Raw genomic sequence first — 72,089 nt, forward strand, 5'->3', positions numbered from 1 at the left:
GTCAAGTACATACTAATTATAGTTATGGGCTTAGACACCTAATCCAACAGTCTCCCACTTGGATAAGTCTAATAACTATAATTGCCAATGTAGCTTCAGAACCCAAGTAGCAATCGTAGCTCTCTAAAAGCCAATGTCGAATCCTGACGCGCCATTTAGATAAGGGATCATATAATCCTCTGTTCTTCAAGATATTAGCAGGAGAAATACATGGAACAATGTCATACTTTTTGTCCAACAGTTTGTTTCCCGATTTATGATTTGTTTGACATAGAACTTAATTGAACACATCAATAGAGTTTTGACCGGGCCCGACACATAAGTCAACACAAAATCATCGAGGGGCCCAAGATATTGCTTTTAATCCTCTTAGGATAAAAGGAAGAAATAAACTTCGACTTATATGCTTGTACTAACTATTAGTTAAATCATACACAACAGCACATTTTATAACATCGAGTTACTGATGCGTTTTCGCACTGTCAATGTACAACCAACTAATAGTTGCCAACTCATATATATTGGTTTGAAGATTATATGATATTATCATCTCATAATCACTTGTGATAAATTCCATGATGTGATTCATGTGAGTGTGGGTTGATCCAATACTCAAATCCTATTTCAAGAGCACTCATGAATGTTGTAGCAAACGTTTGTTATGTCTAACACCTTAGACAATCTTACAAACCCTTCATGAAAGTCTACTTACATAACCTACTTCCAAAGTATGATCAACTGTGGATAGTTTGAATAATCTTATTATTCTGGAAGTCAAAACATGCAAAATGAAACAATAGTAAATAATTGAAACAAGATAGTAACTTTACTTATAAATAAAAAACACCTTTTATTCAGTTATCAAATGTCAATTACATTTTAACTATTACAAGTTTCTAAATATCTATCTAATCATTAAAACTATTATCGCCCTTCATCCCAATGCTCCTTGCATACAGCAAGTGCTTACCCCTGTTGAGTACGTTTGTAAGGGGATCTGCTGGGTTCTTCTCTTACGATATTCTCTTCATAACGAGTAGTCCTTCTTCTACTTGATGTCTTATAAAGTGATATTTTCTGTCGATGTGCCTGGATCTGCCATGATCCCTTGGTTCCTTGGCTAAGGCAACTACACTTTCATTGTCACAGAAAATATCTATAGGCTCCTTTATAGCTGGTATAACTCCAAGGTCTCCAATGAAGTTCTTCAGCCATATTGCCTCCTTTGTTGCTTCGCTTGCTGCTATGTACTTTTATTCGCACGTTGAATCAGCCACATTTTCTTGTTTAGAACTTTTCCATGTTATCACTCCTCCATTCAGGGTAAATACCCATCCCGACTGAGAGTGGAAATTATCTTTGTCGATCTGAAAGCTGGCGTCACTGTACCCTGTCACTCTTAAGTCATCACTCCCACCGAGGGTAAGGACCCCATACTTAGTCCTCCGCAGGTAGTTAAGAATGTTCTTTACCGCAGTCCAATGAGTTCTACCAGGATTCCCTTGATATCTGCTGACCATGCTCAAGGCAAAGGTCACACCAGGGCGAGTACAAGTCATTGCATACATGATCGAGCCAACTGCAGAAGCATATGGTACTCGAATCATTTCTGCTATCTCAGCCTCTATACTGGGACTCTGAGTCTTACTCAGTTTGGTATTACTCTGGATTTGTAAGTCTCCTCTCTTGGAATTTTCCATGCTGAAACGTTTCAACACCTTGTCCATGTAGGTACTTTGACTAAGTCCTATTAGTCTTTTACTCCTGTTTCTCAATATCCTTATCCCTAGAATATAAGCAGCTTCTCCAAGGTCCTTCATAGCGAATCACTTCCCAAGCCAAGACTTAACCTCCTGCAAGGTTGGAATGTCGTTTCCTATGAGTAGTATGTCATCCACATACAACACGAGAAAGCTAACTATACTCCCACTAGCTTTCACATATACACAGGACTCATCTTCGTTTCTCGAAAATCCAAATTCTTTAACTTTCTCATCGAAACAAAGATTCCATCTGCGAGATGCTTGTTTCAATCCATAAATGGAATTATCAACCTTACACACAATATTAGGGTACTTTGCATCGAAAAAACCCTCTAGCTGGTTCATGTAAACATCTTAAGTCAACGTCCCATCAAGGAAAGCGGTTTTGACATCCATTTTCCATATTTCATAATCATGAAATGCAGCTATGGCTAGCATAACCCTTATAGATTTAATCTTAGCCACTGGTGAGAAGGTCTCATCATAGTCAACTCCATGAGTTTGAGTAAAGCCCTTCGCAACCAATCGTGCCTTATAGGTGTGTAATTTCCCATTTATGTCGGTCTTCTTCTTGAAGATCCATTTGCACCTGACTGTATTTTGACCTGGTACATTGTCAACCAAGTTCCAGATTTGATTGTCATACATGGACTAAATCTCGCTATCCATCGCCTCTTTCCATTTTGCTGACTCGGGGCCTGCCATGGCTTCCTTGTAGTTGTTAGGTTCATCCAAATTTACCAGTGTGCTATCAATGATAAACGTATCACCTTCAGTATTAATATGGAAACCATAAAACTCAGGTGCCTGTCTAACTCTACTGGAACGCCTTAGAGGTAAGGACTCGTCAATCGGTTCAACAGGAGTTTCCTCCTTGGGTTGAGCGCTAGTGTTTGAGGTTCCCTCATCGCTTAACTCTTGAAGCTCTTCAAGGTCAATTTGCCTCCCACTGTCCTCTTGGAATATGAGTTCTATCTCGCGAAAGACTCCTCTCCTCGCAATGAAGACAATATTTTCACTCGGTCTATAGAAGAAATATCCAAATGATTTCTGTGGGTAGCCGATGAAAATACATCGCTCACCTCGAGGTTCGAGCTTGTCGTGAGTTTCTTTTCTCACAAAAGCCTCGCAACCCCAAACCTGGATGTGTGCTAATAAGGGAACCTTCCCTGTCCACATCTCGTGAGGTGTTTCGGAAACCTTTTTAGTTGGGACTAGATTAGGGATATGGGCGGCAGTCTCTAAGGCATACCTCCAGAATGAGATAGGTAACAAAGCTCGACTCATCATAGAACGAACCATGTCCGGTAAGGTTCGATTGCGCCTCTCAGCCACACCATTAAGCTGTGGTGTCCTAGGTGGCTTCAACTGTGAAACAATTCCACATTCCTTAAGATAGTCGTGGAACTCGATACTAAGATACTCTCCTCCTCGATCGGATCGAAGCATCTTTATCTTCCTGCCCAATTGATTCTCCACTTTTTTCTTAAACTCTTTGAACTTTTCAAAGGTTTTTGACTTATGCTTGATTAAGTAGACATACCCATATCTACTATAATCATCAGTAAAAGTCACATAGAAGTGGTTAGAATCCCTTGTGGCGGTTCTGAAGGGTCCACACACATTGGTGTGTATGAGATCCAACAGACCCTCACCCCTTGCACAAGTGCCAGTGAAGGGTGACTTGGTCATCATTCCAAGCAAACAAGATTCACAAGTGTCATCTGACTTTAAGTCAAATGACTCCAAAACTCCATCCTTTTGGAGTTGGGCAATACACTTCTTGTTAACATGTCCAAGATGACAATGCCATAAGCATGATTTATCCAAATCATTGGATGAATCAAGATGCAATACATTATTTCCTAAGTTATCTACAACCATCACAGTTTCATATATGCCATTGCAAGGTAATGCTTCAAAATAAAACACACCATTAAAATAAGCATTTATTTAACCAATTTCATTATTAAAAGAAAAGGTAAAACCTTGTTCATACAAACTGTGAAAGGAAATAATATTTCTCGCCATATAAGACGAGTAGCAACAATTATTCAAATCTAATTTTAACCCACTCCTAAGAAATAAAGAATAATCTCCAATCTAGGTGACAGGCGACTTTTTCCTATTCCCTATGATTAAGTTCATCTTCCCTTGCTCCACATCCCTACTTCCTTTTAGTCCCTGCAGGTCAGAACAAATGTGAAAACCACATCCTGTATCAAGGACCCAAGAAGTAGCATGTGATGAGTTATTAGACAGAATAGTATAAATACCTGAAAAGGTGGGCTTGATCCTCCCATCCTTTATGTCCTGCAAGTATTTGGGGCAGCTTCGTCTCCAGTTCCTTTTTTCATGGCAATGGAATCACTCGGCTTCCTTTGGATTGGAAGAGGGGGTGACAGAACCAACTTTGGTCCCACCAAAAGAGGATCCAACATGGGACTTTCCCTTGTGACTCTTGGAAGGAGTCTTCCTCTTCTTTCCAATTGCCAAGATAGGGGCAGTAGCAGTAGGAGTAAGAACAACAGATTTTCCTTTAAGACTACTTGCAGCAGTCCTCAAAAGGCCTTGAAGCTTGCTTAGAGTGACATCCTCCTTGTTCATATGATATGTCATACGAAATTGATCATAACAAGGAGGCAAAGAGTGTAGAATAATATCTATGACCAACTCTTCATCGAAGTTGACATTCAACTTCAGCAAACGGTCCACAAACCATTGCATCTTTTGCAAGTGGGCCGTGATAGACTCTCCGTCCTTCATTTTGGTAGTAATCATGGAGGCTATGATTTCATACCTTTCCTGCCTATCACTTTGATGATACCTTTCCTTCAAATCTTCATGCATTTCATAAGGCCAAAAGTCCTCATAGGACTTCTGAAGCTCAGAAGTCATGGTAGCAGTCATAATACATGACACTTTGGTCGCATCCCTCTCATGGGCCTTGTATTCAGCAAACTGTTCGGGAGTAGCGGTAGATTCATCAATCTCCTTCAACTCTTTATCTAGGACATATTCTTTGTCCTCATAGTGAATGGCCATTCGGATGTTTCGAATCCAATCATTGAAGTTCGAATCATCAAATATGACCCTCCCACATAAGTTCATGAGGGAGAAAGAGCCTGAAGGATTTGGGTTTGAAGCAGTGTTGGAAGACATCTGAAAAGAAAGACAAAGTTTAGATTAGATAATTATCCTTAATATATCACCCAAATGAAATATTAAGGCTATGACCCAACACAATATTTTACAATTCGGAAGAGGGATGTCGTAATCCAATTGCAAAATATTTGAAGGTAGGTAAATGACGATTTACCAATTTCCACCATGAAAAACGAAATTGTTTATTAAGTTTTAAATGAATTGAAATTCCTAAACTCTTTTGAGATTCATTGAACTTTTCAATGGCATGTTTAAATCTCGATTATGCCCTTCAAGTTTGTGACTGGGATGCCGAGGATCACAAACAAGGTGTGAATAACCACACACGCTCTATTGATCCATGATTAACATCAAGCTACCCTTTGCCACACATTGTCAGTCCCAAATTAGTGTGTCGGTTAACCACACACACTCCACTAACGACTTAACAAGGTGCAAAGTGAAATTTCATGGAATAGCACCATTTTCACATATTTCCTAAAGTAACTAACATTGGGAATTTATAAAAGTTTAGTTACTTATTAATGAGAATTAGTGTCCTATCCTACCCGTTCGGCTAACGACCCTTCACCAGTCAAGGAAGCGGTTAACGACTTAACAAGGTGCAAAGTGAAATTTCATGGAATAGCACCATTTTCACATATTTCCTAAAGTAACTAACATTGGGAATTTATAAAAGTTTAGTTACTTATTAATGAGAATTAGTGTCCTATCCTACCCGTTCGGCTAACGACCCTTCACCAGTCAAGGAAGCGGTGGGTGAGAGTGGACTCCCATTAAACCACTATTTTATAGGCAGTAACCTTATACCCCCTTATAGATCGGCTTCGTGAATGAGGCCTACTAACGGTAAGACTGACTTGTCTTATACATATATATATATATATATATATATATATATATATATATATATATATATATATATATATATAAGTATTAAACTTTTATATTATAATAGTGTAAGGGTTAAATTTTAAACTTTTTAAATTCTAGGGTTTGGAATTAAAGTTTTATAAATGAGACTCTTCAAGTTCCAAAACTTGAGGGCAAGTTTTGTAACTTGTCAAGACTTTTGATTTCCATAACTTATGGATTTCAAAGTTTCATGAATGAGACCTTTCAAATTCCAAACTTGAGGACAAGTTATGAAACCTTTCAATATCTCTTGAATTCTCTAACTTACAATAGTTAATGGTTTCATAAATAAAGACTTTTCATATTCCATAACTTGAGGACAAGTTATGAAACTTTTCAAGAACACATTGATCAAATTAAACTAATCCAATTATCATATAATTCATCATTTACCAATTTGACCAAGTTCATTTTCAAGATAGTTTCAAAATTTACCAATAATTAGTTTTTCATAAAATCAAGTAATTATTTTAAAATTTTGATAACCTTCATGGTTTTGGATGGGGATAAACATTACCATACTAGTAAAATCAAATTTTATGAACCAAAACGGTTTGTGGTAATGATCCTAATCCAAAACAGGCCAAAAACTCGAAAAATTGCCACCAGATGAGCCAATTCGTCGAGCCAGGCTTTGGACTTGTCGAGTTCATGGCAAAACTCATCCAACTCGTCGAGTCCATATATGGACTCATCGAGTTCATCAGACAGTGGCCATAAAAGTCATTTTTCTAACTTTGAAAATCACACATTTGCATCAATATAATAGAAAACACCCTAAGCTCTGATACCACTGTTGCGTTTTATGTACTCTAACATTCCTATGGTGCACATACAACCCTAATGCTTTGGATCTAAGTTTTCTCTAATTATACATGCAACATTGTTTTTCCAAAGCATAAAGCCTAAACTAGCATGCAAGGTATCATTTAAATCATAAAACAGTTAGAAGAGTACCTTGTGTAGTAGCTTGCTTGTCTTTGACCTTTAGGAGCCTAGCACCTCAAGTGTGATGCCTCAAATGTTTTATAACAAACCAAGAAAAAGAGAATGCACTTGAGAGAGAGGATTGGGAGCTCAAAATCGGCTAGCCACTACTTTAACATGCATGAGTGCCGATTTTAGGTGTTAGGGGCTTCTTTTATAGCTTAGGATTACAACCAAGAAAACCCTAATGACTCTTCATATTTCTTAGTCTTTTGGGCTAAACCTTTATGGACTTTCACATAGGTTTAGTCCAACTCTAATCAACATGACTCATGAGCCGAATAAGAAGTATTACTGATTTACTTAATCAGTCCCTGTAACTTTAATTAGTTTCTTTTGATCACTAAATTAATACCAAATTAATTCTTGATCAAAACTAATTAAATAATGTGATTCCTCAATTAATATATTATACTTATAATATATTAATAAATCACAAAAACCTCTTTCTCAAGTATCCATCTTATCAAATTGTTCCAGAGTGTTACAACCCAAATGGACCATGCTATCATCGCATCAAGTACATACCAATTATAGTTATGGGCTTAGACAACTAATCCAACAAGGTTTAGCCCACCCCCAACCTCCATCACCTCCTTGCACTCCCCTTTTAAACCCTAGCATCCATATTTGATCTTGAAGCTTATTTGTGGTGATTTTAGCCAATGAGAAGAGAGGAAGAACATCTCGTCCATTATTTCTGCATTCATGTCTAACCACTAAGCATTTGTTTATCTTATGGACCTTTTGTGAGTATCAAGTTCATTGCTTTATAAGTTCATAAGCTTAGATCTAGGTTTTTATGCTTAATCTTTCATATTCGAGTTGATGTAGTGGTTGAAATCCAAAAAGTTGTCAACTTTATGGATCTTCAGTGTCTCTTGAGTAGTATAGAAGCTAGATCTGGAAGATGGTTGAGTTTTATGATTTTTTTCATGAGATTGGGTGTCATTTTTCCCTTTTTGTACCTTAACTAGTGTTTGGGACATGCGTTGAACATGCATGTCCAAAAAGCCACGATTTTTATAATGTTGTGGAGTAAATAAGACACTATGGGAGATTACGTTACGTGGCTAAAAAGAGATTAAGAGTTTCATTAAGAACTTCTAATCAGAGCGTTTTCACAACGTGAGCACGGGGAGTGTCATGACGTGAGGATGGGGGTTCCTCGACTATTTTAGACTTATTAGGTAACGATGTGACCACTAGAGGTCACAACGTGACTAGCGGCTGTGGGACTTTCAAGTTTGAATTGACTTTGACTTTGACCAAGTTCGACATAAAGGTTTTTTGGTTATTTTGAATTGTAATTGAGAATTGGTTACTGTTTGATGGATAGGTGACCGGTAGAGCTGATATTCAGAGTTGTGTCTTGTTCAACGATCTTTTTCAGACTGAGATGTGAGTTTTCCTCACTGTACTTGGGGGTTGAAGACACCAAGGCTGGCCCATTGGATTGATATCCTAATATATTTTGAATGATGCCATGTTGAGTATGTGGTAGATTTGCATGCTTATATGATGGTTGATGATATGCATTTAGATTTGTAGGACTACCTGTGATTACTAGTTGTATAGTTATGTGTCTGTTGAATATGTTATTATCTATTATATGTCAACATGTTATATTGGGGTTGAGACTATTGCTTTGTGTTGTTAGTCAGTAGACCGAGGCAATCCAACCGGGAGGTTGTCAACTAGGGTATTCAAACCAGGAGGTTATGGGCCATGGTAATCTAACCGAGAGGTTGTTCACCCAATACGTGATATGCAGGGCAATCCAACCGGGAGGTTTTGGGCCAGGTTAATCCAACTGGGAGGTTGTGGACCCAACATGCTGATTTGTATATGTGATGTGTTGTGTGGTTGTACTTTGGGGGAACTCACTAAGCTTAGGCTTACAGATTCAGTTTATTGTTTCAGGTACTTCAGATGATCATGGGAAAGCAAAGGCGTGATCGTGCACATATTCCAATTTTTTATGATATTGGATCTTGGGAAAATTTGATTATGATTATGCCTTTGAAACAATGGTTTTGTAGACAATTTATGGTTAACATGGGTTGATTTTGAAATTTTGAAATTTCTATGATTTTTGGGATGTTACAAGTTAATATCAGAGCATTGGTTTGAGTGAATTGGATGAACATTTGTGTGTGTCCAGACTCATAATAGGGAACTATAAAAGTTTTAAAAATGGCTTTCAAAATTATTATAAAAGTAACCATTGAAGGATGCCATGTATACTATCAGTCGGAGCAACAAGTATACCCCGATTTACCACAATGTTATTTAATATGATGTTTATAATAGAACATCATGCTAGTGATAGGCTAGGGATCTTTGGGAATTACATGATAGAATTGACTGATGTATGATGCCTGATAGCCTAGGGTTACTAATTGTATGAAATTGACATCATTATTATAGTTGCTTAGTGTATGCATCATAGTTTTACATAACTAAGATTTTATAGCCTGGTAATGTTTGGTTTAGCCTTATTTCCTATTCAATCTTTGGTTATGGGCTTAGGGTAGAATCAAGTATTCGACTGTCTATAAAATCCAATGTTATGTATGATTAGAATACACGAGTGTCGTAGGGTTGGTGGAAGTTTCATGAATGAGTATATGTGTGAGCAGGAGGCCAAAATTAGAAATGTTTAGACACTCTCGAGAGAGTGAGGATAGGATGTACGCATATCCTAGTTGTTGTAATTATTTTGGGTGGTTGTGATGGTCCTTGAGACAAGTTTGGGTAAGTGTGGAAGGTAGTATGGGCCCATACTACTGAAAGCATAGGACCCGTACTCGTAGCAAGGAAGTCATAAACCCCAAGGGTTTATTCTCGTCTCGTCATGGTAGCTATGTGTCTTGTGGCATTTCTAACATATTCTGGTTTATTTTCAGTATGGTCTTTACGAGAGGATCTGGTTCCGGGTCTGGAGTGAGTGGCCTTGATAGGCTAGGGTTGTCTAATGATCAGACTCGATAGATCATCGCCATTGAGGTGGTTGCTGTTGTCGGAGGTCTATGCCGGAGATGTTTGGGTCTATCAAGACCTCCATGATGGAGCTCTTTGATGATTGGTACACTGCTCTTTCTGATGTTGGCGTTGCTATAGCTACCGTGGCCATTTCTGCTGTAGGGGTTCGAGGGGAGAGAGCTTTCTAGTATCGGGACTTCGACAATATGAAGCCCCCGGAGTTTGATGGGGTTAGGGAGCCGTTTGTAGCAATAAGATGGTTATCTAATATGGAGGGTTGTTTATTCACATGCTCTTGCCCTGCTGACCAGAAGGTTAAGTGTGCCCTCAACCTTCTTCGGTTAGGGGAAAAGGATTGGTGACTGGCTCTTACACTCCTGAGCAGAGAGCTGCGGTTACTTGGGAGAATTTCTCGGAGATGTTTTGTTCGAGGTGTGTTCCCTTGGTGGATAGGGAGAGGTTGTCTAAGTAGTGACTGGATCTAAGTCAGGGGTCTGAGACGGTGACAAATATCACCAAGATGTTTACTCAGAGGGCTCTTTTCTGCCATGAGTTTGCTGCTTCTAAGCAGGCTCAGATGACCCGATACTTGAGCATGCTCAAGATGGATATCTGACAATTTTTGTCCACCTAGCGTTATGGTTCCCTCACAGATATTTAAGAGGCCGGGAGGAGGTGGTAGATTTAGATAGAGCTCCAATCGAGGGAGTTGAGGCAGGCTCCTTTTCAGTCCCAGCCTGCGGCGAAGCAGTTCAAGCCCGCTGATTCGAGATTTGGAGGATAAAGGGACCGCACTTATGGGAAGTGCGGCAAGGTTCATGAGGTTTTTTGTCGTTCTTCTTCTTCTGCATGCCGCAATTGCGTCCGGGAGGGACACTTTACGAAGGACTGTCATCAGCAGACTCCTACGCCGAGCGGTAGGATCTGCTATCATTGTGAGCAGGTTGGCCATGTGAAGGCCCAGTGTCCCTTACTTTCCGCTAGGCCTGTTAAGGCACTAGCTACTGCCACCCTGAGAATTACAGATGGACGCTAGGGTAGGGCGGATCCCCCGAGGGCTCGAGGTCGTGCTTTCCAGCTCACTGCAGAGGAGGCAAGGGTGGAGCCGAATGTCGTTACTGTTATGTTTATATTTATTATACTGTCAGTTATTTCATGGTATGCTTATGTTTATGATTCTTCTAGGTACCTTCTAAGTGAATTCCTTTCCTACTCTTGTGATTTTCGACTCGGATGCGAGTCGGTCCTTTATATCTCATTCTTTTAGTAGGGGTTTTTATATGAGTCTCTTAGAGAGTTGGAGTGTCCGTTGTGGGTTTCTATCGCCAACGAACAACGGGTATCTGCATCGAGCGTTTATCAGCCTTGTGCCTTGGAGATTTTTTGGGGTGCCTTATCCGATTGATCTGATTCTTATCCCTATGGGGGATGTGTGCGTGATAGTAGGGATGGATTGGATGAGTAGATTTAGGGCTATGATTGACTGTGAGGATTAGCGGGTAGTAGTTCGAACCCTAACTGGGGGAGAATTGGTTATATATGGAGAGGGTACCAAGATTGTGTTGGATTAGATGTCAAAGCCCATAACTATTATTGGTATGTACTTGACCCGATAGTAGCATGGTCCATTTAGGTTGCATATCATCAGGACAATTTGTTAGGATGGACTCTTGAGAGAAGGTAATATATGATTTATTAATATATTATAATTACTAATATATTAATATGAAATCATATGGTTTTAATTAGTGTTGATCAAGAATTAATTTGGAATTAATTTAGTGATCAAAATAGACTAATTAAATCTATGGGGACTAATTATGATAATTAGTTATATTTATATGTGTTGGGCTTATGATCCATGTTGGACCAAGTTTATGTATGGATACATAAAGAGTTGGGACACGTGAACCATGGATCATAAGATCCATGAGTATGGATTTGGGTTATATCCATGACCCTAGAAATCCCACATATAAATACATACTTCATTGCGACACTGGTGTATTCTTGGAGTTCATGGTGGTTTTGGGTGCATGGAGATTCTCTCTCAAGTTCCTCCTTTGTCCATGATGTGTTGTGATTCCACTTGAGGCTTCCACACTATTAGGGCTAAGCTCTTAAGGCTAGATACATCAAGACTTCAATCTCCACCATAAGGTATGTTATCTTAACTAGATTCTTGTGTGGTATATGATAATTGTATGCTAGGTATAGGTTTAATACCTTGAAAACACCATTGCCTGTATAATTAGTGAAAACATAGATCCAAGGTATTTAGGGTTGCATGAACACCTTAGGAGTGTTAAAATGCTCAAAACCCAACAGTGGTATCAGAGCCTAGGCTTGTTTTCAAATTATACTTGCTGAAACAGCTTAAAAATCGAAAATTATGGCTTTTTGGGCACCGGACTCGCCGAGTCCACTGATGGACTCGCCGAGTCCATGAAGAAATTCATCCTACTCGTCGAGTAGGTTCATACACTCGACGAGTAGAAGCCCCTGTCAGCATATTTTTGACTTTTATGGCTGGAATTGGTCTAGAATCATTACCTTAAACTGTTTTGGACTTATAACACCTGTTTTTAATGTGGTAATGATTATGATAAACCAATTTCAAAGTTATTATCAAAGTTTCAACTTTTATATATGTTTATATGATTCTTGAAAATTGTTGATATGGATTGTTCATGCTTATGAGTTTTGGTAGATCATAGGAATTATGTGAAATTTGTTTGTTAGTGTAATTCTTTATCTTAATGACATTGTATGGACTCCATAACTTGTCCTCAATTTATGGATTACCAAGTTTTTTGTGTCACCTTGTTTTATGAGTTAATATAGATTAATGAAAAAATTATGTGTTAGTTGTTTTCAATCCAAATTGATCTAAAAGTAGTTCATAAAATGTGTTTTTGTAACTTGTCGTCAAGTTATATGAAAAGTCACATTTATGAATCTTCAAACTCATAAAAGTGTCATAGGTTACAAAATGAAGAGTCTTTTTCTCATAAATAGTTTTATGGACTTCATAACTTGTCCTCAAGTTATGGATGTTCAAGAGTCTCTTCATTAAAGTTTTTAAAACTTTAATTAAACTCATAAGTTATGAAAATCCAAGAGTTTTGAATAGTTTCAATACTTTCCCTCAAGTTTTGGAATCTGCAAAGTTACCTCCCCATGTATACTTTAATTCCAAATTAAACCTTAGAATTTTAAAAGTTTAAAATTCAACCTTATACTATTATAAAATTAAAAGTTAATGGTTATGTATATGTATAAGATAAAGTCAATCTTATTGTTAGTAGGCCTCATTCACGAAGCCGGTCTATAAGGGGGTATAAGGTTACTGCCTATAAAATGGCAGTTTAATGGGTGTCCACTCTCACCCACCGCTTCCTTGACTGGTGGAGGGTCGTTAGCCGAACGGGTAGGAAAGGACTATAATTCTCCATTCATTAAAAGTATAATGATAAACTCTAAGTAACTAAACACTTATAAATTCCCAATCTTAGTTACTTAGGAAAATGTGAATTTGGTGCTAACCCACGAAATTACACTTTACACCCTTGTTAAGTCGTTAGTGGAGCGTGTGTGGTTAACCGGCACACTAACATGGGACTGACAATGTGTGGCAATGGGTGACTTAAGTTTTATCATAGATTAGTGGAGCGCATGTGGTTAACCGGCACATCGATTGGGTGATAAAATTAAGGGTACCAAGTTAATTTGCAAGGTTATTCACACCTTGTTTGTGATCCTCGGCATCCCAGTCACAAACTTGAGAGGGCACAATCGAGATTTAAACATGCCATTGAAAGTTCAATGAATCTCAAAAAGATCTAGGAGTTTCAATCCAATTAAAACTTAATAATTTATTTTGTTTTTCATGGTGGAAATTGGTAAATCGTCATTTGCCTACCTTTAAATATTTTGTAGCTTGGATTACGGCATTCCTCTTCCAAGTTATAAAATAGTTTGTTGGGTCCAAGCCTTAATATTTCATATTGGGAGTTATGTTAAGGACTTAAATCAACTTAAACTGTAATTTCTCCCTCATAGATTTCTAAGTTCATACAACTATGGTCTTCCTCATCCTTTTGGAAAAAGCTTCACTTCCTCCACCTACTCCAATAATTCTCCCTGACCCACAAGTTCAAGGTCACTCAATCCCTATTTGGCAAGCAAAGTCTATATGTCCTTACATCTTGGAGATTAAGTCACATATTGGCAAGCCGGGAGAGTTGGGTGTCAAAGTGTTTAGGAAGTTGACTGTTGACTGGGTTCTTCAATTACTTCCCAAGTCATATAGTGAGTTCTTTAAGGACTGCTATGTGACAGACCATGATATGAAACTTAATGATCTTACATATTTGCTCGATGCTACTGAATCAACAATGATTTGGAGCAATGGTAAAGCAAATTTTATTGGAAGATCTACTTCCTATGCTTCCATGGACATTGGTAATGGTAACATTGAAAGTCCAGAAAAGCTTTCTCTTCCCAATGGAAAGGGATCGCCCATGGTCAAGTCATTTGACCTAATGGTAAAGAGAAAGGCTAATTCTGAGATAGTCTCGTGCACCATTTCCAAAGAGTCCATATGTTTCTATTGCCAAGAGAAGGGACATCGGTTGCGAAGCTGCCTATTTTACCTGAAAGATCCACTACAAGAAAAAGGTGCTTCTGTGACTAAAATATCAAAGACTGATTAATCAGTCTTGAATACAATGTATCTAGGACTGATAAATTAGTCTTAGATACTATCTAGGATTGATTTTAATTTGTGGATTATTAGAGTCTGGCCAAAATTATTCGAGACTAAAATTCAGTCCCTATTATGTTTGCATCGATTTAGGTTTGGTGGGAAACACATTAGGGACTGAATTTCTGTCTCGAATAGTTTAGCGCAAACTTTGACTTTGGAGGGGAAGTTATAAGGGACTGATTTTCAGTCACTGATAGACTTGTGTCAGTCTTGATTATGTAAGGAACTTATTAGGGACTGAAGTTCAGTCATTGATACAATTGCACCAATTTATCCTACAGACGAGAAACATTTTAAAGACTGAATTTCAGTCTCTAATAGACATGCACTATTTGACATTCGAATGAACACATATAATTGGCTAGATATTTGTATTTAAGAATGATTATTTAGTCATAGATGCCATATATCAGAGATTGATGAATCAGTCACGAATACTAATTCGAAGGAAACTTATTAGGGACTGAAATTCAGTCTTGGATAAACTAAACACATTTGGCTTCGAAGAGAAATCATTAGGGACTGAATTTTAGTCTTTGAGACACCCATGCCCTCCACTCCACATCATCCCATCTATTCCATTCACTTCCAGTAACCACCACTCGTCAACACATATAACCACCATCTTTAAGCTCCAATTATGGACCATTACTTTGTGTTTTAGTTTGTGCTACTCATGTGATCATTTTCAAGAAGGGTGTGATGGGAAGATGAGCGGTTTGGTCATTTTCTTATTTATTAACAATATATAAATAATAAATAATCAATGAGGACATTTGATATATGGTATGAACCGAGACTTTAATAAAAACAAACAATGAGGACGATCCAAGCTAGAATAGAAAATGTTGGAAACTAAACGTGTAAATTAATACAAACCATATAGACTATTCATGTGATTTACTCTTAAAAAAGAAGGTTTTGAAAATCGTATTGTAGACCGAACCAGCCGTCTTACATGTTCGATGGTCCAACTTGTCCAACCGATTGGACCGGTCTCAAAAGCCGGGAAAACCTGATGATGTCATAATTACATTATTTTTAATTTAAATTATATACAAAATTACATAAAAAAAAATATTTTTTAAATTTCTGTTTTTTACCGGTTCTTACAGGTTTAACCGGTTCTTACCATTTTTTAGCGGTTCACATGACGAGCAATTTTTTGGCTTCTAAGAACTGGGTTCGTGACCGTTCCCGATTGAACCGGCCGGTCCCGTCCGATTTTAAAAACATGGTAAAAAAACAAAAATTTATAGCAATTTGTATAAAACGGAAATAAAAAACATTGAAATTCAATTAAAAAATATAAAAACATTTAATTCTTTGGAAAAGTACGAGTCCAAAATTATTAAAAAATCTAACAAATAAAGTATGCATATTGCAAATAAGGAGGAACACTCCTGTGGTTTGGACGGGATACGGGATCAACACGATCTTTTTCGGAATTGCCGAGAGCATGGATATAGATTAATGGTACGGTTATTCAATCACATTCGGCCGCACAAAACCCTATCAATACCTTACCAAAATTGAAGGAAGACTAGCGATTGCAAGGAGTCAAGGGCTTTGTGAAGTATTCGTCAATTCAAGGTAACATTAACTGTTTGTAGCTTTAATTTAATCGACTTTGATTTGGAATATGGTTATGCTTTGAATAACATATTGAAAGTCAATTCCAAAAAGTGCGATATGAATTGTCAACAAATACATGTCATATAATATGAATTGATTTGATTTGGAATATGATTATGCCTTGAAGATGATACTCTTTTCTGCTAGAAATCTTTTCCCATTTAGATTTGATTAATTGTCAACAAATACAAATCGTATAATATGAAGATTATTAAATAAATTACAGAAAGCATTAGCAACTACATGACTTCTTTTCAATAAAAAAGTATTCAACTGTAAAATCAATTCCAAACCCATTACATAATCAATAATAATAGTTAACTTTGTTTGATGAACACAATATCTAGGACAGGTTTCACCCAGGGGTATTTTGGGTAAAACCATCATATTTTTAATTTTTGTGTTAGATTTGGATTCGTTTTGGTTTAGTATGAATAGGATATGTATCTATGACATTTTAATTAAGTTTTATTCACGTTTTTCTTAACAAATCTTGGAGGACAAGCAAAATTTCCCAGAAAAATTTTCCCCAGTTTTGTTCCTCCCTCTGTATCATGTTTTTCTGTCCATGTCCTGCTGTGATTTTTATGTTTGTTTATTTTGTGTGATAATCTTTGTGAATTAAGTGAATTAGTTCTCAGATAAGTAATCTATCATCTATTAAAATCTCATTTTAAAGGAATCAAGCAAATTGAAAACATGGCATCACTTCAAGGACACTCTGTAACAATAATTTCTATAACCACCAAATTACTAAATTAACCCTTAAGAATACCAAATATTTAATTGCAGCTTAACTTTCAACAATCTTGTCCATAATGTAAAGGCTTTTTATCAATCACAATATCAACACTGTACATTCGATTTTCTCATTCTGTTAAACTAAATGTATGGACCTCCCTATGTATAAAAATTATGACTAAGTTGGTGTCAATTTTTTCAATTATGACAACTTTTTTCTATTCTAGATAAAAATTTATGTATAAAAATAAAACAATGGTATAAAATATAAATTGTTTATGAAAATGATATATATATATATATATATATATATATATATATATATATATATATATATATATATATATATATATATATATACTATTTAAATTAAGAGGCTATAAATGAAATATATACTTATATAACATATAAGTATCATGAAGTTGATTTTGCAAATATTTTGGAACGTATAATAATATAATATATAAATGAAAATTTTATGTTATTTAACGATCCGTAAATAAATAACTTATATATTATATTAAAGACAAAAACAATTTAAAAAATAAATTTAAAATTAATATAATATAAATATGACATCTTATAAAACTTAAAAGATTAAAAAATGAAATATTAAAGGTTGACAGCTACTTTTGAAACAACACCATTTTGACAACTACTTTTGAAAACAACACCACGTATACAAAAACTCCCTCCCTATGCCACCATGCATACAAATTATCTTCTTCTAAATAAGCGCTGCTAGTGGAAGATGGTTGAATACAGGGGCGGATTTAGTGCTTGAAGAGTGGGGGCAGATGTCCCCAGTGACTTTTGAATGACCATATATTTGATATTATAAATTGGGTTTACTTATTATTTTCTATGATATATGCCCCCAATGGTCAGATGTAAGAAGTAAAAACTAAAACCTAAGCCTGCATGGCCCACCTAAATTAATTATCTAGGTTTAAGTTGTATGGTGTTCAGTCATCTAGTTACCTATTTATTCAACGCCACATGATTTATGCAAAGGGACCACATAACACAATACACAAACTCCATCACTCTCTGGGACTTCATGTATACATTACAAGACGTAATTAACTCATAATAATAAGTTATATCTCTAGTTATTGAAGAAATTTACATCAAATAAACAAAGGGTAGAATAGTCTTTTTTGCATTCCACAAACCAAAATGTAAATAGATTTTATCTATTTAACATGAATGGTAGTTTTTTATGTTTCTTCTTTTTCTTCTTTTTGGTTCCTTTTAGTTCAACTACTTCATACTAAGATAAGATGGACAAGAGTTGGACTAAAATCACGAATAAGGTCGATCCAAAGTTCATGAAGGGGGCAATTGCTTTTGCGGAGATGGCTAAAGGTTACGTTGATAGTGAAGGTCGTACACACTGTCCATGTAAAAGCTGTCTAAATGTAAGAAAGCATGCACCTGATGTAGTTTGTAGTCATATCATACATCATGGCTTTCAACAGTCATATAAAATATGGACATTTCACGGGGAAAGTCGCCAGGAAAATGAAATAAACGAGCATGATGAAAGTGATAATGAATCAGATGATGGTGTCGATGCTTTACTTGGTGATGCGTTTCATGTGGGAGCTGAAACTGAAGGAGTAGATGACAACGATGAGGACGAGTCTTATAATCGATCTAGTAATCCAAATGTGGACAAGTTATTCGCTGATATGGAGAAACCTTTATTTCCAGGATGTGATACTTTCTCTGTACTAGGATTTATATTACGATTGATGCACGTGAAGGTAACATGTAAAATGACAAATGTGTCCATGGATATGATACTGAAGTTATTGAGTGAGGCATTCAAGAACACAATTATCCCTAAATCCCACTATGAGGCAAAAAAGTATTTGTGTACTCTTGGACTTGGATACGAATCAATACATGCTCGCAAGAATGATTGTGCATTGTTTTGGAAGGAAAATTCGGAATTACAATCATGTCCTGTTTGTGGTGCTAGTCGTTGGGTAGATGATAAAATGCATCAAAAGAAGATTCCAACCAAAGTCTTGCGTTACTTTCCCATCACAAGTAGACTTAAGCGACTATATGCCTCTAGGTATACTGCAAAGGACATGCAGTGGCACGCTCACAACAAGTCTAAAGAAGATGGAGTTCTTAGGTATCCAGCAGACGGAAAAGCATGGAAGCACTTTGATACAATCTACCCTGATTTTGCCAAAGAACCAAGAAATGTACGCTTAGGTCTTGCGAGCGATGGTTTCAATCCTTTTGGGACAATGAGTACTTCATATAGTATGTGGCCCGTTGTGCTTATATTGTACAATCTGCCTCCTTGGAAGTCTATGATTGATGCTTCATTTATGATGGCTTTGTTGATTCCTGGAAAAGATTCACCAGGAAAGGATATTGATGTATATTTACGTCCACTGGTAGATGAGTTGAAACTTCTATGGGAGAATGGTATTGAAACATATGATTCTGAATCGGGACGTACATTCAACATGCGTGCAGCACTTATGTGGACAATAAACGATTTTCCTGCATATGGTTACTTGTCTGGATGGAGCACAAGTGGGTACATGGCATGCCCAACATGCAACGAAGATGCATCTAGTATTCATATACGAAAGAAAATAGCATATGTAGGTCATAGGCGATTTCTTCCCCCTGATCATCCTTAGAGGAATGCACGAGATTTTAATGGGAAAAAAGAGTCTAGGATTGCACCCAAACATATCAGTGGAGAAGATTGCTTGCGCCAATTAGAAAATGTCCCTTACTTTCCACATGGAAAGAAACAGTCTCACATTGGCCAAAAACGTAGAAGGACCGAACGCGAGTTAAATTGGTCAAAAAAAAGCATATTCTTTGAACTACCATACTGGTGTAAGTTGTTAATGCGTCATAACATTGATGTCATGCATGTTATAAAAAATGTGGGTGAGAACTTCTTGGGAACCTTATTAAACATAGAAAAGAGGACAAAAGACACTGACCTAGCTCGCCGAGATCTTCAAGATATGAAAATACGCAAGAATCTGCACTTGGTGAAGAAAAATGATCGTTGGATTAAACCGCCCGCTCCGTATGTCTTAACTCCAATAGAAAGGAAACAATTTTGCTCTCTAGTTAAGTCTGTGCGTTTTCCTGATGGATATGCTGCAAACTTGGGTAAAAATGTTATTCTTGAGCAAAATAAGATATATGGGCTTAAATCACATGATTATCATGTCTTCATGTTACGTATACTCCCTATTGTTGTTCGTGGGCTTTTAGATAAGCGTATACGTGATACATTGACCGAGTTGTCTCAATTTTTCAAGATTCTAACTTCAGCCACATTACTTGTGAGAGAGTTGCAAACTTTGCAAGAAGAGATAGTTAAGATTCTTTGCAAGCTTGAACGCATATTTCCTCCCTCATTTTTTACAGTTATGATGCACTTGTGCGTTCATCTACCTCAAGAAGCTATTTTAGGAGGACCTGTACAATCAAGGTGGATGTATCCGGTTGAAAGGTATCTCGGCCATTTAAAGAAATATGTTAGAAACAAAGCAAGACCCGAAGGTTCAATTGCAGAAGGTTATGTTGTTGAAGAAGCTCTGATATTTTGTTCACACTATTTACGTGGTGTTGATTCAAGATTAGATAAGCGAGGTAGATATGACGATGAAACTACAAGTGATGTTCGAGACTATAAATTAGATATTTTCAGATTAAATGGTCGAGGAATTGGGAAGCGAGAAACTGTTAGGCTTTCAAACATTTCAATAAAGAAAGCATTGTGGTTTATGTTAACTAATTGTTCACAAGTTGAACCGTACCTGAAGTAAGTACATTTTCCCTTTCATAGTGAATTCACTTTTTTGTATCTCAAGGTATTTAAAGCTTACTTGCACTTGACAGTGAGCACTTGAATTTCTTGGAAAGACAACATCAAGCAGCCCTAGATTTCAGTGAATTACAACAATCTACATTTCCATCTTGGTTTTCATCACGAGTAATGTTACTATAACATAATTTATATCATTTTCTCATGTCAGAACAATCAACCTACCCTTACTTTTTTTGGAAATGGTGAACAGATAGGAACAATGTATGAGCAAAATTCATCGGAAATCAACGAAGAGTTATATGCACTATCTCGTGGTCCAGATAATCGAGTTATATCACATAGTGGATACATAGTAAATGGAGTTAAATTTCTTGCTAAGTCACGAGATGATCATAGGAGGACTCAAAATTGTGGAGTCACAGCTGTAGGAATTCACAATGGTGTTGAAGAAGATTATTATGGATATGTTGATGAAGTCCTTGAATTTTCATTCATAAAAGGATATCGAGTTATTTTATTTAAATGCATTTGGTTTGATACCGACCGTAAAAGGAAGCACGTGATGTTTGAACCTCATTTCATATCTATAGATACAACCAAAAAAGCTTATGACGAAGATCCTTTTGTGTTGGCAAATCAAGCAAAACAAGTTTTCTATATAAACGATCCCACGCGTGACTCGGGCTGGAAAATCATAGAAAGAAGCACACATAGGCATTTATGGGATATTCCGGATAATGAGGATGTACAGGATATGTTTGAACATGTAGGAACATCGTCGGACACAACCCCCTTTCAAACATCAGATTGTGAAAATTTCGAGTTTCATGTAGAAGACGGTGAAGAAGAGTTTGTGGAAATTGTTGATGTTGAAGCTTTTGAAGACAATTTAGATGATTTTATTGATTATGATACTATCCCCAAAGAAATTAGTGAGGAACCTGAAGATTTAGAGGGTTTAGATGATAGCAATGAAACAAATGTAGCCCTATTTGATGATTCAGACGATGAATATGAATAATTGTAATCTTTTTCTACTTTGTTGGTGTGTTTTGTAATTAGTTACATTTTTAAAACTTATTTACTATGATTATGGATAATTGTACTGTAGTTCTACTTCATTGGTGTGTTTTTAATCTGTTAATATTTAAAACTTTTAGACGATGAATATAAATAACTGTACTCCTGACTAACTTGTCTATAAATCACATCCTTTGCAGATAAAATGTGGATATTTCTGGTGATGATGACAATTGTTAATCTCGGAGGTACTAAGCGTGTAAGAAAAGAACCTCGACAAATTTCAGTCACGTCATCAGGTGAAGGAAGTGAAGGTGAACTCGATCCAAAATTGTGTATGCTTCGTCGACGTAAACGTGCTATGGCATCCGTTGATGCAACAGGTAAACCTTATATGTTTTTACTGTTTACTAAAAATTGAGTTAAAGAAAAATTTAAATGTAATGGATTTCAGATTTCTGTTTTTGACCTGATTTGTGTTTTTAACTTCAAATCTGAAATTTTGGACAATGTACTTTTTACAACCTTATCAACAACTTACACAATGTATGGGTGTTATTCGGTTGGGTAATTCTATTTTCTTTTTATTCGGGTTCGGGAAATGTACTTTCTAATTTCTACAGGAGGAAGTGGTCCGAGAAAAAATCCTCAATCAACATCAAATTTGCTTGTTGGTGAAGGAACTGTCTCTAACACAACTGAGCCAGTAGTTTGCCAAAATACGGATTCTTTTCCCAAATCGGGCACTACAGGTAAAGATCATCAAACCATGGATATACACCCATGCTTAACACAATTTAGTGAAGATGGATTACAATATCATTTTCTTTTTTATTTTATAAAAGCCACTGCTATGTCTTCTTTTGCATCCTTTTTTTAGTTTTTAAAGATCATCAGACCATGCATATAAACCCATGCTTTCTTATACAAAATAACAACAATTCCACTGTGATTGCCAGAGAAGAAAACCAGAAAGAAAACCAAATCCTTGTTTGGTTTATTAATTATCTCCTTCAGTTTAGTCTATATCTCTTTGTCTCTATCTATCCTCACATCATAAACATAGAACTGTTACATCCTTTCATGGCATCTGTTGGAATAATCAAAATCTAGGACAGGTTTCACCCAGGGGTATTTTGGGAAAAACCATCGTATTTTTAGTTTTTTTGTTAGATTAGGATTTTTTTTTGGTTTAGTATGAACTGGAAATGTATCTATGATGTTTTAATTAAGTTTTATTCATATTTTTCTCAACAAAGCTTGGAGTACAAGAAAATTTTCCCAGAAAAATTTTCCCCTGTTTTGTTCTTCACCTATTCCGCCTCTGTATCTTGTTTTTATGTCTCTGGCCAGCTGTGATTTCTGTGTTTCTTTCTTTCTTTCCACTTATGTTTATACATTTACACGCTTATGTGACTAAAAAAACAGGAGGGAGTGGTTCTAGAGAAAATACTCAACCGGCTTCATTAGCCACAGATGAAGTCGTTCCAAGTAATAGTAGACAATTTATTCTTTTATTTATAATATTACAGATTATTCATTAGTTGATGTATACTTTCTGTCGTGTAGATCAACCACAGAGGCGGAGGCGAGGCCCTAATATTAATAAAAAGGCTTCACAGATTTTGGAAAAACAACCTGATGCTCGAATTACATTGACAAGAGATACCTATACAAAGAAATTCATTGGGGATTCAGCAATATCTTTTGCAACGGAGGTTGGAATTGTGATGCGGAGCTTTTGTGAAATGGAATTCCATACATGGGAGAAAGTAGCAAAAGAAAATAAAGAAGAAATGATTAACAGATTACGTGTAAGTTACATATCATTTTCCTAAATCTATTCATTTTTTTGTTAAAATTTAAAATTCATAAATGGAAGTAATTTATTATTAAAATTTAATTAATAACGTTCAATTTTAATTTATGTATTAAATGTAGGAAAAATTTGAATTACCGCACGAAGATAAAGTTCTGATGGAGTATGTAGATGAACAAATGCGGAGGCATTGGAAACGCACACGAAATATTTTCAAAGATTATTGGAAGAAAAATGGAGGAATGACAGATCCACAATTTGCAAGATCTAAAATGAAGCCAGATTGTCGTAGCGAAGAAGATTGGGGTTATTTGTGCGATTATTGGGAATCGGATAAAGCGAAGGTAATTATTAAATTCTATAAACCTTATAATTTCATCTTAGAATTCTTATTTTATTTCTTGTAGTATTATAAAACATGCGCTGTCAAATATACAATAGTATACACCTATAACAAAATTCTCTCAATCTTGCACATACACATTTAATTTATGTAATTAACTCTTATTTATATATTATTAACCACGTATAGTTCAAATTTTGTAGCAATATGCTGAACAAATGAAACATAATCGGGGAAAACTTGTTATTCCAAGTAGAGGAGGCTCAAGATCGATAGCAAATCACAAATTTGCCATGGTAAACTATCAAATTAATTCATATTTAAATTAATATATTCAAGAAAATTTATTTTTTACCTTAACTTATATTAATTTTTATTATTGCAGACAAATAAAGAGACTCAAATGCCCCCCAGCCCAATCGAGTTATATCATAAGTTGCATTTTGATCCTATAAAGAAATGGATAAATGATGAGTCACGCATTCAATACGTAAGAATGATTTCTTGACTAATATTTATTTATAGTTATAATATATTGATATTGGTGTTATAAGTTATTATAATATGTTTTTATGTTGTATTTGGAAAATATTCTCCAACTCAAGGAGGAAGAATGTGCCAAATTAGTTTCGGCGGGAACAAGCATTACTCAAGAAATGGAATACGACATAGAGAAAAAAGTCATTAAAACTATTTGTGCCAAACATAAAACATTACAATCTGGATGGGAGGCTTCAAGTGGACCTGTTATGAGGAAAAAAGATATACATCTCTTATCAACCGCAGAAACATCTCAATCAGCCTCAAAAGACGAAGAAGATATGAAAAGTAAGATTGTTGCACTTGAGGAGGAGGTTCGAATAAATGAACAAAAAGTCAAACAAAGTGAGGAAAAATGTGAAAAAATGTTCCAGTTTATTATCTCGAAGTTCCCGGATTCTCAAAACATATTATGTCCACCCGATGAAGATGAAGCTCGTGCGTACGATGACATAACAGATCTATCAGAGCAAGCGTAACATTCTTGACCGGTTATTAAAATTTGGAACTTCTTTCACGTATGGTTTAGTTATTGACTAGTTTCTTAGACATTTTTGTTTGTTGTTTTAAATTTGGATATGATGTCTAAATTACGGTTTATTTATCTAGTACTAGTTCATTTGGTGTATTAACAAGAGCATTGTTTATATTAGTCACTATAAATGTTAGTTTAAGACTAAACTTTGGTTTGAAACAATAGCAGGTTAGGGACCGAATGACATTATATTTGAGACTAATATTCAGTCACTAGAAAATCAGGTTAGGGAGCAAATGGCATTGTATCTGATACTGATATTCAATCACTAAAAATCCAGGTTAGGACTAAATGAAATTCTATCTAAGACTGACATTCAGTTACTGAAAATCTGGTTAGGGGCTGAATGAAAATGTATCTTAGACTGACATTCGGTAACTAAAAAATCGGGTTAGGGACTGAATGAAAGTGTATATGAGACTGATATGCAGTCAATAAAAATCAGGTTAGAGACAGAAGATGATAACATTTGAGACTGATATTCAGTCTTAAATAGATATTATCAGGGACTGATATGAATTGAGTAAGGATTTTAATGAAGCGTATCGGAGACTGAATGATGTAGTATGTAAGACTGATTTTTAGTCCCCAAAAGTTATTATCAGGGACTGGTCTTATATGAAATCGTGGATTTAAAGAAAACACATTTAAGACTGAATTTGGTATTATCGGGGACTGATTATCTGTCTTTGATACTATTACATATTAAGGACTGATTTTTAGTCCCAGATATTAAAAAAACACTATCTAGGACTAGGTTTCTTGGACTAGCTTAGGACTAGCAAAATCAGTCCCGGATTCTCATTAGAGACTGATTATTAACCATCTAAGACTGAATATGTCAGTCTCTGATACCCCTTTTTCTTGTAGTGATCATAAGGATGGTAAAGTCAAAAAGGGTTTGACTCTACTTCAGGTAAAGTCCAGTATCTAACTCTATTAAGTTCTTATTTGGAGATTCTTAATACATGATGTAATGTAATTACATTTTGATGTTTTGTAGAATCAAAGAAAAGTAAGGAAGCTTAAAGAAAGAGTAAGCTGATTCTGATCGCGAATAGATGGATTTCGATCGCAATGTTTGATGATTAGAATTTTGAACTGCTGCTTAAGAGTTATGATATATTGCTTAGGAATAGATAACAACATGTTTTCATATGTATTTGCATTGTAAGGATAAGTTTTCCGCAAGTTTTAAAATAAAAGGAAAAGTTTTTGATTTTATTTATTTTAAGTATCCTTACGATGACATTTGTAAAAAATTGTTGTTTATATGATTTCATTGATAGCAATATTGGAAAATGGATTTGACTCTTTCGTTTGTGGTAGTGTCACAATTTTCCAAATAAGGAAAGATTCTCATCACCCAAGTTTCAGTTGGATAGAAACTTGGATTCATGCAACTTGTATTGTATGATGAATAAGAATTTTTTATCTTTGTGAAATTAAGACTAATTCCTTGTTCACATGTACATGTGAGTCAAGTGAAGAACTAAAGGATCGGGTACATTAGGTTGTGCGCTGTTCAGGTCCACCACAAAGGCTGATAAGCTTATTCATTATGATTTACTAAAGTTTAGTAAATATGATTATGCTTACAAGTTTAAGTGTAATTCTGAAACATTGGAAAGGTTTCAATGATTGGAAGAATGAATAAGAAGAATCAAATTAGGCATAAATATAAAAGTTTCTCCAATCTGAAGAGATGGGAGAGTACTTGAGTATCTTGTTTTATGATTATCTTAGTCATTTTAAAACCATATCACAATTGATCCTCTAAAGACACCTTAGTGCATTTGTTTGGCTAAGGAGAAAAATCATGAATTGTTGAAATGGTTAAATCAAAAGATAAATCATACTTCGTTCCAAAATCAAGTCTTAGAGTCATACTCTAAGATTGTAACTTGAGTGACATAATTCTAAGAAAGGTTTATAACACTTATCAAATGTAGAGTAACATGTTTCTTACTCTTATACATTTGAAATTTATAAGTTGTGATGTTGTGGATAAAACAGAGACCAACTAAGACCAATTGTGAAAAGTGTTTATCTTGATAAGAATCCGCACTGAATCTTGAATATTTGTTTTGTCAAGGAATGGTTCTTGACAAGAGAATCTTATATGTCAAGAGGACAGTGGGAGTCTTAAATATCTTGGAACCGTTTCAAGAACTAATCAAGAATAAAACCAATTATTTAATCGCTAGCGCACAACTTGAGGTTTGTAACCCATTGTGTTGGCATATTTCTATGCTTATCTAATGGACGCGTCTAGAATGGATGAATATATGATCACTTATCTAATGGACGCGTTATTGATTTGTTCAGAGTTCAACAACGACTTTAAGAGCTACGATTGCTAGTCGGGTTATGAAGTCGTACTTGCAATAATAGTTTTAGACTTATCCAAGTGGGAGACTGTTGGATTAGATGTCTAAGCCCATAACTATTATTGGTGTGTACTTGACCCGAGAGTAGCATGGTCCATTTGGGTTGCATATCATCAGGACAATTTGTTAGGATGGACTCTTGAGAGAAGGTAATATATGATTTATTAATATATTATAAGTACTAATATATTAATATGAAATCATATGGTTTTAATTAGTGTTGATCAAGAATTAATTTGGAATTAATTTAGTGATCTAAAGAGACTAATTAAATCTATGGAGACTAATTATGATAATTAGTTATATTTATATGTGTTGGGCTTATGATCCATGTTGGACCAAGTTTATGTATGGATACATAAAGAGTTGGGCCACGTGAACCATGGATCATAAGACCCATGAGTATGGATTTGGCTTATATCCATGACCCTAGAAATCCCACATATAAATACATACTTCATTGCCCAAAATCGACACTAGTGTATTCTTGGAGCTCATAGTGGTTTTGGGTGCATGGAGATTCTCTCTCAAGTTCCTCCTTTGTCCATGATGTGTTGTGATTCCACTTGAGGCTTCCACACTATTGGGGCTAGGCTCTTAAGGCTAGATACATCAAGACTTCAATCTCCACCATAAGGTATGTTATCTTAACTAGATTCTTGTGTGGTATATGATAATTGTATGGTAGTTATATGTTTAATACCTTGAAAACACCATTGCATGTATAATTAGTGAAAACATAGATCCAAGGTATTTAGGGTTGCATGAACACCTTAGGAGTGTTAGAATGCTCAAAACCCAACAGTGGTATCAGAGCCTAGGCTTGTTTTCAAGTTATACTTGCTGAAACAGCTTAAAAATCGAAAATTATGGCTTCCTGGGCACTGGACTCGCCGATTCCACTGATGGACTCGCCGAGTCCATGAAGAAATTCATCCTACTCGTCGAGTAGGTTCATACACTCGACGAGTAGAAGCCCCTAACAGCATATTTTCGACTTTTAAGGCTGGAATTGGTCTAGAATCATTACCTTAAACTGTTTTGGACTTATAAAACCTGATTTTAATGTGGTAATGATTATGGTAAACCAATTTCAAAGTTATTATCAAAGTTTCAAGTTTTATATATGTTTATATGATTCTTGAAAATTGTTGATATGGATTGTTCATGCTTATGAGTTTTGGTAGATCATAGGAATTATGTGAAAATTGTTTGTTAGTGCAAATTGTTTGATTTTCTAAAACGATTTACATATTCCGAAACTGTCCACAATGGTCCGGAACACGAGGAACAACTCCAGAATATTCGAATTATCCTTTTTTACTCCAGAATATTCGAATTATCCTTTTTTTTTATCTTTTTCTCGTTGTACATATAAGAATGCTATGTAAGTACTTTGTAATGTATTTTTGATCGGTTGTTTTAGTACGGAATTTGGTATTTTAGGGGTTTTAGAATATTAATGTAGGTCCGGACAAGATGAACGTGGTCCGGAACCCGATGATCTATTCCAGAATGATGATTCGGAATACTTATAATATACATTTTTTTTTCTAAGTATTGTTTAATAACCTTTATTAGTCCAAAGACGAATTAGTGTGGATGTTGTTAAAAAAAGTGGCTTTTAGGGACGACGAAGTTGTATTCCATTTACAGGAGCTTTCAGAATTGCACCTGATAAAGCTAAAATCGAAAAACAATAATTTTATAATTATAATTTATTTGTAAGGTAATGTATTAAAATGTTCTTGGAATTCTTTTTTTGCAAATAAAAAACGACGATGCTGAATTTCATAATATGATAAAAAATAAACCAACAAAGGCACTCATAAAATTAAGAAAAAAATCAGAAACGGTGTTAAAACTTAAATTGAAAGGAGATATGACTCTGAAATATAGCACCAGAGAAAGTACAGACAAACCTGTTATGATAGACTAGTCGCAATTATGTTTTTTTGTTATGGATATGTTTTTACGAAGTGTTTTTTGTTATTTCTAAATACTTTTATGCACATTGGTTTTTAAATAGTATATTAATATAATTTAGGTATATTATATTTTCAGTCTCTAATATGCAGTGACTTAAACGATGAGGTTGTTTTGCATATAGAGTATGCTATACCACGTCTTGAAGACGAGCAATGACGTTTTGTTGATATGACTAAATTAGAAATGATTCGTGATTATCAACATGCTAAACAATGAATGGTAATACTCGAAATCCCATTACCGCCTTTATCGGCTGAGGACCAGAAAAAGTAGTATTGTATAACATGCAAATGCTCCTCATTACCATGTCTGAAGATATACGACAATTTGTGAACACAATGGACATCATTGAAGAAACACGTAGGATAACTCCAACAATAGAAAATCGACTTCAATTAATGATAATGGTTTTGAACTAACTAAGACCTACATGGAATTGTTTGAAAATCATGTAGACACGGCTAGTTTGCATCGGATGCAAGTTCCCAGTTATCGTCCAGAAATTTAATCTAATTTTAAATATGGATATTATAATGTCTTTTCAAACTGAATTTTGTAAAAGGAACGGTATGATTATCTAAAATGACAAATATCCTTTTTCATTAACATTATTGGAAAGAGCGTTATTTAACCTAATACATACTTCGATTGGTTTCCACAAATTAGAAAATTGTAAGGGATACAAAGTTTGTTCCCGGTCAATAAAATCTCCTCTAATTTAACATCTGTTAGGTCCCATTCTGCACGCAGCTTATTGATCTCCGCATTTGCATTTTTAATCCACTCCTTAGCTTGTTTCACTTCTTTCATTGCTTTAGCAACCCATTTTTCTTTTTCATTTACTTGTTCCGCTAGATCGTTTGCACGTTGATTTAGTGTGCGACTTCTTTCAGAGTCCATTTCGTTTGCTTCTTCAGCAGCCTTCATAGTTTGGAAAACACCATCAGACATTTTATCTGGGAGTGGGAAATATGGGCCTTCCGGAAATAGGTTATTATTTGAACAAACATAACAATCTTCTTCTTCATAAAGTCAAACACCATAGTGAGATGAACTCATTCCAATTTTATTTCAACGTTGAGGATGCATGCTAGGTGAATTTTAAGGTCAAAAAGCAATGTCCGAAAAAAGTGTCTGAAATAGCCATTCCTGAAAGTGGCTCCGGAATAAGGGTCTGAAATACTGTCAGGAATCTATTACATTTACTATTCGGAATGACTACACACTCTGTCAGGAATCTATGACTTTTAGTGTTGGGAAATGACTACACATATGTCAGGAATCTATGACAATTACGTACAAAATCAATGTCCGAAGTAGTTGGTCTAGAACGTGGCTCTGAAATAGCTGGTCCAGAACGTGGCTCCGGAACAATGGTCTGGAATAGCTAGTCTGAAATACTATCAGGAATCTATGACATTTACTATTCAAAAATAATTATACATATGTCAAGAATTTTTTACTTTTACTGTTCAGAATGACTACACATATTTCAGGAATCTAGGACAATTATTGTTCCGAAGTTAGGGTTCGAAATATTAACTCCGAAATGTAGCTCCGGAATGTGTTTACGGAATAGTGCCAGGAACCATAACCCTAGTAATTGTCATTATAAAAAAGAATTCAAGTGTCAAAACTTACCTTGTTAAATTTACTACTAAAAATTCATTTCTCATAATCCAAAGATATGACATACTGCGATTATGGCTCTGGAGTTATTATAGAGACATCAACGACTAGAAATAACCCTAGACGGCTTTTTTACACTTGTCCTAGAGCATATGTGGGTTATCCTTTTATTATTTTTCTTTGAATTAATATTAATTTACACAATATACATCATGTGTTTGATCTTAAATTTTCAGGGACCACAGTTTGGGTTTATGTGTTGGGTTAACAAAGCAAAAGACAATAATTTGTTCATAATCAGTAACTTATTTTGATCGAAGAAGAAACTTGAAACCCAAAATATGCACTAGAAGATAGCGTTAATTTGTTGTTGGATTTTCTTTTTTTGAATCATTATGTACATGTTGTAAGCTTTGTGTTCATCAACTAAGTTTCCCTTCTGTAACGCTTATTAATATTTTTAATATGTAATGTTTGCTTGTTTGTTAGTATTATTATGGTACTTGTAAATTATGTTTTTTCTATATATGTAATATGTAACAACTATTAGGGAAATAATAATATTTTTTATTACACACTGCAAGTCAATTACAAACATAATTAATAGCAATTATATTGGAAATAAAACTGCAATCAAATAAAACTGCAATCAAAGGGTCTGGTATTTCCCATTCTGATGGAGGGGGGAAGAGGGCGCACGGTTTGTGTCGGGTAGGCAGTCTGAAACACATTAGCCCGGTAATATATCCTAAACATATCAGGTAATTCATGCATGTTCGAAGGACGTGATGCCACAATAGCATGACCGCAAGCTATACCCAAACTGCGTCATGTAACATCCGTTCCAGGTAATAATTTAATTTTCTCAATGTTAGGGTTTTGGTGCTGGAACTCGACGAGTTGGGAGCTTCGAATTGTCGAGTAGAGGCTATTATGTGGACGCAGGGGTTAGGTCCTACTCGACAAGTCGGAAGGCTGACTCGACGAGTAGGAGCTTGAAAGTGAAACCCTAATTTTTAGGGTTTGCACCCTATATAATCTCCTTTAGGACCTTGAGGCTGACCTTCCATCAGCCTCCAAACCCTAAAACGTATGTGCTAAACTCTAATCCCCATTCTCTTCCATTTTGTGAGCTAGAATGATTTGTGGAGCTTAAGAAGAAGGAGATAGTGAGAAGAAGAAGAAGATCCAGCAAACCAAGCCCTCACTCCTGAGCTTGACCATCTTGTGGGTTGTTGTAAGTCTTGAAGACTCGATTTTTATCTTAGAATATGGCTAGATCTTGAGTTTACCCTTTATTTCCTATCATTCTTGTTGATTGCATGCATGGGGTTCATAAAGTTTGCAACTTTATGGATCTCCAGGGCAACATAGTCCGAAGGTGGGCTAGATCTAGCTTTTGGTCAAGCAAGGATGCCATGAAAGGGTTTTAAGTGTATTTTCCCCCTTTTTCGCCATTTTGATTTAAGGACATGCAGTGGACATGTATGTCAATAAAGCCTCCATCTTTGGAACGTTTTGAGGACTAGAAACTCTTCTGGAAAGGAGGGATTCTAGATCCCTAACGTTTGGAGCTTTCCAACCTTTGATAAAGGACTTAGAGCTTTTGGAGTGGTTCTAGAAGGTAAAGTTGGAAACTTTATCCTTCTAGACACCTTAGGGTTTCAGATCTAAGCCCTGGAGTCCCTACATTCGAAGGATTATCATAATAAGCAAACAGGGAGGGGGACTCGACGAGTTGCCTTGGCAACTCGACGAGTCGGATCGGGTTTCCCCGACTACTGGATATCAAGTGGGCTCGTCGAGTTGATGAAACAACTCGGCGAGTTTGCTAGGGTTTGTTTAGGTGTTCTGGACTCTGTAGGAACTCGACGAGTTGCTAGATGCACTCGACGAGTTGAGGTCAACATGGACTGTTAACCTTGACTTTAACCAGGGTTGACCTGGGTTAACTTTGAGGGTAATTATGGAATTATGACAAGTTAATCACACAATGATTATAGGCGGTTGAGTTGGAGTAGCACGTGGGACATATCTGATTCTATATTGTCAGTTCAGCATTCGAGAGGTGAGTCTTCTCACCATACCAGTGGGTCTACGGCACCAAGGCCGGCCCATTTTATGTTATATGGTGTACTAGTTGTAGTAGAGATATATGGTATGATAGTTAGCTTTATGCTAAGTGGTATGCTAGTTGATTATGTATGTTGTTGCATGGAAGACCCCCGGGGGGCGGGGGGGGGGGGGGTGGCAGTTAGATATAAGACCATGCGGGGGAGCCCATGGCATTCCTAGGTAAAGACCATGGAGGAGCCCATGACATGATGGTATAAGACCCTGGGGGAGCCCATGACATCCTTGTATGTTTATGCACGTGTTAGGTAGTATGATAGATACCTATGTTTTATATGATATGCTAGTTGATTATGTATGTTGTTGCATGGAAGAACCCAGGGGGAGCCCTTGGCAGTTGGATGTAAGACCATGTGGGGGAGCCATGTCATTCCTAGGTAAAGACCATGGGGGAGCCCATGACATGAAGGTATAAGACCCTGGGGGGAGCCCACGGCATCCTTATATGTTGGTCTGCATGGCTTGTAATGTGTAGCTTTTATAGCTAATTGTTGGATATAGTGTCTAAGTCCATAACTATATTTGGTATGTACTTGACCCGACCCGGCATGGTCCATTTGGGTTGCACTTCACCCGAACAATTTATGGATAATCGTTTGAGAATAGTATAAGTTATGATTTATTAATATATTATAAGTCCTAATATATTAATATAAAATCATATTATTTAATTAGTATTGATCTATAATTAATCTAGAATTAATTTAGAGATCAAAAGTATGACTAATTAAATATGGGCTCTTGTATTTATATAGTGTGGGCTAATGCTTATTTGGAATGGGCTAGGCTTGCATGGAAAGTCCATGGATACTCCATGGAGCTTTAACCCATGGATCTCATGGAAATGAAAAGACATGGGTATTAGGGTTTACATGGATGTAACCCTAATCCACCACACTATATAAAGGAGGCTTTGGTTCTTGAAATCACACGAGTTGTGGTGAGTAAAGTAAGAGGGCCGATTTCAAGAAGGTGATTACTATTCTCTCAAAGTTCCAATTTTGTGGTGATTTGTGATTTCCATTTGAGGCATCCACACTATTGGTGCTAGGCTCTAAAACTCCAAGCAATCAACTACAACTACAAGGTAAGTAATTCTACTAGCTTTATTTGATTCAAGTTCCCCATGCCATGCTAGATAGGATAAGAACCTTGGAAAAATAATTATTTGCATGTATCATAGTCAAACATAGATCCAAGGTTTCTAGGGTTGCATGTACACCATAGGAGTGTTAGAATGCTCAAAACCCATCACTAATATGATATGTATTATGTGGATTGTGTGTGGGGTATGTTCTGGGGGACTCACTAAGCATTAGCTTACAGTTTGTGGATTTGTTTCAGGTACATTTGAGCCCAAGGGCAAGGGCAAGGCTTTATGGCGCGGCGTGCACTCTCTCAGGCTTTTATGTAAGGATTAATGTGGATTAATCAGTTCAAAACCATAAATAAGGCTAAAATTGTAATCTTACCTATTAATTAATTTTGGTAATTAAATAAATATTTAATTCATCCCTTTAATTTAGGCAAGATGGTTTAAAGATTTAAAACCCTAAGCTACCTACGTCTCACCTCCCCCGCGTAATCTCACCATTTTTGTTTCTTGCTCCTTCCTTTCCATCATCGGCAACCGTGATTCCCACATCTTCAGCATCCCTAATCTCAATTTCCTGACGAATCTCGTCCTTCCTATGAACCAATTTCTTAACAGACCAAGAAGAATTCCAGGAATTAACCTTTTAGTGTCGAAGAACCGGCTCCTTTGCAAGAATGTTCATTTGGTTTTGGTGGAACACGGTTCTCCTTCTGTATGTTTGAAGGAGTTGGCTTGACTAGAGGATGGCTACGAAGTTGAATGTAGGAACCAGCACCTGACGACACGACGAAGGAATCTTTCTGGAGGGCTAGGGTTCTGGCGCCGCCATGAGAAGGTATATCCATTATCGAAACCTTCTTGGCAGTCTTTGAGTTCCTCTGTATGTACTTTCCCATCTCTGTTTGTACTCTCTAATTGCCCAACTGATTTTATGCTTTGAGAGTCATCATTTGAGTGCGAGAGGTCGATGGTTCTCGGTTGAAGGAAGAGGGAAGCCATTCAAATGCAATTGTGTATCTTTTGGCCAAATTGTGTATCTCATTTTAGTCAAATGCAATTCAAGAACCAGGTAAGCCATTTTTCCATTTTGCAGTGGGTGTTTTGCTAAACCATTATTGGGTTTAATAATTTGTTTATGAAATTATATTTAATTTGATTATTTCTTTTATCTTTTCGTTCAATTTCATGCTTTTTTTTTTGAAAAATGACTCCGTTTTGTTGTAATTATTATTATTATTTTTTTGTGAAAAGGGCTTCAAGCTCAATTTTATTGTTTTGTTATCAATCAAGTGATGAAATATTCAGATAGAATAATCAATAAATTGTGTTTATTTGTTGACAGTGAGTGTTTCATTATTATAGAATAGTATATAATTTTTTTTTAAGAATATGATGAAATTTTTTGTAACTTGTATCCTAAAAGTTGTTATTCTTCGAGAAGTTCATTCAATAAAAAATGTTGTTATTACGTTTGAAAAATGATATTATCGTTCTAACAGAATGTCATTCTGTTAGAATAAAATCGGGTATGATTAAAAATTACATAAGAATTAAAGATGAAGGTAATTAATTATCCCCCAAAATTTGGAATTTTTCTTTTTTAAATTTGTATCAATTGACTAAAATACCCTTTTAGTGAAATTAGATGGTATTTTTTTACTTATTTTTAATTCAATAATATTCATTAATCACTTTCATAAAATAACTAAAATGATTGGTCCACAATTAACAAAACATTCACACAATAAATAGTTAGAATACAATAACTTAACCATATATATATATATATATATATATATATATATATATATATATATATATATATATATATATATATATAGTAAAGATCTTTTGCGAGCTCATATTTTCCCATGAACTCCGCGAACAATTTCGTGTGATTTTTTTTTCAAAAAAAATGACTTAAGGCGTTATGTCGGTCATATATAAGTACATTCGCAAAAAAAAATCTCGAAAAAATATGCACACATGCAAGTTATTTTTGACATACATATGCACTTCTGACGTTTGTGCATATACGCACTTTTCATGTGTAAACAAAATTTTCGAGATTTTTTTTTGTAAATGCACTTCTATATGACCGACTTAATGCCGTAAGTCATGTTTTTGAAAAAAAAAATCACACGAAATATATATATATATATATATATATATATATATATATATATATATATATATATATATATATATATATATATATATATTTGGGCAACCTACTTCATATATGAGGGAAATAAGCAAGACTTCAAATTTTATTAACAAGATTTCTTTCCACGTTTATGAAGAGTCTTAAAGAGTTGACAATTTTATTAAAATAAATCCGTCATAAAGAAATAGTACTACCTAACCAGTGCATTATTAGTCGAGACTCACATGTTTTCTTTTTAAATCTTCTAATTTATATCGTTTTATTATTATTGTCTACATTTTAATTATTGGTGTAAGATCTTAGCACATCATTTTTTACTAGAGTGATATGATCTATCTCTTTCTCACATACGTAGATCATGATCTGTAAATGTTTTAATTTGGTTAATAGTTTTGGGTATCTTTTAATAATGGTTAATCATAATTAGTCATAATGGTAGAAAATAAGATAAAAAAAAAATGTAGGTTGCTATAAAAAATAAAAATCAGAAAATACATTTCTAAACCAATGCAATATTAGTCGAATCTCACATGTTTTCTTTTTAAATCTATTAATTTATATTGTTTTATTATTATCATCCAATTTTCAATTATTGGTGAAAGTCTTAGCCATCATTTTTTACTAGTGATTTGATCTATCTTTCTCAGACATACATACATGTATGTATACATAGGTCATTCGAACATGGTTTCAGTAGTAAACGGTTTTAGTTGGTTAATAGTTTTGGACATCTCTTAATAATAGTTAACCATAACTACTTGTAATGGTATAAAATGAGATAAAAAAAATTGATTGCTATAAAAATTGAAAATCAAAAAGTACATTGTTAAAAATGTGAAGATTAGAAATTACATTGCCGTTACAAGATTGTGGCAGACATAGGCTCCAACATTCCATTAGACGGAGTCGTCATTTCGTATAGCTAGTTACCCTTTTCATGGCTTCATACTTGTTTAAATTCCTAAGGGAGGTAATGAACTGAGAGACTATTGAGATAAAATGATCCTATAATACAAAAAAAAAAAAAAAAAAACATCGTTAGAGTTAATAAGCATACTTTGTTGAATAATACAAGAACGTGGATAATATGAAGCAATCTAATCTACAAAGAAATATATGAAAACAAATTGTTGGTTGCTGTTTGGTTTCAAAAGTTGATGCAAAGGAAAACAATAAAGAATAAATTTGGTTGTCCAAAACCATAAACAAATAAAACTCATACAAGTCGTTTTGAAGGCTTCAATGATGTTCAAAACAGCACCAAGCACCAGGAAGATAAAAAGCACTTTATTGAGTGGGTGGTTATCAAATGCATTTTGTACCTGCCTTGAAATCTATTTTTCAAAAGTATTTACAAAGGACTATATCACATAGGATATCATGCTATAAGAACCATAGAGTTCAATGATGTTCAAAACGTACTAGTTTAAACTAATTTGGTTTAAAAAGAAAACATTGTCTTTCTATCACATAGGATATCATGCTATAAGAACCATAGAGTTCAACACTAATATAGGCGTAAGAAAATTATTCAGATACCACATTAATCTATAACACGGTTAGGCCATAAAGATCGAAAACTACTAAAAGTTATAGTCTCGATTTAAAAATTTTACACATGTGAAACTTGAAATGAATGTGGTACCAAGCTACCAAAACTTGAAATGAACACTAAGGTTTTCCATTTTAGATTTTTTCCACAAAGATTTTGGATATTGGGAGATTTAGTCCCTTGGCACTTTTGCATTTAAGAATTTTGCCGCAAAGGTTTTAGCAATTTTCTATATTTACATTTGTAAAGATGTAAGAAAAACAGTTTTCCAAACTCAATTTTTTTTTTTGGAACAATCTTACAAACTCTTAGCTTACCGTATTGTTATTATTATTAATATATCTTACACTACGTAAAATACATAGAAATACAACGAAGTTTTCTTTTTTTTGGTCAAAATAAAGGTAGTATTGATCATTTCAAAAGATCTCAAAAAGACTTGCACTTGGAAGGGCTTTTGCGTCATTTTCCACATTACATATTTCATTGTCATTTTCTATCACGCTAAAATAAAACCAATAGGATCATAATCATCAGAGCATAACATTATATTTTCAAGAAATTGAATAGAAGGACAAATAGATAGATGAGAATATGGATGAGAATGACGAAGTAGTCGACGAGAAAATAAAAAACATGGAACTTTGTTTTCGCTATAAGAAAACTCAACTTAGTAAAGTAAGTCGGTTTATATATGGATCAAACATGAATGGATCAACTGTGAGAAAGATCAATTCCGGTAAGGGTGGTCGGAGTAGCTCGGGTTGAGAGATTTTGAGATGGCGGTGGTACACGGTGTTGGTGATTTTATATCACTAATATTATTTAAGTGTAATGGGGTTAATTTGATGATCAATGTCACTTTGACAATTATTGAACAAATCGGGTATGGTGCGGAGTGCACATTTGTATAATTTTGTCTTTGTTGAAAGTATACTGCTATTTAGGGGCGAAGCCCTAAACTGACGAGGGTCCGGGGGCAGCGCCCCTGGGAGCGGGATCCAAGGAGTGGCAACCCCTGGCGGGGTCCAAGGGGCAGATCCCCTAGCTAGGGTCGAGCTGCTATATAAAAATGCCTCAGAAAACCGTATTTTCTGTAAGACACTCGGTTTTGTGATCCATTTATAGACCCGGATTGATGTTAGTTTGTGACAGATAATGTGACAGTTTTTGGACAGGAAGTTGTTTTCCTGTAACTACCATATGACAGTTTTAAGAAAGGAAGTTAGTTCCTGTTATATGATCAATTTCGAAATCATTTTTGGGTACAGATTTTCATAACATCTTCATTCTCAATTCTAGAAAACAGTGAGTTTCATCCGATTAGAGATTTTGAGTGTACCCTCGAAATGTTTTAATCTGATAGTGTTTCACAACTCTCATTGATCCAAGTATATTTATACCCCGATTTTCTAACAAATATTAAAGCATTCTGTGATCATGGCAAGTGGCGAATCTGTGAAGGACATGACAAAAAAGTTTGACAAACTGAACAAGTTTGAAGGGCAAGATTTCCGTAGATGGTAGAAGAAGATGCATTTTCTCCTCACTACTTTGAAAGTGGTGTATGTTCTAAGTACACCCATACTAGAATTTGTTGAAGATGAAACTTTGGAAGCAACAAGGAGAATATCAAAATGGGACAATGATGACTACATCTGTCATGGTCATATTCTCAATGGTATGTCTGATTCTCTGTTTGATATCTATCAAAATGTTGAAACCGCAAAAGAATTGTGGGATTCTCTTGAATCCAAGTACATGACTGAAGATGCTTCAAGCAAGAAGTTTCTTGTAAGTAACTTTATGGGTTACAAGATAACTGACTCGAGGCCTGTTATGGAACAATTCCATGAAATGTTAAGCATCCTGGGACAGTTTGCTCAACACAATCTGAAAATGGATGAATCCATTTATGTGGTTGTGATCATTGACAAACTGCCCCCTTCCTGGAAAGATTTTAAACATAATTTGAAACATAACAAAGAGGAATTAACTTTTACTCAACTTGGAAGCCATTTACAGATTTGTTGTGTATTTAGTGTTGCGTGTTTTGGGATTTTTAGTTAGTCTTTTGTGTATCCGGGATGGGCATCTCTACCTGTGATTAATGATTAGGGTTTTACTATTTAAGGTGCATGCATGCATCGTGTATTCGCTAATCGTGTCATTATAAACACTACATAGCCTCTACAGTAACAGTTCTTAATCGAGCTCTTCTGAGGTTGTGACTTATAATCATTCGACACATTCTTGATTCATATTTTGTGTTTGATTGTTTTTACTTGTTGGAATCTATTCGATCATTAAAGCTTTCAACTCAACAATTGGTATCAGAGTTGGATACTGTGTAATCTATACGCATCTCTTCTGTTAAAAGAGTTTTTAGGCTTTCCACTATTATTGGATCTGGTTCAACCGTCATCTTTGTTATTGATGCTGATCCTTGTTCTTGATATTACCCAAAAACAATTTTAGTTTACACATCTGATTCATACAGGTTAAAATCGATCTTTAAACATGTCAGACGATTCTCACATTAACTCGATAAATCTTTCAAGCAACATTGGAACTACAACCAGAATCCCTATTCTTTTTCCCAGTGATTATGAAGTATGGGCGTTACACTTTGAAGATTACGTCCTAGGGCTTGAAGACCATGGCTATCTGATATGGGAAGCTATTACTGTCTAGACGTTTACCCACATAGGAACAAGAAGAGAAATCAAAACTCAAGTTGACTATAATAAACTTCTGCTTGATGTAAAAGACGTATCACAAGATGAGAAGGATAGGCTGCTAAGCAATGTTAAAGCAATGAGGATCATCGGGTTTGCCTTTCCACATGACACTTTTCGTTTGGTTAGTTCATGCGACACAACAAAAGGCATTTGGGATAGGCTTAAGAAACTGTATTCAACTGATGCTTATCTTGAGCATTCTACTCAAACTCTACTGCTTTCAGAGTTTGGAAAATTTGTACAAAAGCCTGAAGATAGTCTAGATCAAACTTTCAATCGCTATAATCATCTTCTCAGTAGGATGATGAAGCACAAGATTGGACGTGAACTGATCGAGCAAAAGTTCATGTTCATGAACGGGCTAAGATCTGAGTGGAAGGATGTAGTTTCCACCGTAAAAGCACATGAGCAGTTCAAGAACTACACATTGGCAAAGCTAGTTGGAATACTGAGGTCACATGAAGATGAAGTGACGAAAGAAGGGAAGATAGTTTATGGGATGGGATCACTAGCTCTTGTTGCGAAAGGTAAAAAGGCAATAGATGATGATGGTTCAGAGTCTGATCTCTCCGATTGTGAACTTTCCAGGGAAGAATATGCATTCATGGTTTCCAATCCAAGGAAGTTTGCAAAGAATAACTTCAGTCACAACAAAAACCGAAACTTGCAGGGCAGTTATAGCTCTGAAAAGGTAAAAGACGAGAGTGAGAATAACTCTCAGAAAGAAGAAGCGAAGAAAGATAAAAAGCTTATGGGGGACTCTGGCTATGATTGTAATTATTGCCATGGCAAAAACCATATGGCCAAGGAATGCATGTTGCGAAGATTGAACAAGAAGAAGGAGGGAGAAGATGACGAAACATATTATCTCCGAAAGCTGGAGGAGATCAAAATGAAGAAGAACACTGATAACACCATGCATGCTTTGATCGTGCAGGAAAACGAAGCCGAAGATGAATTTGGCAGAGTAGAGGTCTGGTCAACTGACTCTTAAGATGAATAGATTCGCAAACCTACTCATGGAAGGAGCTTCATAGCGAAGGATGAAGGTTCGCAGTTCAATGGAAGGTGTTTGATGGTTACCAATGAGGTGTCAGAGATGAGAGGTTATGCAACTGATGGTGGACGTAGCGCTGATAGCTATTTCGCTGTGAAACCAATTCTCGAGCAGATAAGCGAGTGCAAGCAGGTGATCAACAAGGTAAACTCTCTTCTTGAATCCTTGAATATACCTGTGTCTAGATATGAAACTGAATTAAACGACTTAAAATACACATTCTCAAGTTTCAGTGATAGTCTAAAACAAACTCGTTTAACAAATTCTAACTTAATCGATCAACTCGGCAGGGTTTCGTCAAAAAGTGAAGAGAGACGCATGTGGATTGAAAAGTTGGAGTCTGATTTGTCTAAGTCTAGGGATGAGTCAATTTACTTGCAGAGAGATAATTTATGTCTTTTAAAACAGCGTAACATTTTTTGTTTGATTGCCAAAAGACTTTATTTTAATATTACTCAGTTGCATCTAAATTATGAGATTGGGAAGAAAATTCGCAAGATGATTTTTCCCTTTCTTGAGTTGAAAGAGGAAGAAATCGACGCAGAGTGTTACAGGTGTGAATCCATCGTTTCATCAGACAAAATCTCAGATGCATACCGAGTAGGACTGGAAAAAATCAAATATTTCATAAAGTCCAAAGATCATAAAAACATGCTTAAACAGCTTTTGGATGAAAAAGACAAAGATCAAATTAAATCTGAAACTGTACAGAAGTTTAACTCATTAAGCACCAATTTAAATTCAGAAAATAAACTTGATGTTGAAAACGTTTCTGAATTCGACGATAAAAGTGATATTAGTGAAATCTCTATGCGGGATGAGGTTGATTGCTCTGAGTTTCTTAAAAACGAACATGTACATGCGAAAATACTAATTTCTGAAAATTCAGTTAAGTTCGCACGTGTTTCGGAGAACAAATCTAAAGTTTTAAAAGCTAAAGCAACTGTTTTCCCAAAAGTTCAAACTTTCTGAACCAAGTTTTTACAACTAAAGGACTGAACAAAATCAAACAGTTGAATTAACGTCCATGGTCGAGGATGATAACAAAGATGAATGTGATGAGTTCTTCTGGTCAGCTCCAATCGATAATGCAGGCGAAATCAAGAGTTTATCTGAAATGACCTCTTGGAAAACTAAGGGCCGATACGTAGCAGAACCTCTAAACAAAGTTAATTCAAAATACGAGAAAGGAAGTCCAAGTGGAACTAAGAATGTCCCAAGTGAGACATCGTCGGTTCAGACCGAAACCCCAACCAGAAAGCCAAAACCTAGGGCTAGTATTCACAAATCCTCTGATCAGTTCGCAACTCAAAAACGCCAAAGGAATGCTAGATACAACAAAAAATATCAAGGAAAGAAAGCCGTTCTGGAAATCTAAGAATCCCAACTTTGTTCATAAAGAAAAATTCAATCCCAATACGAAAGTCATTTCAACTACAAAACCTGAAATTATCCAAATAAATCAATCTCCACAGGGTGCGAAACAAAAAGTTTTTCAAAAACCATCCTTTTCAACTCATGCGAAACCTGTGCAGACAACCAAGTCTCACTTTTCTGCTAATACGAATGTTTCACACTGAGCTAAGACATTGCAAGATGTTAAAGGCAAAGGAAAGATAGTTTCGAAGCCTAAAGTTCCTCTCAAAATATCCGAAACTAATCCCAAGATGGTTGAGAAGAAAATTGTCAAACAGCAAATCCAAAATAAATAAAAGAAACTATCCACCAAGGATACGAACTCAAAAGACAATAGGATTACTGTTTTTCAAATCACAAAGAAAGATAAAACAACCTTAATAAAACAAACTTATCTGGTTGATCCTGCTATTTCTTTTCCTGTATCTGTGAAAACCTCACAAGGGCCCAAACAACTTTGGGTTCCTAAATCTGCTTAACTTTCGCAGGTAATACGTGACAAGCAGTTTGATTCGGAATGGTACATCGACAATGGCTGCTCACGTCACATGACTGGGAGAAAGGAATAACTATGAGAGTTTAGAGCATTGAAGGATGGAGGAAGAGTGAAGCACGAAAACAATTCACTTGGTGAAATCAAGGGTTATGAGATGATAACAAATGGAGAGTTTTCGATTCGCAAAGTTGCGTATGTGGAAGGATTGCAACACAACCTCATTAGTCTTTCGCAACTAGTAGTTGGTACAGGACTGAAAGTATCATTTGATGATGAAGGATCGGAGATAATCGAAAATAAGTCCAAGACAGTGCTCCATAAATCAAAACGAAAAGGCGAAATGTATCCTCTGAATCTGAATCCCATCAAAGGAAAGCATGCAATCTGTTTCCTTGCGAAAGCTTCTATTGATGATAGCTGGCTATGGCACAGGAGACTCTCGCATCTCAATTTCAAAGACATCAACAAGCTTGTTCTTGGTGATCACGTGCGAGGGTTACCACTCTTGAAATTTGACAAAGAACATTTGTGTGTAGCCTGCAAAATGGGGAAGCAGAGCAGAAAGACTCATCCATCTATTGTGAACATGAAAGTCATTGAACCACTTGAACTTTTGCACGTCGACCTTTGTGCTCCATCTGCAATTGAAAGCATCGGTGGTAATAAATATATTCTCGTAATTGAAAGCACCGGTGCATTTTCTTAAGCAGAAATCAGAAGCCACTCCCAAGCTCAAGGACTTCATAAAACAAATAGAGCTACAACTGCGAAAGCGGGTTCGTAACGTTAGCAGTGACAACGGTCTGGAATTCAAAAACCAAGCGTTTGAAGAATTCCTGATTGCAAAAGGAGTAACTCATAATTTCTCAGCTCCTTATACTCATCAACAAAACGAAGTAATCGAAAGACGAAACCGTTTGTTGTGCGAAGCTGCAAGAACCATGTTGTCATTTGCGAATTTACCACTTTACTTCTGGGCGGATGGATAGGAACTGCTTGCTTTACCCAAAATCGCTCAATCCTGAATAAGCGATTCTCTGTCACCCCATATGAAATCATAAATAATCGAAAACCTAATGTCAAGTTTTTCCATGTTTTTGGTTCTACATGCTTTATCTTCAACTCAAAGGAGCAACGGAAAAAAATTCGATGTGAAGGCTGACGAAGGTATTTTCTTGGGGTATTCTTTAACTTCTAAAGCATATAGGGTTCTCAACAAAAGGTCCAAAAAGATAGAAGAAGCCTACTATGTCACTTTCGACGATAATTACTTGAAGAAGTTTCAGAAGAATGACAACTCATCACAAGAGATCTTTCCAAAAACAAATCCTGCTACCATACCACTCTCCAATATCTACGAGGAGTTCGTAAACTTATTTGATGAACCAGAAAAGGCAATCTCCTTAGAATCCAAAGCAGCAGACAACAAGGAAGACGAACTCAAGAAAATCATCGACGATGCTGCGAAAGATATGGAACACGAGCACCCTACTATGAAGGACCTGTAATCTTCGTCTCAATCACCAGGTGCAAATGCTACACCGCAAGGGGAGGGTTCTACATCAACTTCCACATCTGATTCAAATTTACAAGGGGAGCACTCAACTCCACCAGAGACCCACGAAAGTCCTCTCCAGGGGGAGAATCACATACCGACTGAAGAGGTAGAAAATACATCATTCAAGGGGGGGAATGAAAATGTGAATGATGGTTCAGATGTGCAGTCAGAGTTTGAAGAAGTGAATGTCGAATTAGATCCAACACATGATCCAAATTACCCTCCACTGACCAAATGGACCAAAAATCATCCAAAAACTCAAGTCATAGGAGATTCGTCTTCAGAAGTTCTTACGAGAGCACATCAAAATGTGAAGCGAACTTCATTGTTCTCTAAAGTGGAATATTGCATGTTCAATTCGTTTATCTCCAAAACTGAATCCAAAAACGTTCAGATTGCTCTTGATCATTCTGATTGGGTGCAAGTTATACAGGAGGATCTCAATGAATTCGAACGAAACAAAGTATGGAGACTTATTCCCACTCCAAAGGATGCATCTGTTGTTGGTCTTAAATAGGTTTTTTGCAACAAGATGGATAAAGAGGGGAATATGATAAGAAACAAGGCCCAACTTCTGGTTAAGGGATATTGTCAGGAAGAAGGTATTAACTACGATGAAACCTTTGCACCCGTTGCAAGGATGGAATATGTTCGTATCTTTCTGGCATACGCAACGCACAAGAACTTTGAAGTTTATGAGATGGATGTTAAGTGTGCGTTCTTAAATGGGGAACTTGAAGAAACAGTGTATGTGGAACAACCAACAGTGTTCATAAATGAAAAATATTCGAACCACTGTTACGTTCTGGACAAGGCAGTTTACGGTCTGAAGCAAGCTCCAAGAGCCTGGTACGAAACTCTAACTCGTTTTTTAAAACAAGCTAAATTTAAACATGGATCGTTCGAACCAACCTTCTTTCGCAAAAAAGATGGTGACCACTTGATGATCGTCCAAATTTACGTTGATGACATCATTTTCGGATCAACTAACCCTAGCTTAACAGCTGAATTCTGAAAGTTGATGGAAACTAAGTTTGAGATGAGCTCTATGGGTCCGATTAACTTTTTACTTGGCTTGAATATAAGACAAAGTCAGGAAGGTATTTTCATCAATCAGGAGGCTTATACAAAGACCTTACTCTCCAAATTTGGAGTGGTAGGAGATTCAAAAGTGAAGGTTCCAATGGCATTCGGAACGAAACTAACTCCATCTCTGGACAAGCCGGTTGCTGATATGACACTCTATCATCAAATGATAGGTTCATTGATGTATCTGACTTCTAGTCATCCAGATATCATGTTTTCGGTTTGCTATTGTGCCAGGTTTCAAGCGAATCCTCACGAACCTCACAGGACCGTTGTTAAGAACATCTTCAGGTATCTCAAGCGAATATCCTCACTAGGAATATGGTACCCCTCAAGTTCAGGTTTCTTTGTCGAAGCCTTTTTGGATGCTGATCTTGGAGGTTGCGGCCTAGATCGAAAGAGTACAACGGGAGGATGCCAATTCCTTGATGGTAAACTCGTAAGTTGGCAATCTAAAAAGAAAACTTGCGTCTCCCTTTCAACTGCTGAAGCAGAGTACATAGTCGCTGCCTCTTGTACTTCACAAGTAATCTGGATCCAAAGTCAGCTTCGTGACTATGGCATCAACATGAAACAAATCCCCTTATATTGCGATTCAGAGAGCGTCATTCGCATTTGTCACAACCCAGTGCAAGACTCCAAGACAAAACACGTTGCACTGAGGTAACACTTTATCAAAGATCATGTGGAAGATGGAAATGTCGAGATACACTTTGTAAGATCCGCTGATCAGTTAGCCGACATCTTTATGAAAGCCTTACCTGAACAATCATTCAATCGCATTCTTCAAGGCTTAGGAATGATAGAGGTTGAGTCCGTTCCGAAACCACCTTCACAGTCATGAGTTTTTAATAGGCCTGCGAATTGGTGCGAACGCTCGCAATGACTCGCAGTCATCTTTTCACACTGTGAATTGGTGCGAACGCCTGTAGTGACTCGCAGTCATCTTTTCACACTTCGAATTGGTGTGAACGCTCGCAGTGACTCGCAACCAACTGTTCACACTGTGAATTGGTGTGAACACTCGCAGTGCCTCGTAGTCATCTATTCTCGTTGCGAACCAGTACCAATGTTCGTTGTCTACTGTTCATTCGTGGTTAAGAACTTCATGTATCATTTGTTCATTTTCTCTATTTCTTATTATTTCTTTCTGTTTTTAATTTATTTTTCAGAAAAACGAAAATCCAAAAATATTTTATTTCTCTCTGTTTTATTTTTTTTAGAAAAACAAAAATACAAAAATATTTTCTTTATTTTCGTTATTTCTTATAAAATTATAAAATACCAAAAATATTGGCTAATTGAGCAGGTTTCAAATTACACATCTTGGTGATCTCAATTACGAATGATGGGGCAGGTATAAATTCCGAAACTTTGCACTAGTTAAGTGCCCCTAGAAGCATGTTGTTGCATGTCGACCAAAGACTCAAAGACTTCCTATGTTGAAGCCTTAATGATTCGATAACACCAATCGTTTCTTCCCAATTACGCTGATTATTCACATAAGTCATAAGCTACCTTACTCTTCTCACCTTGAGTTAAGATTTAACTGCTTGGTCACTTTCGCATAGCAGAGGTATTCTATTTCTTTGGAACCACCTCTTACCTATTCTCAATCACTTTCACATTCACAAATGTAACCCTTGAGACTCTCAGAAGTTACCACTGAGGTTTATGGTTACAACCAATTCTGTGTTCATGATCTTAAATTTTTTATCACCACGAATTAAGTGAAACCCAAAATCCAACTCATATATACGTATTGACGGTGAACAATATACATGTTCTAGATATTTCACCTTGGAACTAACGAATGTCCACTTTCGTGGTCAGTACCAAGAAATCTCTTTTTCTTTTTGTGTGATCTTAATGAGATATTCTATTCCTAAGACGTTTCTTCCCAAGAGATCCACTTTTTATTTTTCATGAGATTTCTATACTTATCCTTGTCACTTAAAATAATTCCAAAACATACATGTTTCAATGGCTACACCGGTCAGACAAGTACTTCAAACAAACGTTCGAACTTATATCAATTTTCGTAGTTCGGTTGAAGATAAAACCTCCCTTAAAGCCTAATGAAAAGATGCCTTTCATTGTTTCTCAACAAACATGTGATCGTAATTCAACGGGAAACCACACAGAGACTTTAGAGTCTCTCTTGACTCCGAAGGAAGAGATCATTGCTCGGGATCCATTTGTTCCGTGTCCTAATAAGACATCACTAGAATCCTTTAGAATAATATTGATTTATTTTTTTATCTTTGGCACACTCTCGCACGAAGATCCTTGTGATTTTCCAAAGTCTGGTTTGTGGTCATCCTATTTATTTTCAGTTTCGCAGACAGATTGATGGCTATTCATTGCGAAAGTTCATCAAAGAATCAACTGAGAAAGCGTGTAACTGATGCGGCATTCTAAAGGATAAGATTGGGCACGAGAATTTGAAATGACACTGATTTGACGTCGCCTGACATACGTCACAGCTATCAGTCACACCTTTTTAGGCGCCTTTTCTGTAACCGGTGCAACCAATCGACGGTTTTCTCTCACCTACTACTCCATATAAAAGGATTTCGACGCTTCATTAATTAATTACAACTCTCAAAAAGCAAACAAATCCTCCGACGATTATTTACTACTGTTCATCGTCTTCTTCTTCATCAAGCTTCAATGGAAGCTTCTTTAGAGACTCCTTCAGAAAATGTAGCCCAGTCCTCAATCCTCAACCTGAAATCCAATCAACACATGATCCTCGATCTTGACCGAGCGAAATGGTGATGTGTTTCTCCAACCAATCGTCGAGTGCCTGAAGTACTCCCCACTCATCATCGCACTTACCAAGTCTGAAATTGTGCCTCTGGTGCATCTCTCCAAGGCTTACTCCACTACCAGTTATACAAAAGGGGAAGAACGGATCACATTCGAGATCTTCAACAAAAAGACCCAAATCACAAAGTCGAGGTTCTGTTAACTACTAGGGCTGCAACAGGGTCATGACGTAATTGCCTCTGAGAGCGTCCCCAACTCAACAATTCTGGAGATGTTCTACCAGATGGGATACAAGGAAACATTGATCGCAGTTTCTAAGTTCAAGAAACCTAACTTGCTGCTGATGTGGAACGGTCTCTTCACGATGATCTTTAAGAGCTTTTCAGAAAGGGTTACAGGCTCGGACTGTGCAAGCAAGTTCTTCATGACTGTGATGTACGGCATCTACTCCGGAATCAACTTGAATTACGGTTTTATTCTCTGGGTTCAGTTGGTTCAAAGCACTCTTTCTACCTCACGACTGTGACAACCAAATTTTTTTTGCAAAAATTTTAAGCTTTTAAAACTCATCTTAAATTAAATCAAACAACTGAAAAAGTCATAACACAATCCATCAAACTTAACAATCATATGAAATAAGTGCGGAAGAAATAACAATAATAAGGTCCCAACAAAAATAACTAGTAGCGATGTCCCGGTGCTCCATGTCAAGCGTTAACCTCCTTAATCTTGACACCTGAAAAGTTATAAGGGAAACCGTAAGCACAAAGCTTAGTGAATTCAAACACAGACATTGTACTAACATTCATATTTACTAACCCTAATCCATTTTCCAATTATAATTGTATAATAAGGACAAAGAACGAATCAATGCCTATAATACAAGAAGGACTTATAGGTTTGAACCGCACCGGGAAGATCCCGTATCATTTGGCCCTAATCACCGCACCTCACGATGAGTATTACGTTGGTGATCTTACCTACCCACCGCACCGGTAAATCTGTATCCTTTGGTGGTGTCCCCATATCCATAATTAGTTACATACAGTGCACATGTACAAATTAAAACAATGGTTATATAGCATGCCTTTATAATAAATTCAAAGCCTTAGAAACTTGGAATCACTCTGGATCCTTTTCCAAGCCTTAGAAATGATGAAATCAAAATGACATATCAGAACAGACCCGGATCGGACCTAACAGCAAGGATGCCATTCTTGCCCATAGATAAAGTCCTTATCAGTGAGGTTGTCCTCCTTAAGAAAGTTAGCCAACTCAATTTGTGAACTTTGGGCACTGGTTTAGGGTCCGTTTGAGTTCTAGAGCTCAAGATATGATTTTTACAAAATGACTACAGATCTGATGATAAACAGAATTGTAGTCACCCTTGATTCCTTTTTGGCTTATCCATCCTTCTCCCTTTGAAACACATTTTAAGATGTGTTCATCATCCCAATTCAGTCCCCATGATCATGGTGGTACTAAAAAGGGTTAGGGATCATTAGGATTTCATTTAGCCACAAGAATGTAATAATAATCAACATGAAAATAAACATAAAGCACATAAAATCACCATTCACCCTTTTAGGGTTTCCATGATCTTTTGCAACATGTAATCACCTAGATCCATCATCCACCATATATGGGGTGAAGATAGGATCTTGAGATGATGTATAACATACCATTCTTTGCAAATAACAAAAGCGATACAAATCAAATAAGAAGGAGTAGAAGTGAAGATGAAATCATAAAACTAGAACAATGTTATGAATCAAGTTGTAAGAAATGATAAGGAGGTTCATACCAATATGAATCAAGGCTGGAAATGAACAAGAATTAAGCTCCAAGCAACATCCCCTTGGCTGCTCTTGATCCCAAAGAGAGAGAGAAGGACGGTAGTGAGGGAGAGAGAGAGAGTAGGGTTTAGAGTATTTTTCTTGTGTGTGTTCCAAATGACTCAATTAACACATTAAGTACTATTTACTAGATGGACTTTGCAAATAGGCCTATAGCCCATGGACTTCAATAAAAGGAGTTTACAAGATGATCAAAAGTGTCCAATAACATAAAAAATCAGACCTTGGTTAAATCAATTAACCCAAGGTTACAAGAATAATTAAATTAAAATAACTAAACGTACCGAGAAAAAACTGGGGCGTTACAACTCTCCCCCACTAAGAAAGGACTTCGTCCTCGAAGTCAATGCCTAGAAATAGATCTGGATAATGAGCCCTCATCTCGCCTTTCGGTTCTCAAGTCCATTCTGAACCCTTCCTATGTTGCCACTGCACCTTAACCAGGTTTATAGTCTTGTTGCGGAGAGCTTTCGTCTTTCGTTCTAAAATAGCGATTGGTTTCTCAACATAATTGAGACGCTCGTCAATCTGTATGTCCTCCAGTGGTATCACAACGGTCTCATCAACAACGCATTTTCGTAACTGAGACATGTGGAACGTATTATGAATTAGACTAAGCTCGTCAGGCAGCTCTAAACGGTAAGCCACCTCTCCAACACGGGCTATGACCTTGTAGGGTCCAATGAATCAGGGTCCGAGCTTTCCACGCTTCCGAAATCGAATCACACCTTCCCAGGGGGAGACTTTGAGCAACACATAATCTCCCACCTGGAACTCAAGATTGGAGCGTCTTTTGTCGGCATAACTTTTCTGACGACTCCTTGCTGTGACCAAATGATCCCGAATCACTTGGATTTTCTCCGTAGTTCGTAGCACGATATCGGAACTCCCAAGTATCCTCTGCCCAACCTCGCCCCAACAAACGGGCGTGCTGCACTTTCTCCCGTACAAGGCTTCATACGGAGGCATCTTAATGCTCGAGTGATAGCTGTTGTTATAAGAAAACTCAGCTAGATGTAGATGGTCATCCTAACTACCCCCAAAATCAATCGCACATGCCCTAAGCATGTCCTCCAAGGTCTGAATCATCCGCTCACTCTGCCCGTCTGTCTGCGGATGGAAGGCGGTGCTAAAATGTAATTGTGTGCCCAACTCCTCTTGAAACTTCCTCCAGAATCGAGAAGTAAATCGGGCGTCCCGATCGGAGACGATAGAAACGGGCACCCCATGTAATGAGACAATCTCCCGAACAAAGATCTCGGCTAATTTCTCCGCCGATGAGCTCTCCTTTATAGCCAGAAAGTGAGCACTCTTAGTCAAACGATCAACAATCACCCATATCGTATCGGCTCCTCGGGCAGTTCTAGGAAGTTTTGTAATGAAGTCCATGGTTAGATGCTCCCATTTCCATTCATGAATCTCCAATGGTTGCAACTTCCCATGCGGTTTCTGGTGTTCCGCCTTGACCTTCCGACAGGTCATACATTCTTCCACAAATCGAGCCATATCATTCTTCATTCCATGCCACCAGTAAGCCTCCTGAAGGTCCCAGTACATTTTAGTAGCACCAGGATGGATAGAAAATTTTGACTTATGAGACTCATCCATTAGGGTTTTCCGATTTCCCCCGGTATATGGAACCCAAACCCTACCGTAGCGAGTCAGCAAACCCCGCCCGTATCGTTCCATCTTAGGCAACTCTTTCCCAATCTTCTCACGCCTGATGTTTTCCTCCAGTATTGCCGTCTTTTGGGCGTCCCGGATCAGATCTAATAAAGACGACACCATCGTCATCCGGAGACACTTAGCTAGAATCGGTTCGGCATATTGTTTACGACTGAGAGCATCAGCTACCACATTAGCTTTACCGGGGTGGTAGTGAATTTCACAATCATAATCTTTTACCACATCCAACCATCTGATCTGCCTCATGTTCAAATCTCGCTGCTTGAACAAATATTTCAGACTCTTATGGTCAGTGTATATGATACACTTCACCCCATAGAGATAGTGTATCTAAATCTTAAGAGCGAAAACAACAGCCCCAACCTCCAAATCATGAGTGGGGTAGTTTTGTTCGTGGGGTTTCAGCTGTCGGGAGGCATAGGCTATCACCCTGTCTCGTTGCATTAACACGACACCAAGACCCTGAAGCGATGCATCACAGTAAACCACCATATCCTCAACCCCATCAGGTAAGTCCAAAATCGGAGCATCACACAATCCCTTCCTCAACTCATCAAACGCCAATTGTTGCTCCGGGCCCCAAACGAATTCCACTGATTTCTTGGTCAATCGGGTGAGTGGCAATGCGATTTTAGAGAAATTTTCAATGAACCTTCGGTAATAACCGGCTAAACCCAAGAAACTGCGAATTTCAGAAGGTGTTTTTGGAATCTTCCATTGTTTAACCGCCTCAACCTTGGCTTGATCGACCTTAATACCGTGTTTGTTTACCACATGCCCCAAGAACTGAACTTCTTCTAACCAAAATTCACATTTTGAGAATTTAGCATAAAGCCTTTCTCTTGCCAGAGTTTCCAGAATCTCCCGAAGGTGTTGCTCATGCTCCTCTTTGCTCTTAGAATAGACCAAGATATCATCAATGAACACTATGACCGAACGGTCAAGCATCAGGCTACACACCCGGTTCATGAGATCCATAAATGTTGCGGGTGCATTGGTGAGCCCAAAAGTCATCACCACGAACTCATAATGCCCATAACGAGTACGGAATGCTGTTTTCTCAATGTCTTCTTCACGAACCCGCATCTGATGGTAACCGGAACGTAAATCAATCTTGGAAAACCAAGACGCTCCCTGAAGCTGATCGAAAAGATCGTCAATATGTGGCAACGGGTACCTATTCTTTATCACGCGCTTGTTTAGCTCCCTATAATCAATACACATTCGCTGGGATCCATCTTTCTTCTTCACAAAGAGAATAGGAGCACCCCAAGGCGAGCAGCTTGGCCGTATAAACCCTTTATCACTTAGTTCTTGAAGTTGATCTTGGAGCTCTTTCATTTCAGGTGGTGCCAAGCGGTAAGGAGATTTAGCTACCGGAGTCGCACCCGGCACCAAATCAATGCGAAACTCTACTTGCCGAATATGTGGCAAGCTAGGGAGTTCCTCCGGAAAGACATCACTGAAGTCGGAAATGATAGGAACGTCGTCTAGTGCTATAGCAGAAGAGCAAGAAGCCATGGCCAGGCAGGGAATGTCCCCCTGAATAATAAGTTCTCCACCTCTAGGGTTTTGAACACGAACTTGCTTCTTACGACAGTGGATTTCCGCATCAAACGCATCAAGCCAATCCATGCCTACGATAACGCAGAGCTCTCGCATCGCAATAGGGATAAGATCAATGGGGAATTCAACTCCAGAAAACTCGAGAGTGCAACCTCGATAAACATCGGTGACATAAATAGTGCGGTTGTCGGCAACTTCGATAACCATTGGGCGAGCCAATTTTCCGATACTATGCCCCAAACGATTAATAAACGTGCGAGATACAAAAGAATGGGTAGCACCGCTATCAAACATAACAGCAGCGGGCTCGGAATCTAGCAAATAAGTGCCTAATTCACCACATCCAATCATGTAAACAATTCTAACTACCATTTATTAAATAATGCAAGGGTGGAGAGAAAGGAAAAAAAAATTTACCTGCCACTGTCGCGGTAATCACCGGCTCCTCCGCAACCATCTGGTGAGCACGTCCTCGTGTCACCATAGTGGGTCCTTTAGAAGACGATGCAATTGCGGGATTTGTACCTCCATCTCCTTTACCAGTCTTCAACTTCGGGCATTCGGGCTTCTTGTGTCCCGTCTCGTTGTAGTGATAGCAGACAAGAACAGCAGAAGTAATCTGAGGAACTGCACTTGCAGGGGGAGCCCTACAATTCTTCCAATGATGCCCTGGCTTTTTGCAGTTGTAGCATATCAACGGATTTTTCTCGCCCTGACCTGCAGACGGCCTGTACTCATACTTTGACTTACCACCCTGCTTTTGCTTTTTCTGGGCATCTCCGGATGTCTTGGAAGAAGTGTCATTGGCCTTCCTCTTGAACTGGGTCTACAACTCGATTCCCCTCCTCCTCGCTGCATCCATGATCGCGGATGAAGTCGGGAACTCCTGCATGCTAACGAATTCCCGAATCCCGGTACGTAGAATGGCAGTGTATCGGCTGACCAACCAGGCTTCGTTCCCAGCAAACGAGGGGCAAAAAGATAGCATCTCCAAGAACTTGGCATTCAGGTCGCTAACGGATTCGGTAGTCTGCTGTAAGGCCATGAACTCTTGCTGCATCCGCTGCTGCTCCACCTTAGGCAGATATTGTGCCTCGAACCTCTCCACAAATTGGGCCCAAGACATGGCCCTCACTTCTTCTTCGTTTAATAGAGCAGTGATGGTGTTCCACCATGTCTTTCCCCTTTTTCGCAGCTGATTAATGGCGATCACTACTTTGTACTGGTTCGGACACCCAACAGTCATGAAGGCGCCCTCAACATCTGACACCCAGTGCTTAGCAGCAACTGGGTCGGATTCACCATTCCAAAGAGGAGGGCTACACTTACTGAACTTCTCGAAGTAGTATGCCGAATCCCGAACAGGCGGAGCCGGTAATGTTCCCCCGGGAATAGCCGCGAGGCGCTCATCCAGTAGAGCACCGACTTGGTTGATTATATCATTGGTCACACCCGGGATTAGTTCGTTAAAAGCGTTATTGAATTCCTCAGCGACAATATCCCTAACTTGCTCCATTTGGAGCTGATTAAGTCGAGCAGGCGGAGCCATCTGTATCCGCAGAAGAAGGAAAATATTTAGAAACAATTCAGCCTAGATATTTCTAGGAAGACGAAACACTCAGCTTGCCGAAAATTTTTCAACCTTGCCCTGACCCGAAACCGGCACCGATGTGTCAAATAGTAGGGGCCCTTCTACTACCTTCCACACAAGTTCCAATTTCGCATTCGCGTCTAGTTTCAAATTTTCTAGTTCGCTCTAGCCATTAATTTTTACAACTCTCTCACATGTTAACACTAACTAAGTGTGTAATCTAACATTTTAAGGCTAGTAGAATCCAATTCATAGTCAACAATTTAACATAAACATTTAACATAAGAAATAACGCTTACTTGGCTGGCTGACTGGCACACCGCGACATCTTCCACTACTAGTCTTCAGAAGATTTGAAAAATCTTTTTAAAAAGAAAATAAACTCTTATAGAGCCTCAAATTTGAGTCTAGAACATCCACAAGAATGCCTAGTTCCCTCAAACTGTGTGACACCTAAATTTTTTTTGCAAAAATTTTAAACTTTTAAAACTCATCTTAAATTAAATCAAACAACTGAAAAAGTCATAACACAATCCATCAAACTTAACAATCATATGAAATAAGTGCGGAAGAAATAACAATAATAAGGTCCCAACAAAAATAACTAGTAGCGATGTCCCGGCGCTCCATGTCAAGCCTTAGCCTCTTTAATCTTGACACCTGAAAAGCTATAAGGGAAACCGTAAGCACAGAGCTTAGTGAATTCAAACACAGACATTGTACTAACATTCATATTTACTAACCCTAATCCATTTTCCAATTATAATTGTATAATAAGGACAAAGAACGAATCAATGCCTATAATACAAGAAGGACTTGTAGGTTTGAACCGCACCGGGAAGATCCCGTATCATTTGGCCCTAATCACCGCACCTCACGATGAGTATTACGTTGGTGATCTTACCTACCCACCGCACCGGTAAATCCGTATGCTTTGGTGGTGTCCCCATATCCATAATTAGTTACATACAGTGCACATGTACGAATTAAAACAATGGTTATATAGCATGCCTTTATAATAAATTCAAATAATCACACATGAGCTAACTAGCAAACACAAACATCAATACAACGGTGCGAGAGAACTCACCTTGAGTGAGTAGTAAGGATAGATAACAATCAAATAATTCTACCAAGCTTGAGCAAACTTCAAAACCTCACCTAAGAAGGACTAAAGGTTAGAAAGGAGAAGTAATGAAGCTATGAGTTGAGAAAAGAGTAATCACAGCAAGGTCTCTAAAACAGACCTGCTGTTCAAGACGGATTTATTCCAAAATCTAAAACAGAAACATAGTATTAACTAAATTTTATAGGAAAATATGATTGTTCAGAATTCCATAACTATAAAGAACTCCTTCTAACTCCAAAGGATGAATTAAATATAAATTTTACAAAAAGGTGTATCATTGTTGTCTCCAACAGGACAGTCAAGTGATGTTGGCCAATTCTACCCAACTTGTGAGTAGAATTCGTCCAAACCAAAATTCAGAGAAGTAAAGGACATACAAATGAAAGTCTCAGAGTTTGAATTGAATGAAAATCATTTCCCAAGCTCCGGATATAAACTTCACATTGTGGACAATCACAGCACTAGTAAAAGCTGGTGACTGCCCACTGATCTGGAGTGTGGATCCATTCTAACCAATTTATAATTGGAAATAACGCTCCATCTACTCCAGATCCTAAATGCATAATATAAGGAACATATAGAAACTTGGAATCACTCTGTATCCTTTTCCAAGCCTTAAAAATGATGAAATCAAAATGACATATCAGAACAGACCCGGATCGGACCTAACAACAAGGATGCCACTCTTGCCCATAGATAAAGTCCTTATCAGTGAGGTTGTCCTGCTTAAGAAAGTTAGCCAACTCAATTTTTGAACTTTGGGCACTGGTTTGGGGTCCGTTTGAGTTCTAGAGCTCAAGATATGATTTTTACAAAATGACTACAGATCTGATGATAAACAGAATTGTAGTCACCCGTGATTCGTTTTTGGCTTATCCATCCTTCTCCCTTTGAAACACATTTTAAGATGTGTTCATCATCCCAATTAAGTCCCCATGATCATGGTGGTACTAAAAAGGTTTAGGTATCATTAGGATTTCATTTAGCCACAAGAATGTAATAATAATCAACATGAAAATAAACATAAAGCACATAAATTCACCATTCTCCCTTTTAGGGTTTCCATGATCTTTTGCAACATGTAATCACCTAGATCCATCATCCACCATATATGGGGTGAAGATAGGATCTTGATATGATGTATAACATACCATTCTTTGCAAATAAAAAAAGAGATACAAATCAAATAAGAAGGAGTAGAAGTGAAGATGAAATCATAAAACTAGAACAAGGTTATGAATCAAGTTGTAAGAAATGATAAGAACAAGAATTAAGCTCCAAGCAACATCCCCTTGGCTGCTCTTGATCCCAAAGAGAGAGAGAAGGACGGTTGTGAGGGAGAGAGAGAGTAGGGTTTAGAGTGTTTTTCTTATGTGTGTTCCAAATGACTCAATTAACACATTAAGTACTATTTACTAGATGGACTTTGCAAATAGGCCCATAGCCCATGGACTTCAATAAAAGGAGTTTACAAGATGATCAAAAGAGTCCAATAACATAAGAAATCAGACCTTGGTTAAATAAATTAACCCAAGGTTACAAGAATAATTAAATTAAAATAACTAAACGTACCGAGAAAAAACTGGGGCGTTACAACGACACAGTGAAATCTCCTGTGCTCGTTTCTGGACCATCATTGTTCAATGGGCGATTAACAAACTCAAAGTTCCTGTCTTGGAAGGGTCTTGTATGGCTTCGATCCAAATTTTCCACACAAGGAACATCATACTCGCTGATAACTCAAAGTTCAGTTTTATTGGTTCCATTCCTGAAGCAATGCTTCGTGATGTTCGTGCTGCGAGCTAAGTACTACAAGCCTATCGTACTCAACCCCTCTCAGGATTTCTCCCTATTTCTGAAGAATTTCAAAAGATACTTGACGAAGCAGACCAACCCAAGAAAGGAGGCAAGAAAAAGGGTGTGAAAGTCGGTCCGTCTGAAACCGATCAATCACCAAAGAAGGGTAGCAAACAAAAGTCCAATGAAGGACCCTCCGAACCCCCTCAAGCTCCTAAAAAGAAGAAGATCAAGAAAGTGGCCCGCAAACCAAGAAGTCCAACACCGAGTGACCATTGAGATTCGCATTCACACACGGTTTCAGAGATTCGTGTTCAGGAGGAGGTTCACAACGAAAATGAGGCAGAAGCTACATCTCAACCGAAGGTTTCACAAGCTGTCTCTACGAATCCAGAGGTAACCTTTAAGATCCCAACCTCCGTTCCAATTACAGATTACTTTTTTCAAGAATTGTTTGTCCCTTCTCCAACTACCACTATTTCCACTCCCATTACAATTTCCCCATGCCCACCGGTTTCCTTGGGTGTGTCGCAAATCCAAACCACATTCTTTTCTGATTCCACTGCCACCGCCACTACCTCAATTGTTGAAACTCCAGTAACTGTCAACACATGTGATGTGGGGACAGGTGCTTCAGGATTCGCAGTCGGTCATTCCACTCCACCCTTTTTCTCCTTTTCGCTAGGATGATCCGGATATGATCTATGGTGATGATGACGACTTCGCAGGATTCACCTACAGTCCATTCAACATTCGGACTGAAAGTAATGACGAAGCTCCCGTCACAAGAGGTCAATTCAAGGCAATCAATGAGAAATTGGATTCGTTGCTTGAATCTTCTAAAGCATCATCCAGTGAGGACTATTCTCAAGCAACCATCAAGTCCTTCCTTGAGACTCTTACGAAAGAACACTCCGCTAACCTTGAAAAGACGAACAAAGCGGTAGATGCTTCTGCTTCTGTATTTAGCAAAACGACCGAAAAAGTCGATAAACTATCTACAAATGCTCGCTTGTTCATGAAGAAATTTCAGAGCTCATTCGAGTCCAACACCGCGAAGGCCAACGAAGTTATTTCTAGCCTTGGATCTACTCTTCACACTGAAAGGGAAAAGCTTGACGAAGTTCGCACTGGCATCCACGCTGATCATTATGAGTTCAAATCCTCCATTTCATCTAAACTTCAAAAGCTTCAAGATGACTTGGCTTCAGAAACCATTCTTAAGGATCAGCTCGCAGCGAAAACGGAGAATGAGAAGGCTCTCGCTGTCAAGCTCGAGCAGGCTGAAAAACGAATCACCAAACTTCTATCAGAAAAAGCAGTTATAAGGAGCTGTATTGCAGATGCGAACGGATTGCTCTCTGACATCATTGAGACTCGTGACTCTATGATCACGATCTTTTTCAGGAAGCATCTGTCTGAGAAGCTAAGGCCGGTGTTCGCAATGCTGAACCAAATTCAAGGTGTTTTGGAGTCGAGCACAATTCTGAAACAAAGGGGAGAAAATGTGAAGCTGATTCAGAAGGCCGATATTCCCATCATGGACTTTAAAGCGGATTCTTAGTGAGGATGTGGACATGCCGAGTCTTTATTGGTTGGAACCAGTTGTGTCTTTTGATCTTTAACATACACAAGATTCGTAGTTGGATCTCTCGATCACTCTGAAAGCCTTCAAGTTTCGCAGTTTTGCTAAAGTTGTGATTGTCCCAGCAATACACAACGGTGCAGATCACTTACTCTTTTCGTTCTACCTAAAGCACATGAAGTCGCAGTACGAAACGTGGAATGCGAGCAAAATTACGGTTGTGAAGGTAACTGGGCCTATTCAAACAGATAGCTTCCCAAATGTGAAGTTTAAGGTTGCTATAGGTTCATCGAGTCAGGTCTACGAGTTCACACTTGCTGATCTGCCATGCCTGAACCCGTACGACTGGATAGTGTTGTACAACTTGTTGCTAAGGGATGAACAGAAATTTGAGCCCGTTGTTGTTCACCTCAAACATATGTTAATCTCCTACATTCAAGAGGTTGGAAAGATGGATGTTGAGATTGCTTCTGTGTTGCGAAGGAAGCCAAGTGTAATCCCAAAGGAAGTCCCTGAAGGTTTCTACAAAATGAAACTTGGGAAGATACGAAAGGACAGATGGTGTGTGGCTTTTCAACCAAAGGAGAGAACTGATGCAAACTTTCACAAATCTTGTTTCTTTCTCAATGACAAACATCTTTTCTCCACTTCGTGCCTAGAATTTATCTTGGAAATGGTGCGCAAACACAAAGGGAACAACAAAAGTGATAAGAAGTGCTTTTCGGATATGATTCAGTGGTACACCCAAGATCGCAAGGTTCTGTTAAGCATCATTCTGAAAGCTTTTGAAGTGTAGAAGCGAACTCAGCAGTGAAGGACTCTCGCCTCAATCGATGCAAAGAGGGAGATTGTTGAGTAATTAGTGTTGTGTATTTTGGGCTTTTTAGTTAGTCTTTTGTGTATCCGGGATGGGCATGTCCACCCATGATTAATGATTAGGGTTTTACTATTTAAGGCGCATGCATTCATCGTGTATTCGCTAATCGTGTCATTATAAACCCTACATAGCCTCTACGGTAGCAGTTCTTAATCGAGCTCTTCTGAGGTTGTGACTTATAATCATTCGACACATTCTTGATTCATATTCTGTGTTTGATTGTTTTTACTTGTTTTGAATCTATTCGATCATTAGAGCTTTCAACTCAACAAGATTGAAGAGTCCTTAAGGACTCAAGAACTTGATAACAATCCTAAAGGCAAGAACCAAGTTGGTTCCTCTTTTGTGAACATGGTGGAAGGAGAAAGTTTAAAGAATCCCAAGAAGTCTAAAGGAAAAAGGAAGTTTAAAGGAAAGGATGACAAGTCTTTCAACAAGAAGGCTAAGTTGGTTTGTTGGAATTGTAACAAACCGCATCACTTCAAGAAATATTGTCGTCTTCGTAAAGTGAACAAGGATGGTGCTAGATCAAGTGGATCCAAGGATCAAGAAAAGCAACAAGGTCAGATTTTTGTTTTCATCCAGAATTGTAAGTATGTTTAGAATTATATTTGTATGATTTCTGAAGCATTTTATGTGCGGGGTGATGATGTTGCATGGTGGGTTGATTCGGGAGCAATAAGCCATATATGTAAAGATCTTCGTTGGTTCAAGGAATGTCAACCAATTGAAGATGGATCTGTGGTGAAAATGGGAAATGTTGCAACTGAACCAATCAAGGGTTTAGGATCTGTTTTACTTTACTTTACTTCTGGAAAGTGTTTGTGTCTGAACAATGTTTTATATGTACCAGGGATTCGAAACAATCTTTTGTCTAAAATTGTTTTAAATAACTATGGTTACAAACAAGTATTAGAAAGTGACAAGTATATATTTTCAAGACATGGTTCTTTTATGGGCTTCGGATATGTATGTAATGGAATGATTAGGCTTAATATTAATTATCCTAGTTATGATAATTTTGTTTGCATGGCTTCTTTTAGTACTAGCAATAGCTTTAGTAAATCTTATTTATGACATTCTAGACTAGGACACATTCATTACAAGAGATTAAAAGACATGTCAAAAATGTGTTTAGTTCTTGCTTTTGATATAAACAATGAAAAATGTAAAACATGCATGTTAACTAAAATCACAAGACAACCTTTTAAAGATGTTGTTAGGAAAAGGAAGGTGTTGGAACTTATACATAGTGATTTATGTGATTTCCATGCAACACCTTCCCTTGGAAACAAAAAGTATGTTGTTACTTTTATTGATGATACATCTAGATATTGTTATGTCTATATGCTACATTCCAAAGATGAAGCTCTTAATAAATTTAAGATTTATAAACAAGAGGTTGAACTTCATAAAAATAAATTAATAAAAGTTTTACATACTTATAGAGGTGGTGAGATTATGATCCGGTTTATTTTGAATCAATTGGAATAATACATTAAACCACGACTCCTTATACACCACAACAAAATGGTTTAGCTGAAAAGAAAAATAAGACTTTAAAATAAATGTGTAGTTCCATGTTGTCCTATTCAGGTTTAAGTGAACGTTTCTAGGGTGAGGCTATGTTAACTGCATGTTATATTTTGAATAGAACTCCAATGAAAAGGAGTAAGAATACTCCTTAACAATTTTGGTGTAAAAAGGTACCAAATTTGAGTTATCTCAATGTTTGGGGTTGTCGAGCAGTTATGAGGCTCACTGAACCCAAAAGGAAAACATTAGGTGAAAGAGGTATAGATTGTACCTTTATTCGATATATTGAGCATTCCAAAGCTTATAGATTCTATGTTTTAGAATCCAATGACTATGTATCTGTGAACACTGTTATAGACTCAAGAGATGCTATTTTTGATGAAGAAAGATTTACATATATACCTAGACCACGGGACGTGATTCAACAATCTTTCAGCAAGAACAAAACTCAAGTTGAAGATGCTTCTGGTGGTACAAGTTATGTGCCCGAACTTAGAAAGAGTATTAGCGCTAGAAAAGCTAAATCTTTTGGATATGATTTTAAACTATATTTAGTTGAAGGAACAAGGGATGAGACTGTGTCTCAACATCAATATTGTTTTAATATTGAGGAGGATCCAAAGACTTTCAGTGAAGTTATGGCTTCTAGAGATGTTCATTTCTGGATAGAGGCAATTCAGGATGAGATTGATTCTATCATGCATAACAATACTTGGGTATTGTCTGATGTTAATGGATCCTCAAAATAAAAATGAAGGTGGATGGCATAATTGATAAGTATAAATCCAGATTTGTTATCCAAGGCTTTAGACAAAAGGAAGGCATTGATTTCTTTGATACTTATGCTCCTGTTGCCAGAATTTCCACTATTAGATTATTATTAGCTCTTGCAGCTATACATAATCTTGTGATTCACGAAATGGATGTGAAAACTGCATTCTTGAATGGTGACTTGGATGAGGAAATATACATGAAACAACCTGAAGGGTTTGTGGTGCCTGGAAATGAACACAAAGTGTGCAAGTTGAATAAATCATTATATAGTTTGAAACAAACACCAAAACAGTGGCATCAAAAGTTTGATGATGTTGTCTTTTGTAATGGTTTTGCATTAAACCAAGCTGACAAGTATGTATGAAGAAAATTTGATACTTCTGGTAAAGGAGTTATGATTTGTCTATATGTGGATGATATTTTGATTTTTGGTGCTAACTTAAAAGAAGTTGATAAAACCAAGAATTTTTTATCATCTAGTTTTGAAATGAAAGACCTGGGGGGAGGCTGAGGTAATTCTTCGTATAAGAATTAAACAAGGAAACAATAGGATTTCAATTTCTCAATCTCATTACATTGAGAAGATATTGAAAAAGTTTAACTTTGAGAATTGTTCTCCTGTTAGCACTCCTATAGATCCTAGTCTCAAGCTTCTACCTAATAAGGGAACTCCAGTGTCTCAACTTGAATATTCAAGAGCTATTGGTTGTCTAATGTATGCCATGGTCAGTACTAGGCCTGATATAGCATATGATGTAGGAAGGCTTAGTAGATATACTAGTAATCCAAGTACACATCATTGGCAAGCTGTGAGTAGAGTATTCAAGTACTTTAAAGGGACCATAAATTATGGTTTAACTTATAATGGATATCATTCTGTTTAGGAAGGTTATTCTGATGCTAGCTGGATTAACAACTTAGAGGATCGGTACTCTACAAGTGCTTGGGTGTTTCTTCTTGGAGGAGGTGTCGTTTCTTGGGCATTCAAGAAATAGACTTGTATTACTAACTCAACCATGGAATCTGAGTTTGTTACATTGTCTGATGCTGGTAAAGAAGTTGAGTGGCTAAGGAATTTGATTTATGAAATTCCACTCTGGCCAAAAACCAATATCTACCATTTCTATCAGGTGTGATAGTGTTGCAACCTTGGCTAAGGCCTATAGTTAAGTGTATAATGGGAAGTCTACAAATTTAGGTGTTAGACATAGCATGATTCGTGAGCTCATCATGACTGGTGCGATATCTGTGGAGTTTGTGAGAACGCAGTTCAACTTAGTCGATCATTTAACCAAAGGGTTAGCTAGAGATCTTATGCACAAGGCAGCTGTAGGGATGGGTTTAAAGTCCACTTAAAATGTTTTCTATTAAGATACCCAATTCCCATCTAATGCAATATTAGACGTTGAATTCAATGTGAAAGCTTGATATTTGAAGATTGGAACACATTATTATCATCATCCCAAGTTATGTGTTCAGTACTGCTAGTTAAGGAGGTTTAAATTTTATTTCTTAATAGTTATTTGAAAATTTGCATTTGCAAGTGCTAGAACAAAAGAACTACCTATATAAGCATGAATTTTAGCTGCTTCAAGAAGTTGGGACTTAACTTTGATATGCTTATTGAAGGATAGGAAACAAGCTAGTAAAATATAGTGTAAGATAGAACTTTGAGAATGTAAATTGTTGTGTATATAATCTTCATGTATTCACTTAGAATAGAAAGGGTTCAATCCTTAGTGACACACTGAGAGTAATATACTAATGTGAAACTCAATCATAACGATATTTCATTTATGCATAAGTTTGTTGTTGTTATGATTTTAATTTTAAGTTAATGAAGATTACACTTAAATGGGGGAAGTTTGTTGGTGATTTTATGTCACTAATATTATTTAAGTGTAATGGGGTTAATTTTTTGATCAATGTCAGTTTAACAATTATTGAAAAAATCGGTATGGTGCGGAGTGCACATTTGTTTAATTTTGTCTTTGTTGAAAGTATACTGCTATTTAGGGGCGAAGCCCCTAAACTGACGGGGGTCCGAGGGCAGTGTCCCTGGGAGCGGGGTCCAAGGGGTGGCAGCCCCTGGCAGGGTTTAACAGGCAGAGCCCCTGGCTAGGGTCGATCTGTTATATAAAAATGCCTCAAAAAGCCGTATTTTCTGTAAATACACCCGGTTTTGTGATCCATTTATAGACCAGTTTTTATGTTAGTCTGTGACAAGTAATGTGATAGTTTTTTATAGGAAATTGTTTTTGGGTACCGATTTTCATAACATCTTCTTCGTTCTCCATTCTAGAAAATAGTGAGTTTTATTCGATTATAGATTTTGACTGTACCCTCGAAATGCTTTAATCTGATAGTGTTTCACAACTCTCATTGATCCAAGTTATCTATACCCCGATTTTCTAACACCGGGAGCATTACCCCAAGAATGAGTGGGTTGAGGCTTTAGCCTCACATGCGGTTTGTGGAACCCTCTTTCCACCTCTCTCTCTCTTTCTCTCTCTCTCTCTCTCTCTCTCTCTATATATATATATATATATATATATATATATATATATATATATATATATATATATATATATATATATATATATATATATATATATACATATATATATATATATATATATATATATATATATGTATATATATATATATATATATATATATATATATATATGCTACCATGTGCTTAAGAACTTATATCTTATGTTGTTTTCATGTGTTGTGGGTTGGAAAAGATAAAAGAAATAAGAGAGAGAGAGAGAGAGAGAGAGAGAGAGAGAGTTGATGTGGAGTAAATATGGCAATAGGTTGAGGTGTTGATCCGTTGAGTGGGTTAGGAGGCTTCTACTCCTACCACCCTATGTATGTATGTGAGTTTATTAAATGAAGAATCAAATTTCCTTATATTTCTAATTAATTCTTCTACAATATAGAATTTTTTTTATTACATCTTTATTGGTTAAGATCAAACATTGGGTTGTAGCTTTGGTTTTGTATCCACTAAAGTCTCACTCTTAGTCAAGGTTTCTTATCTAAGTTTACATTCGTTATTTATCGTTTGGTGACCTAGATGTATTGATGTTATTAGAGATGAGGTAGTACAAGTATTGCGGGGAACGATTAGGGTGCTAGCTAGAAGGTGGAGTTTTCAACACAAACTCTACATAGTTTTGTGATAAATGAGGAACAACAGGGCGGCATGGAACAACATAGACGTGAGTAATCCCTTGTTCAACCTAGGGAATAAGATTCTGGTGATGCTGATGTCGGGAAAGACAAATTGAAGAAGCTTCTAGAGAATGAGTTTGTGATGAACGATTTAGGAGTTGAAAAGAAGATAGTGGGGATGGATAGAAGATGGATAGAAGATCAGGATGGTTATATATTTCTCACTACATTCAGAAAGTCTTATGGTTGTTCTATTGTAATCAGTCCAAACTTGTTGATACTTCTTTGGTGGTTCAAATAAATCGAGGGAAAGCTCATTGGAAAGTGATCAAGTGGATCTTGTGAAATTTGAAGGGAACGATTGATGTTTGTCTGGTGCATGGTGATAATACATGACATACGGACTTGGTTGAATCGATAGACTCAGAACCTGAAAGTGATATGGTGATAAGAAGATCATTGGTGGTTGGTCTCGTATTGAATCTACTTTTGAAGGTGGAGAAACCTATCGTGTTCTATGATAGATTTTGCATTCAAAAGTCTGGTACCAAGGAGAATCTGAAAGACATATTGACACGATCATTGCCCAGAGAGAAGTTCAAGCTTTGCTTGGACTTGGTTGATGTTCACAGGAGTTAGTTCCCTTCATGTATGGATGGAAGGAAGGGAGAGTAAGCTCTTGTTTAAGCTGGACTTGAGAGGATACTTAAGTTAAGGTGGAGATTGTTAAATGTGACTTGAGAATTTGGAGCATGTGAGTTCAATGGAGCACTTAGAACTCAATAGAGCATTTGGGGTTCATGGAGCATATGACAAAGGAATGAATCATCTGAGAAGGGAAACAGACCACCACAAAGGAATGGATCAAGTGACCAAGGAACGGATAGTCTAAAAGGGTTATGGAGCACCTCGGAGTAAAATGGAGCATCATGGTGCATGGATGTGCCATCTATGATCAAGATGTGTCATCCTATACTCAGATACACCACTCAGGAGTAAGGGTGTAACATCCCAAAAATCATGATAAAAGTTTTGTTTTTCGAAACCCATTTTCATAAACCATAAGTCATACAAAACATATTTTCCTAAAACATAGTCATAAAATCAGAGTATCAAAATCTCTCAAATCATATATCAGCAGGAAGATGTGTACGATCACGCCTTCGCCTTGCCCCGGTCATCTGATGTACCTGAAACCATGAAAACAACAACTATAAGCCAAAGCTTAGTGAGTTTCCCCGAAATACCCCACACAATAAAACATAAACAATACATGCTTAACGAGCCCACAATATAAAATTGGATTGCCCCTGAGCCCACAGTCTCTCGACTGGATTACCCCTGGCCCATATTCTTCCGACTGGATTGCCCTGGCCCACAGTCTCCCAACTGGATTGTCCTGGGTTTATTGGCCTACAACACAAAGCAGTATCGCCTCAACCCAACTGCACTATGTTGACATATGCAACAGATGAATAACAACCAGCAAATACAAGTAATCATACATATTCATAAGTCTAACAGATCACTATAGCATAGTAATATCTTATACACAAGGATACATGACACAATTTAGTGGGGCAGTATTGGTGCCTTCGACCCAAGAATACAGTGAGGATAACTCACCACGAAGTCTAGAAGATAGTTGATTGATCACATATCCAAATACCGGATCTACAGGTCATTTATGCAACAAAAGGGACCAAGTCTTATTCTACAACTCAAATTGCTCCATTTAACCTAAAGTCAAACTTGGTGAAAGTCAACGATCAACGGTCATAAAGTCAAAAGTCCAAATAAGTGAATTGGCACATCATGGCCATCCATCGGTCACGTCGTGGCAGCATAAAGACAAAACAGATGGGTCCTTACCCAGTCGATACAACGTGGCAACCTAAGGTCACGCCGTAGGGACTGGTCTGAACAGCTTAACATATTAAGCTATTTTCCAACGATTCCAAAAGCTCCAAGGCTCAAATCTGGTACTTACCAAGGTCTTGATGGATAACGTTTCCAACTTTATCCATTAAGACATCTCAATAGGCGAAGTTCTCAAACCCTAAGTCTTTAGAGGCAACTCAAGGCATGCAAACACCCATTAAGAACTTAATCACTTAGAATTACTCATTCAAGGTTTCTAGAAGGGCTTCCTACACCTACTGGACCATAAAAATTGTATATTTATGGACATGCATGTCCAATGCATGTCCCTTCCATTTTAGGTCAAAAACATGACAACTATGAACTCAAAGCTTGAGCATGGGACCAAAATCCAAGGATCCTAAAATCTGGAACACATAACACTAAGATAACCATAAGGATCAATTAAAGTTGCCAACTTTATGGAATCCAACCTTTCAAAATCTTACACCATGAAGATTAGGGGACTAAAGGGCTATATCTAGAAGCAAGTAACATAAAAATCGGATCTTGAGGACTTACAAAAGTCCAAAAAACATGCACAAGGAAGATGAGGAGAGTTGCTTGCTGAAACAAAGCTTAGGGACACCTTCTTCTTCAAAACACCTCCAAACACCACAAAAGCTCAAGAGTTATTAATAGAGGCTAGGATTTGCTTATGGAGGTTGAGGGTGGGCAAACCTAGCCATCACATCTATTAAATAGGGGCACAATGGTACCACCTTGTTGCACAAGGCCTTCGTCTTCCTATCCAGTATAGCCACCAGTCTCTCCACATAGTTCAAGCGTTCATCAACCTAAATGTCGTCCAAACTAACCACCACTAAATCATTAACCACACACTTCTAAAGCTGAGAAACATGGAATGTGTTGTGAATCTGATGAAGTGCCTCAGGCAGATCCAATCGGTAGACCATCTTACCTACCCTGACCACTACTCGAAACGGTCCAATAAATCGAGGACCCAACTTGCCCCTCTTCCTGAAGCGTATAACACCATTCTAGGGTGATACCTTTAGTAAAACAAAATCTACTACCTGGAACTCTAACTCGGATCGTCGTCTATCTGCATAACTCTTTTGTCGGCTCTGAGCTGTCTATAAGATCTGCTTGATATGATGAATAAGATCAGTCATCTAAAGGACTACCTCAGTCCTCCTCATAACCATGTGTTTGACATCTCCCCAACAAATTGGTGTACGACACTTCCTCCTACAGAGAAGCTCTTTAACACCCTGTTTCGAATCGTATCATAATTCAGATTGACAAGCTCAAGCTACCCCAAGACAATCTCCAAGAGTTCTTCTTCCTTCAAATCCTCAAAAATACCACCAAAACTCACTTCCAATCTCCAAAGATCACAAAAGGCACTAGGGTTTTATTCTAAGGGTTTAGAGAAATGGAGGTTGGTCATAAGAAGATCCATGAGTGAATTAAGGTGATTAAATAGGGTACAAACCCTAAATTTTTGGGTTTTACCCCTGTTGGCTGTACGACCCGCGTAATCATGCGTATTCTCAACATATGCTAAAATCTTCGCGATCCGGATGTCGAGCCAGTACACCCGGTGTACTCCTAGCGCACGCCCAGCGTACTCGGCTAGGGTCAAGAACCGCCAATCTTCCGAAGCCCATATCTTATTTGTTCTAAGTCCGATTTCGGTGTTCTTTATATCCACGAAAAGGTAACAAGAAGCTCAACACTTCTATCAACTCTCCCTTGCCTTAAAACTTTCCGAACCTAAACCCAAACTTCATAAAGGTCTGAACTGATACTTTACCGATATACCCTTGGACTCCAAAACACAAACCTAACTCCCCGATCATCTAATCTACCTTATCTACACTCAAAGGGGCTAAGTCTCTTTCCTAAAGCCCCTAACCCTTATGATAACCAGTGTTCGGGTCACAGACCCGAATTATGATACGATTCGAAACAGGGTGTTACAAACTCGTACGGCGGTGCACCAATACTAGAGTGATAGTTGTTGTTGTATGAAAGCTCAGCTAGGGGAAGGTAGGAATCCTAACTACCACCAAAATTGATGACACTAGCCCTCAGTATATCCAGGAGCATCTAAATGGTACGCTCACTTTGACCATCATTCTGAGGATGATAAAGAGTGCTGAAATGCAGCCTTGTACCCAACTCTTCATGAAATCTCTGCCAAAACCGAGAAGTAAATCGTACATTGAGATCAAATACAATAGAAACCAACACACCATGGCGAGCGAAAATCTCGCACACATAGACATCGGCCAATTTCTCGGCCGAAGAACTCTCCCGGATGGCAAGGAAATGGTCACTCTTGGTCATATGATCGAAAATAACCCAAATAGCATCGAATCCCATAGTCGTCCTCGGAAAATTGGTGATGAAATCCATGGTGATTTGTTCCCATTTCCACATGGGAACCTATAAGGTCTCCCAACGTGCCATGCATCCTTTGGTGTTCAGCCTTGACCATCCGACAGGTCAAGCGTCTCTCCACATACCATGTTATCTCCCTATTCATGAACATCCACCAATAGCTAAGTCTCAAGTCTCGATACATCTTCGTGGCTCCAGGGTGGATCGATAGCATGGACTTGTGTGCTTCCTCCATCACTTTCTAATGGACCCGGCCAAAAAATGGGACCCAGACCAAACCACACTGGGTCAAAAGCCCGTGACTATCAGTGGTAAACCTGTCAATCTGAAACTTGATTCTCTCTTTCTTCCAATTTTCCTTTCTAATACCCTCAGCCTGAGCCTCCCTGATCAAATCCATTAGTGGTGAGTCGATGGTCATCCTTAAACAGAGTCCTCGGATAGGAGCACCAACCGTCGTTCGGATCAAGGCGTTGTCGACCACATTAGCATTCCCTGGATGGTAGAGAATCTCACAATTATAATCATTCACCACGTCAAGCCACCTTCGCTGCCTCATATTCAGATTTGGTTGATCCACAAGATACCTCAGACTCTTGTGATCCATGTAAATGGTACAGCAAAGCCCATATAGATAATGTCGCCAAATCTTGAGGGAAAACTCTACTGCCCCCATCTCCAAATCATGTATCGGGTACCTAACCTCATGAGGCTTCATCTGCCTGGATGCATGCGCAATGACCATGCCCTGATGCATAAGTATCGCCCTAAACCTGTGATCGCCTCATCACAAAATACCACAAAGTCCTCTACACCCTCAGGAGCGGTCAATATCGGGGCCTCACATAACTTCCTTCTCAGGGTCTTAAATGCAACTTGCTGCTCAGGCCCCCAATGGAAATCCAAACCTTTTTTCGTCAGGCGAGTCGGAGGAACAGAAATCTTGGAGAAATCTTGAATGAATCTCATGTAGTAACCAGCTAACCCCAAAAACCTTCTAATCTCATATGGGGACTTCGGGACCTCCCACTCCATAGCTGCCTATATCTTGGCCGAATCGACCAGAATCATGTTTTGATTGATGACGTGTCCCAG

The 72,089-nt window shown here is 37.3% G+C and overlaps 1 protein-coding gene and 1 long non-coding RNA gene across 2 annotated transcripts; both read left to right on the forward strand.

The window, feature by feature from the left end:
- The first annotated feature begins 22,372 nt into the window (after window positions 1–22,372).
- On the forward strand, window positions 22,373–23,643 carry LOC145104955 (uncharacterized). The gene is made up of 3 exons (XM_079042111.1): window positions 22,373–22,557; window positions 23,234–23,296; window positions 23,375–23,643. The coding sequence occupies exons 1-3, from the start codon at window positions 22,407–22,409 to the stop codon at window positions 23,641–23,643; spliced, it is 483 nt and encodes a 160-aa protein (XP_078898237.1). The 5' UTR covers window positions 22,373–22,406.
- Window positions 23,644–23,806: 163 nt separating this feature from the next.
- On the forward strand, window positions 23,807–24,462 carry LOC145169075 (uncharacterized). Its single transcript, XR_013742280.1, has 3 exons — window positions 23,807–23,968; window positions 24,171–24,263; window positions 24,353–24,462. It is a non-coding gene; the product is annotated as an uncharacterized LOC145169075 (long non-coding RNA).
- Window positions 24,463–72,089: the final 47,627 nt, after the last annotated feature.

Source organism: Lactuca virosa, chromosome 4 (assembly GCF_052849685.1).
Source record: "Lactuca virosa cultivar CGN04683 chromosome 4, Lactuca_virosa_CGN04683_v6, whole genome shotgun sequence".
Taxonomy (NCBI): domain Eukaryota; kingdom Viridiplantae; phylum Streptophyta; class Magnoliopsida; order Asterales; family Asteraceae; genus Lactuca; species Lactuca virosa.

Bases quoted from the DNA above. Each gene is read 5' to 3' on its own strand.
- LOC145104955 (XM_079042111.1), top strand. From the start codon at position 22,407: ATGTACTTTCTAATTTCTACAGGAGGAAGTGGTCCGAGAAAAAATCCT. The intron at 22,558-23,233 runs GTAAAGATCATC...CTAAAAAAACAG, and splicing joins TCCCAAATCGGGCACTACAG to GAGGGAGTGGTTCTAGAGAA. The intron at 23,297-23,374 runs GTAATAGTAGAC...TCTGTCGTGTAG, and splicing joins CACAGATGAAGTCGTTCCAA to ATCAACCACAGAGGCGGAGG.